General features: G+C 40.8%; 4 protein-coding genes across 6 annotated transcripts in view; 1 reads left to right on the top strand and 3 right to left on the bottom strand.

The window, feature by feature from the left end:
* slc16a2 (solute carrier family 16 member 2) overlaps positions 1 to 26,835 on the top strand; it is a 27,207-nt gene extending 372 nt beyond the window's left edge. The window contains exons 1-7 of the mRNA XM_018699362.2: positions 1 to 1,281; positions 11,850 to 11,994; positions 12,681 to 13,179; positions 15,341 to 15,484; positions 17,658 to 17,886; positions 20,244 to 20,517; positions 20,618 to 26,835. The exon at positions 1 to 1,281 is cut by the window's left edge and continues 372 nt beyond it. Of these exons, the coding sequence (XP_018554878.1) occupies positions 858 to 1,281; positions 11,850 to 11,994; positions 12,681 to 13,179; positions 15,341 to 15,484; positions 17,658 to 17,886; positions 20,244 to 20,500 (1,698 nt within the window). The 5' untranslated portion in view covers positions 1 to 857 and the 3' untranslated portion in view covers positions 20,501 to 20,517; positions 20,618 to 26,835. The remainder of the gene's footprint in view (positions 1,282 to 11,849; positions 11,995 to 12,680; positions 13,180 to 15,340; positions 15,485 to 17,657; positions 17,887 to 20,243; positions 20,518 to 20,617) is intronic.
* Positions 26,836 to 31,782: 4,947 nt separating this feature from the next.
* On the bottom strand, positions 31,783 to 46,412 carry f8 (coagulation factor VIII, procoagulant component). The gene is made up of 27 exons (XM_018699365.2): positions 46,147 to 46,412; positions 45,803 to 45,903; positions 45,448 to 45,570; positions 43,907 to 44,119; positions 43,510 to 43,692; positions 43,219 to 43,322; positions 43,008 to 43,128; positions 42,618 to 42,888; positions 42,340 to 42,505; positions 42,063 to 42,150; positions 41,324 to 41,541; positions 41,036 to 41,180; positions 40,687 to 40,896; positions 39,459 to 40,324; positions 39,184 to 39,329; positions 38,310 to 38,475; positions 37,902 to 38,141; positions 37,543 to 37,762; positions 37,272 to 37,454; positions 37,049 to 37,165; positions 36,078 to 36,149; positions 35,800 to 35,885; positions 35,510 to 35,665; positions 35,001 to 35,145; positions 34,721 to 34,875; positions 32,905 to 33,087; positions 31,783 to 32,483 (listed from the first exon to the last, which is right to left on the bottom strand). The coding sequence occupies exons 1-27, from the start codon at positions 46,302 to 46,304 to the stop codon at positions 32,328 to 32,330; spliced, it is 4,992 nt and encodes a 1,663-aa protein (XP_018554881.1). The 5' UTR covers positions 46,305 to 46,412; the 3' UTR covers positions 31,783 to 32,327.
* A 1,109-nt stretch (positions 46,413 to 47,521) lies between these two features.
* zgc:152774 (uncharacterized protein LOC553526 homolog) lies at positions 47,522 to 61,691 on the bottom strand. The gene is made up of 17 exons (XM_018699366.2): positions 61,545 to 61,691; positions 61,322 to 61,394; positions 59,122 to 59,254; positions 58,522 to 58,742; positions 58,121 to 58,268; positions 56,963 to 57,116; positions 55,818 to 55,946; positions 55,519 to 55,638; positions 55,297 to 55,400; positions 54,881 to 55,009; positions 54,107 to 54,223; positions 52,625 to 52,702; positions 51,255 to 51,294; positions 50,742 to 51,130; positions 49,781 to 50,267; positions 48,926 to 49,089; positions 47,522 to 48,414 (listed from the first exon to the last, which is right to left on the bottom strand). Exons 1-17 carry the CDS (start codon positions 61,581 to 61,583, stop codon positions 48,258 to 48,260), a joined length of 2,682 nt encoding a protein of 893 aa, XP_018554882.1. The 5' UTR covers positions 61,584 to 61,691; the 3' UTR covers positions 47,522 to 48,257.
* Positions 61,692 to 63,551: 1,860 nt separating this feature from the next.
* pmt (phosphoethanolamine methyltransferase) lies at positions 63,552 to 69,703 on the bottom strand. Of its 3 annotated transcripts, none has more exons than XM_018699370.2 (12): positions 69,557 to 69,703; positions 67,619 to 67,790; positions 67,017 to 67,172; positions 66,426 to 66,562; positions 66,086 to 66,231; positions 65,739 to 65,924; positions 65,288 to 65,377; positions 65,085 to 65,174; positions 64,858 to 64,980; positions 64,533 to 64,664; positions 63,861 to 63,977; positions 63,552 to 63,716 (listed from the first exon to the last, which is right to left on the bottom strand). In XM_018699370.2, the coding sequence occupies exons 2-12, from the start codon at positions 67,777 to 67,779 to the stop codon at positions 63,606 to 63,608; spliced, it is 1,449 nt and encodes a 482-aa protein (XP_018554886.1). In that variant the 5' UTR covers positions 67,780 to 67,790; positions 69,557 to 69,703; the 3' UTR covers positions 63,552 to 63,605. The 3 variants fall into 3 exon arrangements, with proteins under 3 accessions (XP_018554886.1, XP_018554885.1, XP_018554883.2); XM_018699369.2 differs by lacking the exon at positions 69,557 to 69,703 and adding an exon at positions 69,152 to 69,318; XM_018699367.2 differs by lacking the exon at positions 69,557 to 69,703 and adding an exon at positions 68,803 to 68,827.
* Positions 69,704 to 71,457: the final 1,754 nt, after the last annotated feature.

Raw genomic sequence — 71,457 nt, 5'->3', positions numbered from 1 at the left:
AAACGTGTAGCTACACGCCCGCTTATCCTATAAACCTGCCTAAATCGAAAAACATTCATGACAGATGTTGCCTTCGGCGTATAACTACAGGATGTCGTTACCCGTCCATTCCGAGAAATACTCGGGTCTTTACGTGAATCCGACGAGACACGAAGTATAAACTCGTCCCACTCACTGTACCGTAGCTTTACCGAAGCTCCACCATTGGTCCCAACCGTCCATCCGCCGGGGAAAGGAGGCGGAGGCGACCGGTTGAATGACAGCCGTAACCGTGTTGACACTTAGGAGTCGAGACAGCCTCCGGGTCCCACACGGGCCTACCTATTTCACATTTACACTGCGTGAAGATATCGGATGAAAGAGGAGGGGCGCTGGAACAGTTCTTTTGCCACGGGGGGATGTTGCGGACCGTGTGCGGGCTGCGTGACGGGACGATACGGTGTCGTGGCTGAACGGACGTTTTCACAGGTTGATGATTCGCGTTTGGCACCGAGCAGGAAAGCCAGCAAAAGTAAATACATGGTGTGGGTCTCTATAGGCTGCTCCTACAAACACGGACTCACATTAAAAGGAGAAATAGGCGGTGCCTGCTAATTCCTGGAAATAGACAGACCTCCGACCAGAATGACACATTTAACGTCTGCAGGTTGGAGTTCATTCGCTGAAATTGACGCTCAGACCTGGGCTACAGGCTGCGTGTAGGAGGCTCATCTGTCAGTAAAAGACCGACTGTCTCGTACATTTTGACAGATAGCCAATCCAATCTGTTATTCAAAACGGTGCTCTTATGTCAGTGACCTATATCTCATGCATGTGCGCCAAGAGCCCACAGTAACCTCTCAACCAGATCAGAAAGCATGGGGATCAACGGGTTAGACAATCAGCCGTCCAGCGGAGTGTGCCGGACGGAGCAGCCGGCTGCGGATCCCCAGATGGAGCAGAGAGATGCTCCCCGAGAAGCGGACAGGAGCAAGGATGATCATGCGGCCGGCAGAGAGTGCAAAATCGTGCAGGAGGACAGCACCGCGCAGCTGATCAAGGCCGGGTGCAAGCCGCCCCTCTCCCCGGCTTCCGATTCCGACGCGGGGGTCCAGGTGGAGAGGCACGGCCACGGAGCCGGATTCGTCCCGCCCGAGGGAGGGTTCGGCTGGCTGGTGGTTCTCGCCGCAACCTGGTGCAACGGGTCCATCTTCGGGATCCAAAACTCTTTCGGCATCCTGCATATGATGCTGGTGAAGGAGCACGCAGATCCCGAAGACAAGACGTCTCAGTTCAAAGTGGGTGAGTAGCGTAAAGTCCGCCGAGGTGAGCTGGACAGTGAGATCAAACAGCACATCAACTGGTGGACAGAAGTACATTTTGTACTGGGTACACGCTCGATTACAATCACTGATATGAAAAATTAAAAGGAGGGAAACTTGTATCTCCACTGCCTGATGACAGGAGGGAACGCCAGCGTGACAAAAACAAATATCTTTCTATAAGTAACAGCAGCGTGATAACAGGCTCCTATAGTGTATATATGCCACACGCTATATCAGTCTAAAGGGGATGTAGGTCAGCTCAGAGTTCAAGTGAGTTTACGTTGCACTTAAAGCGGCACACTAACCATCGTGTCAAGTGACACACGTGCCTCTCCGGTACATACACAGTCTGCATTATTTTTGTTTATTGAGTGTTAATGCACCCTGAAAATGACCCTCCGTCACCCCTTGTTTGAGTTCCATGTTTTAGAGAGCACCATCACTTATGTTAAATGATTAACAGGCAGTTCAATGACCAACAGTGGACTCGCCATCTATTCATTAACACCGCTGTTATTCTAACTCTATTAACCAGTCTCTGCAAATCCATTTCGGTTTGTCACAAATGGGCCTTTGATAATGTCCTCTACCCTAAGGGCTGAAACTTATAGAAATGTACCAATGTACCAATGGACATTCTGTAAACCTGTGACCATGCTGTAGTTAAAGACCGTGACTAAAGTTGCTTTTCCAAAGTGGGACATGCAAAACAATACTCAGAAGTTTTTCTCCTGTAAATATTCCACAGAATGTGAAATATTTAACATTTCATCTTTTATTTCCCTTCATTTTTGGGGTTTTCTTTCATTAGACTGTATCAAAGACAGAGAGAGAGGGGGATGACATGTGACAATGTCCCTATGCTGTATTCAAATCTGGGACATTTCTGCTACGAACTGTATAAGAAGACTAAAAGACCTCGTGATAATTTAATTCCAGGAACTGATATTGATTGTGACGTAATAAAGATGCTGTTGACTTGGCCGTGACTCCGGTGTACATGACAAAAATAAGGCCAATGACCCCTCTGTCTCCCTGCATGCTTTAGTTCAAATCATTTTGTTGAGGGTTATAACGCAAACCTTCACTGATATATGTTCAGATAATATCTCTTTATTTACTGGATGCTTCAGTCTTGACTGTGATACAGAGTAATAAGGGAGGCAGGAGAGGAGGCAGACAAAGAAATCCATCTTAATATAGAAATCACTGATGTTACTTTAAAGGAATGAGAGAGTTCAGTCTTGTTTTATGCTCATAAATCAACCTCTAGATGAAGTTTGAAAACCATGGAACAAAGACTCTGAGTCCTCTGATGATCCATCAATAGTTAATAAGGAACTGACATTTTCTTGCTTTGTCTCTGGAGCACTTCTGAGGTCTGGATCTCTGGAGGTTTGTGTCCTGCATATAAGAGTACTTGCCTCTTGTATTGGGCCTCAAGTACTGACTAAATGAGTACTTATGTGGGAAACTGGACCCTCTCCTAGAGCAGTCCTGACCGAATGGGAGCTGGTGTAAAAAGCAGTCCGCCGACCTATCCCAATTTTAGTGAAAAGAAACCTTTTTGAGGAGGGGAGCAGCATGTAACAGGAGTGGGTATTTTCCTGAACTTCCTGTCAAATTCCACAATCACCAGCAAAGGTTAAGGTCAGGATGTGGGAAGGGATTATGGTTCTTAGACTGTTCCCTGGAACAAATTCAACCCTTTATAATTATCATTGACATGAAGACAGTCACAGGAGGATTGAGGATAAACCAAAGGCTCAGACATGATCAAGCTCATTTGAGTTGATTATGTAAGCATCTTTAATGGTATTTTGCACCTTGTCATCTCGAAACTGCTGTTTCTGTGAGCAGCCTCACATTACATTCTGGTTTTGTATGGTAGAGAGCCAGGGACATGAAAACAGATACAGTATGACTGGTTGCTGCTTTTCAACAGTCATGTGAAACTTGAGATATTCCATATATGTTGCACGCAACAGAGGGCTGTTGCTATCAAGGTGTTTATGTTTACCCCACCCCTCTCCTCCTTTTTTTTGTCTTGGTAAGGATTTCATCTCCAGCCGTTCCTTGGCTTTAATTCTTGGTTGTTCTCATATGTGAAAGGATTAAACGAGTAGGCTGAGTCCTGACCTTTTCCCCTCAGCAGCAGAAGAAAACAGATGAGAACAGCTTAACTACAGTAGTCACAGTTGTAAAGGCTCCTTTTGAACTAGAGAGTGCAGACAGCAAATGTTAAAATCACATGTATAGAACATCTTAAAACTACAGAGAAAAATGCCAAAACCCCCCCAAAAACTACAGGACGGTAAGGCAACAAGAAAAGATTGGGATGTGATTAAATCTTGATTAGAGATTACCATTAGGTCTTTATACCAGACTCGGTTATGCTGGCTATTTATTAAGCCTTCAGGGGTAAACAAGAGATTTTCAGAATAGCTCAGGAGTAACAAGGTGGGGGATCAGAACTGCCTTTTTATTTATTATATGTTATTTATATATATGTAATAAAGGAGAGGTGAGTGGATTATGACTTGCAGATGGTGTTGTTTTGTTTGATTACAGCATGGCACGATCAGAGGTTTCATCCCTGTTGTGGTCACGCGCACAAAAACTGCTGGTATGTCAAGGTGTGCGCCGAGTGCGAGTACACAACTACACTAATGTACACACATTCCTTCAAAATTAAAAACAAGAACTGTGGTGCTTTCACAGTCAGCAGGGAGTGAGACCCCGCATGAGAGAGGTGATGTGTGATAGAACATGGGTGCGGCAGATATGGGAGAGAAGTTGAGACTGCAGCGCTGTTTCTGCTGCAGCAGAGTTTGCAAAAATTGGGTCTGTGTGTGTGTGAAGGGGCAGAAGAAAGGGACTGAGTGAGCAAGTGATTAATTTTTCATTGATCCCTGAAACAATTTCCATCTACTGTATGTGCCGCTAGTGTGAGACAGATGAGGAGGGCTGTGATGAGACAAAGAAACAGAGGCTCATCAAAACATATTGTGACAAAATGTAGAGCTGAGGAGGTTACTGAGAAATATCAACTTTATTTTTTTAAATTATTTTCTTTTTCTAAGAGAATTTTGGTGCCTTGTGCAAAGACATCAAGGCAAGAGTGATGAAACTCAGGCTCCATTAGTAGCACTGCTCCATCAGTAAAGGAGTTTCTAAAGCCAATAAATCTTACTGACAGCAGCATCTGGGCGTTGAGAGAGTTTTAAATTAAATGTTGAAAATAAACTGATAATGTACAACCGACATGCACATACCACAAATAGGCTCATGGGTCTAGGCTTGCATATAGGAAACCAGCCTTTTAGCATCACGAGTTGGAAAACAGTAAGGTATCTGAGGGCTCTGTTCCATACTTCCACATCAACACACTCTAAATCATATACAGTGCTTCAGAATAGCTCAAACTGGCTGCAGTAACAGTGGTAACATACAAATAAATCTAAGCAGAGACTGGTACGTGCTCCTGGAATTTTCCAAAATTGCTTAAGTGTTGTCCTCTTTGTGTAACCTTATCTCTGTGTTGTTTGGCTTGGCAGACATTAGTATTGGGGTAAAATCAATATCACTTTTTCTAAATGTTTCTGGACTCTAAAACATAACTGAAACACAGGCTAATAAAATTTGTGTTGAATTAGCAGCTCTTTAAAAGTCCCATTCCACCCATTCAATGGTGGAGGAAACTGCAGCATCCCTGTAGGCTTCAAATTAACAATCAGATAGGAAATATGATATGAGATTTCTCTTTCATCGTATCAGATGTGATCAACGCTCAGTGGCTGCTAACATTTCAAAGCCAACAGTGAACAGAATGTTCTCGCCAAGATTCAAACAGGTGACTGTGCTGCTTCTCCAGTCATTAACACACTACTGTGCTCTCTGTAGTGTTGCATTGTAGCTCTGCTGCCCCAGATTTCTTCAGCATCACCAAGGTAGCTGGAAATCCCAGGTTGGCAGATCAGGGAGTACTGTGGCATTTTTGGCATTCCAGAGGGCAGGGGAATGGGATCAGGTCAGATCAGAGTCTCTAAAGTGCTCCACACACAAGCAGGTATATACAGAAGATCAAACACAAGGATGAACTGTTTTTGTTTAATGCAGGCTCATCATTATGGTATTTATTCCTAGGCAGTTTTCCAGCAGGTGCAAATGGAAATAATGATGGAAGAAGAAAGCAGACTCTCCCTTGCTGACACAAGGGAGTGGAGAAAGTGTATCAGTGTATCAGCAAGCTAGTATAGGCAGAAAAACCAAACTGCTGCTGCTACACTGTTCTCTTTGCTCAACATATCCAATATAAATCCTTACATACACTACATCTTGAATAATTAATAGTGTCAACACAAGTGGATTGCACAGCAGTGGATACTGTTAGCTTGGAGCATGACGTGACTAGTAAACATCTGAAGGAATTGATGATTGTTAGCGAGTGGTACCAAGTAAACAACCCATGGATCTTTCAGAGGTTCCTGCTGTCAGAGACATTCGTGGGTTGAGGCTGAGTTGTTTGAAAACGCTCCAAACACATCTGTGACAGCTGATCCCTCAAATGACTTTGTCTAACACCTGCAATCCTCTGCAAACTTTGCAGTCTGACCTGATTTACTGGATGGTAACTAGCCAGCTTGGTAACTGAAGCTAAAACAAGGATTTATTAGCACAATACCCTTTTCATTACACAACAGTAGCTTATGTTGCACCACTTTGTTGAAAACATGAGGAACTCTGACACAATAGTGTAGTATTAACTCATATTATATATCTGTATTGTATTAGCATTTGCCATCGTTTGCTTGCATTGCTACTTGTGCTGGTCATCTGCTACCCACGTTGTTCATTAGCTTGTTTTGCTTTCCTTTGTTTGTCTAAACCAAATCTCTCAAAATTAAGATTCTGCTCTTATTGTGTACTCATGAAGGGTATAACCAGTAATATACATATAGGAGGGTTAAGTTTGTCTTGATGGTGGCGACCTGGTGAGGAATTAGCTAGGATAAGCTAAAAAGCTAAGTGAGGATTCAACTGGAACATTTGCAGGTTTCTGCTCTGGTGAACAGTTTGCACACTTGCCTCTCTTAGTAATGATAAAAATTAAGTTATCACTTAGTTTGCTACCTGACCTTGTTGTTTATAATGCCCCAATGTACATTTTAAAGCTACCCACTGCTACAGTCTTTGGCTAGTGTACACTGTTAAAAAGGCACAATGAATTTCTGTGTCTAATTTTGATAGATTTCTACAGTGTAGCTTTGTAACTGTGTTTTTCAGTTGAAATGATATAATGACGTATGTCATACAACAGCACATTGTCCACCCAAAGCACCTGCTGAGGGCATTTTATGTAGCCTTGAGGGAATGGGCTTCCGTACCAAGTCCATAGTCGTGTACCTTTGCGTTTCCGTTAATCTTGCAAAAATATGTACGGCTATTGTTACTTTAACGGCGAGTGCCCAAGACAGTTGCAAACACAATATGTTGCATTGTTTAGCAGATAGAATATTTCCTCCCTGTGTCAATGGAAAATTATTTTTCGCACAAACACTGCCTTCAGAAAGCATTTGGACAGTCATTTGATTGTTTTGGCACATTGGATCTGCTGCCACCCAATACACTAGAGGTGAATAATATTTTCTTGGTTTTGGCTCAAAGCATTGAAAACATCAGTAGCAACATGTCTTTCCAGGAACAATGTCTTTGTTACTCAGGATAATCCACAGAGCACACTGTGAACAGTTTTCTTTGAAAGTACTTCCTGCTTTACTTGCTGTCTGAGGGACTAAATAGCTATAAATCATACACCGATCAGCTGATCAGAATATTAACACCCTCAAATTAAAGCTGCAATTTGTCCTCATTGTTTCATTTTAAATTCAGTGCCCTGGAATAAAGAGCCAACACAATATGGTGTCACTGTCTAAAGCTGTAGTTACTGTGCACTGTACACAGCTTATATCTTTGGCTCCATTGTTGAGGTAACTGTTCCATTACAACCACATCAGTCTTAAATGGAGTGAGAAGACCTGAATGACATGAATGACTCAGTGTTAGTACACTCACAACAATAGAAAAGCTGGTTTGTTTGGCTTGCAAGATATCTATCAAGCAGTGCTGCGACCTGAACTCCTGTCCTATGACATGTTATGTAATGTAGCTGCTGGCCGTGTGGGTTGTGTAGTATTTCGCCATTGTTAGTAGATCTGGATATATATAACAAACTGTTGTATATTGTAAGTTTATTTCACCCACTATAGGATTTTCTATTACATAATATATGACATGATATGTGTGTTTTTGTTTTTGGAGTCCAGAACAAATTTACACAGTAACTCTATATACTAAGTATATCTTATCTATCTTATCTATATTGAACTCATCTGAGTCACCTATGAGCACATAGTTTCAGCTATGTACTCATACGTGACTTATTTGACATGTAATTAAAATCACAAGTTCAAACGTGTATAGAAATTCAGTATGGTATGAATTATTTCTCACATGGTTTGGTTTTATTCTGCAATAAAACAACATATATAGTACACAAAACAAAGAACACATAGTTGTCCTGTGTACTGCATGTTAACAAGCCTGGGTAAATCTTTTGTTGCATTAAATGGCACTGCCTCTTTAAAAATCCAGCAGTGTTTCTCTTGCCGCAAGAAGTTTGTTCCGCCAATGTACAGATGGGTCCTATAGCGTCTCTCTGTCTCTGTCTTGCTGTCAGACTGCATCGTTCATGTAAAGAGAGGGATTGTTGTAAAGCTCCCTCACTACCCCCAACACACACATACACACACACACACAGTTTCATTTTGCTTCACTCTCCCTCACTGTGTTCTTTCTGCTGGGTAAATGGTTGAAGGATGTGTCCCCAGTCCTCAGTAACATGCTGCCTGCCCTTGTTTTCCTTTCCGTTCAGCATGTTGTTCCACACTATACTGTCTCTCTGTGGTTTCATCTCCCTGTAACAAAATATTCAGTCAGGGAGAGACCACAAAGGTGAACTAACAGTTTTGGTTTAAAGTCGTAATTGTAATCCTCATGATTTTTGTTATTTTACCTCTGACCATGTTGGTGCAAAGTGTTACTGCTGTGAGTTACACATTTATTCCACCACTGTGACATAATTCCTTGGATTTTCTATCACTAAAATCAAAGTTCCTGCCTTTTTTAGTCTATTCAGCCATAGCGGCTGCCACTGCTCATTCTACCAACCCAGTCGTTCAGTTATGGAAATAGATAATACTCCTCATTCTGCACAGAATAGGGCAGTGCAGCAACATATAAAATGCAGACACGTCTAGAGCCAAATATGAACAGTGTTGGAAGAGCATATGGGAAAAGCATATGGCACAAGCTTATGGAAATATTAGTTATCCAGGACTTGTAGGAGACTAGACTGACCAACCTGATTGAATGTAAAAGATTTTACAGCTCATGGCAGCCAAGTGTGAACCGTTAAGAGAGGCTGTGAGATACAGGCAGAGGCAGCATGCATACAAAAAAAGAAACACCACACTGCCTGACTGAGAATGACTTGAGTGAATATCCTGTGGTCCTTCAAAACAAACCAACTGGACAAGTGGTAATGGACGAGGAACATAAAGTAGTGCTAGAGATAGGAAAGTGGTCTTAAGTGACAGCACCATCAATAAGAAGGAATATGAGAAGCTGGAGAAATACCAGTGAAGGCAAAAGCGATCCCAGTAGTAGAGGCACGCAAGACACTGGCCATTAATATCTGAGATTCAAAGCACCAGAGGACTGGGAAGAAAAAAAACCAAACTAGAATCGACCTGATTCTGTCAGGGGTTTTGAGCGAAGCATTTTTTGGGTGATTAACTTTAAGAGCTATGCACATATGTGATTAAATTTTAGGGCTGTATGTTTTATTTCTGACTGTATGCCATACAGTATGTCTGTGCACACACTGTCAAGGCTGCAGGCTATTCTGGTGGACCACGTCCTCGGAAGGATCCCACCACTGAACTGGGACGCCACTATAATCATGAGGATCATTTAATGGCTATCATGGCCTTCACCTTAGTGCTGCCACCAACATAACCTTCCTCTATATATGTATGCATATGCTCTGTCATCTACACAGTACATGAGCCCTAACTGTAGAGATTACTGGACAATGTTGGCACTCTTTTGAGTGATTTCTAGTTTGCTGTATGCAAAGCCCATACAGAGCAGTCTAATGTTTTGCATTGTGGCGATGTTTCAGCTTATTTCCATACTGGAAAGCCATATGTTCAGCCCCCAGGGCAAATATGGAGTAAGAACTTAACAGAATAAATATGTAACACAGCATAACATGATTTTTGCCTAACATTGTTGTTTGATGATTAGTTGTGGAATGTTATGAGTTCAGTATATTCAAAGCTGCTGTAATTCAAATGTAGACAACATTCACAACTATGGATCAACTGACTATATGTAATGTGAAAAGGGTCAGTTGTTGTGAACAACCAAGAGAAACTTGAAACCCAACTTTGCAGTTACTCTAAACACGATTGTTTTGGTTTATGGTCTGCAACTTTGCTGTCTTGATCCATTCTCAGTGTGCTGACTAGTGTCATTTTCAGCCACAGCAGGCAACTGTTTTCAGTGAAAAAGCTCTAAAAACTACCTGCCCAGAATCACATAGCAGGCGGACAAAGCTAGCAACTAGCTAGTGTGCAAAGCAAAGCACTTTAGATGCTAAGAGTCAGATATTCCCCTTACGATGTGTTCGATAATAAAACAGATTGAGACCTCAGAAAGGTGTTGGGTAGAGGCTTACAGGCAATGTTAGACAATCTGAAGTTTAAAGCACACTGAGTAGGAGAGTGGTTCTTAGCTTTGTAGATCAGTGGTACAATACTGTGCAGTCGTAATTCTAAGGTGCTTATGCGGAAGCCAAACCTCAACTCTGGTTTATTAAGTAAAGTGGGTTAATCTGATCTCATGCAGCACTGCCCCTGATTTCTCCCTCAGTAATATATGTTTTTATGTATAGTGTTTAGGTTGAGATGTGTTGGGAGGCCAAGTACAACAACCATATAGCATTATCCCATTTTGCTGTTGGACCTGTTGAAATTAACTTGAAGATATAAGTATCTGGTACATGCCCTGAGGTATGCTTTTGCAGAGACCTATAGAGTGTTTTCTGTCGATGAAAGTCATGTTGAACATTTTGTAGAGGAAGTTACTGTATGGTTGGAGTTCATGAAGTGCATGTTAAATAGCAGAAGCTGCTCTCTCCTGTTTCATTTGAATAAATAAACTATAGGAAGGCCGAGGTGCAGTCCCACCCTCATATATAGTACAGCATGTTCGGTTAACAACAAGAGTGTTTGTATATGCTGTAGGACTTGTGTTTCATGTGTACGCTATGTGTGTATGTGTATGTACATGTGTTTAAGTCAGTAAATCAGTCCATTCACTTGTTTATCAGTCTCTCTGGTCTCACTCCCACTGTGGTGGTGGATCAGCGTGACCCACAGCCAGAAACCATGGTAGACATTAAAGCTACCTTTGCTCCCCAGGAGACTGGACCCAGACATTTGTTTGTTTGTACTTCAGGGTACGCAGTGTCTCTGTTGGATCACTCTGTCTCGTTATGTTTTAACACTGGATGGATATTACACCACAGGGCCAGGACTATCCGCTTTGATCTACTTTTTGATCCCTGTAATCACCATGAGAAATCTTATAGAGTGTGTCTGATGTACATGATGCAAGTGAAGACACAATAAAGAGCAGAATTACATAAATTTATATCAATAGCGAGTCACATCAGATGGTGGAGTTTCCCAGAAACTTGAGAGGAGAGACTTGTGTAATGCATACAGAGGTTTTTTTTTAAACTTCTGCATATTTGACATTTACATGACATCAAGGTATTCATGTTGTCTGAGTTATAAAATGCCTACAAGGCAATGTAAGTACAAGATTCAACACAAAGCAAACATTTACTTTTGACCTCCAATGAGATCACAGGTGCAGGAACATTGTCAGTAAAACAAACCCAAACATAAAGACTTGTGCAGAGTCTTTTTTGTTGAAATTATATATACAAAATGTTCATTTAATTCTTTGTTATTTCATCTTTCTCCCTGTAACAATGTTTGTTAGTTTGTCGTACTTTCAGTTCCAACTGGGGACTGTATACACACTTCAATTGTTTGACCATATAATAGTGAACAGTAATAGTAATAGTAAAGGGAAGTCCTCCAGCTCCATATGTTGTGTGGTGAGGGGATTTCAAGAACTGTAGAATCTGGTGAAAGATTGCACATGACAAAATGATTCAGTGTATTATTTCCATGCAGGAAAGCTACTTCATTTTTCCTCATTGTCCTTATGTCAGTTGTATTACACATTGTTGTATCCTGTATATGTTTGATGTCTTGATTTTGATGACATTTGACTTTTGCTTGACATACAGCACAATACAGGTCTAAGATTATCTTAACCCACAACATACATCTTTTCCATGTGTTACTGATGCTGATTTCTTTCCCCTCTCCTCTTCCTTTACAGCCTGGGTCGGGGCTCTGGCCATGGGCATGATCTTCTTTTGTTCACCTGTGGTCAGCATGTTCACCGACCGCTTCGGCTGCAGGAAGACAGCCGTCAGCGGGGCGGCACTGGCATTCATAGGGTTGCTCAGTACATCTTTTGCAAAGTAAGCTAGTGCTAATTTCTTAAAGACATCACTTTTCTCTCCCCAGGTTGTGCCTCTGGTGTGTTATCATTACAATTTAGTCACAGAGCTACTGTTACCTTATTTTTTCTGAAAAGTAAATACCTGGCATTGTTGGAAAAACATGGAAGATTGTTTAGTAACACTTGCATGCCAATGGGATTGAAGTCTCTTAATTATCTGGATGAGAAGATAATTAAGATTGTCAACCTGTTTCTCAAGTTCCAACTGTATTTCCCTTCAGCATATTGGATTAGGAAACAGTCAAACTTTGGGAAACAGGTTAAAAACAGGTTATTTGTTTATTTTCATACAGAAAGTAAGAGGAGTCTGAGGATTGTGAGACTGCAGTAAATTTGCTTGAATGACCCTCTGGGTTTTTCAGACATCATCAGTTTCTTTCCCAGAAAAACTATTGCTTACGTCTGTGATAAATCTAATAAGAGCAGCCTGAATTAATTATGCTCTGTGTTTAGTGTCATGTCTTTGACTAAATGATCATAATAATTTTTTTATTACTTGTTTGCATAAGGAGCTATTATTGATGTTATTATAATGGTCACATAATAATTGAATTATGATTTTCTGTTCCCATTTAGCATCTTCTCACTTTCTGTCTCTCTCTTTTTCATAAGTTTACTCCTTTTGTTTTTTCTCTTTTATTGCAGCTCCCTGAGCCTTCGCTATTTCACGTATGGCATACTGTTCGGCTGCGGCTCCTCCTTTGCCTTCCAGCCCTCATTAGTCATCCTTGGCCACTACTTCCGCCAGCGCCTGGGCCTGGCCAATGGCATAGTGACGGCTGGTGCCAGCCTCTTCTCCATGGGCCTACCAGTTTTCCTCAACAAGGTGGTGGAACCTCTAGGCCTCAGCAGGACCTTCCAGATCCTCAGCCTCTTCATGCTGGTCCAGGCCCTGCTGGCGCTAACGTTCAAACCTTTACTGCCTGCTGGAGGAGGCATGGGACCGCCGGAGATGGGGCCTGGCCCCACTGAGCCCCAAACCCAGTTGGGTGCTACCGCTCAGGGTGGGAGCAGGTGGAGCAGGGTTGTTGCTGGGCTCAGGAAATACTTCAACCTGCGTGTGTTTCACATCGTGACGTACCGGGTGTGGGCGTTTGGAGTAGCTACAGCTGTGTTGGGCTACTTTGTGCCATATGTCCATCTGGTAAGAACAGCTCATGGGCATGCTTGTTGTCGAATTACATGTTGTGTATTCTTTACTTAAATTAGGTCAACTAAGCTCAAGACCGTACAAATATCTTGAAAAAGTTACAGTTCAAGTCTCCTGTCTTAGTTTCACCATTGTAAAATCAGCAAGCCATGTTACATTTTGTTTATATTTGTTTTTTGTGTTTTAGATGTTAATGGAAGGTTGTGTGTAGTTACTAAGCTCTGTGTCCTTTAAAGTCTTCCATCCATCTCAGCTGTGCTAAAACATTCCCTAATATGGAATACATACCATAACGTTCTTGGGAATTTTTGGTATGTATCTGTGACCTTTTTAATGATATTACAAGGTTATATAAACAGCATTATGGTGTTGATTAGGTGGAGTTGTATGATCATGTCTGCCTTGGGGAATGTAGAGAGGAGGAGAGGGAGGGAGGTTGATGGGCAGTCTAACACCATTCATTTTCTGTGGGCGTTGAGTGGAGGGCAGTGGAATGCATGTCAGTGGGGTAAATGAGCAGTGAAAGCTGGAGATCTGATTTGTTTCTATCAGTGTGATAATATCAGCTGCCAGGTTTCTTAGGTCAAAGCTAAGTGTCCCTTTCTTAAAGTCCAACTGATATTAACTTTTATGTTTTTTTGCTGATATAGCACTCATATTTGCTCTGTAAATCACTTGTCTGATGTTCTATTTTTTTTAGAAATCTGAAACCAAAAAGGGAGAAAATTATATTTCTTATTTTATTGTTTGATGATGGCACTCTATATCTTTGCATTAATACTATTAGCTCCCTGTTATGTTTATTAAATTGTTCTATTAGACAGTGGCTTTCTACACAGCAGAGAAGAGCCACAGACTTTGAACACCAACCCAGATTAGCTTTCACTTATCCTGCAAGTTAGCTTGTTGAACAAGCCACCAAACAAATATTCACTGGGAAAACGTTTGCAGGCTAGATAGCTAATTATCAGCTCAACTTATGTGCAAATATCACTTCAGTCTGTTAAGATGCAGGCATGGTCCTCACTCTTCAATACTGACAATACACTGTCTATGGCTTGTAAACCACAGCACAAGTTTGTTCACTTTCTCTCTGCTGGAGCTCAGCCTGCGAGCTCCTGTCAATCAAACACAGGCACACCCCTGCAGGGGCAGAGAGGAAAAGGAGTATATCTGATATCCCCCCAAAGATCTTATTTTTCTTTCTTTAATGATTAAAAAGCTAGTGATTAATAATAATTATGATAAATTTAAAATAACTGACATTATTTTTGACTGCAAAAAGGTATGACTAAATGTCTCTTTAATATCATCATGATCAGAAAACAAGTCACATCCCTTTTAAGTCGAAGTGCAGTCACTTTGCATTCTGTAATGGTTAGGGTACAAAAGTCAGCTAGAGTGTATTTTCAAAATCTGTACATGAACTATGACCAACTTTGGTGTGAGATAGTGAGATAGTGAGGGATGAGGATGAAGTGTAAAGCTGCAGCGTTGACCTGTGAAGTTGATCTCCCTCTATCCAGATGTCGGATGTTCCAGCTCCGGCCTCCCTCTGTCAGGCCTGTTGTTTCAGGCCCGGGCCCAGATGTAAACACAGCCCCGGCCTTTGTATTGGCTCAACCACCTCAGGAAACCTCTCCTGTATGGCCTCTCTGTATCCCTAAACATGCCTATCCTATGGCCATTGATGAATGTAGAGGCCTTCAAAGCAGAGCAAATATTTCACAAGAACCAGCATGCTCAGGAAAGACTTCAGAGGGCGGTTTCATGTTTTGGATCTGAATTGGGGGGTCAGGACTGAGGGGAGTGGGAGGGTCTGACCTATATGCGTTGGGTCTTCCTGTCCTGCTGTTCCAACAGTCTGTGGATGAAGACATTTTGTTATTGGTTTTTAGGTTCTGGGTGTTTAAATCAGCCACTCCACCAAATGCACACCCATTTGCTGAGTTCATTTACTTCTTAGGCACAAAGCACAAAACAAACAAACAACAAAAAAAAAACATCTGAAAAAGTTCACCAGCAGGTTGTGTGGTAGCTTGTTGATTATTGGCAGCTTGTGGAGTGTTTCTAATACAGCACGGTCACATTATCCACTGCTACAAAAAGCCAAATCTCACACAGCATGGTATCTGTTTCTCTCTTAATGTCTCAGATGAACTTTGTGAAGGAGCAGTTCAAGGGGACCCAGAAGGAGTGGGTGCTCCTGGTGTGCATAGGAGCTTCATCTGGGGTGGGACGCCTTGCTTTCGGCAAGATTGGCGACCTCATACCTGGTCTTAAAAAGATCTACATGCAGGTGAGGAAATTAAACATCTGCACATTAACTTTAACCTAAAATAGAAGACTTCGAGTTAACTATTAACGTTTGTGTTTTAAGGCTCTTTTTTCAGACACATGGCACCACACTGAACCAAATATCTGTTACCTCTGCCAAGTAGGTTACATTTTCACCCATGTCTGTTTATTTGTCAGCAGGATTTCGCAAAAAGTACTGAATTTGCATTGGATTTGCACCAAAGTAGGTGGAGGGATGGGGCATGGGTCAAGGACAAACCAAGAAAATGTTGTTGTAGATCAGCTAAAGAGGCAGATCTAGTAATTTTATAATCACTTTCTTTATCAATGTGATTGAGACATTTTCCGACAGAAAATAATGTATGGTTCCATGATGCTTTTCTCTATTATAAGAGCTGGACAGACATGTAGGATTGTTAGGCCTTGGCTGGGGTATGCACTCTACTGAGTGCCAATCTAGTTATCATTCTATTATATTATTCAATTAAAAATGTTTATTTAGTGTTACTAGGCAGGACAGTAGCTATTTTTATTTGCAATCAGAGTGATTCAGTAATGTTACTGGCTTATTAGACTGGAGATAAACATGACGCAGATGCTACCATAGCGTTCTTGGGTATTAATGGTAAAGTTAAAATGATGATATCAAAAAGATGTGAATCCTGTCATGTCAGTTGACCTGGGAAATGGAGAGAGGTGGAGAGGGAGACTGATGTCAGAGCTGCACTGTTGCACTGTGGGCCGTCTGTTGCCATTCATTTTCTGCAGGCCTTGGGTAGAGGGCAGCAGAATGCGTGTCAGTGGAGTAAATGAGCAGTGAACGCCCAGGATCTGATTTGTTTAATGTTTTTTTTCTGTCACAGTATTCATATCTGCTCTGTAAATCACTTGTCTCATCTCTTTTTTTGTAAAAAAAAAAAAAAAAAAAAAAAAAAAAATCTGAAACCAAAAGGAAGAAAATGATATTTTATATGTTATTATAATTACAACATATTGTAATTTGCATACACTCACAGAGCCAGAATAGAGAACAGAACCAGAATGCTGGAAGAATCACCTGCCTAGATAATAGGGAGGATTCAGTCCTGAGTAAATGGAACAGAGAAAAGCAGTTCGGAGCAGTTGGAGAGGAGAATACAAATATTTGTCATTTCTTCCTACGGATTAAAAATGTACACATAATCCATTGGCTGCGTTGGCCATAAGCAGCACACTCACTGTGCATGCTGTTAATCAAGCATGTGGTTCAACAGAGGATACAGTGTCGGAGACTGATTAATAATAATGTAAAACCTTGAAACTGCATGACATGCATGTTTAAGATGTGCAAGTCTGTGTGATATTAATACACTACTGGCCATTTAGATTGGGCAGAGATCATGTTTTCTGTTGAAAAGGAGAATGTGTTAACAGTGTGCTGCTCAATAGTTTCTCTCCTGCTGTCATAAATAAAGAAACACACTGGCTGTGTAGGGGTCTTTTACAAATGGAGAGGCTTGTTCTTTACTCTCTTTCATCTGGGGCTGAACACTCACCGTATTTTATTGTACAATATGGTAATTGTGAAGGGTTTTAAGGTAACACTTGAGCTCATTGTTAAGGCACAGAACCCTCATTCACAGTTCACAGTATTAATTGTGAGCTCTGAGCTCAGCATAATATGACTGTTTAGATTTGTACAGGCAGGCAGTGTCAACAGGCAAAAGCTCAGAACACAGATATGAAATACCTTTCTCAGCCTATAGAACAGATGATGTGACTGAGATGTATAGAAATTCCTCAGCCGTATATATTCCTTAATACCCACATAACTCTTACTATAATGATCTGTACTGTACTGTAATCTAAAGAAGTTATTTTCATGGCAGAGAAAATATTTTCTGCACCTTTCAGCATGTTAGCTTGTGTCAGATTCTGCCCTTTACATTTTTACCACATTTTTTCCCTCTTAAATATGTCGGTGTTTATCAAGCTGGAGGGTGTACTCTTTTGCTGTACAAGCAAGGACAACAAAGACAGAGAATGAGGCAACTAATACTCTGCCCTCATCGGTGCCTCTGGTAGTATTAAAGAAATGAGGGAGTAAGCAAACACTAGTTTAGTTTTCAGTACAGTACATAATGAATACAGACTATAAACACATTGAAAGCTTGTGTTCTCTCCGTCTGTTTCAGGTCGTGTCCTTCATGGCTCTGGGCCTGATGTCCATAATGATTCCCCAGTGCTCGGTGTTCGAGGGGCTGGTGGTTGTGTGTGTGTTCCTGGGGCTGTGCGACGGCTGCTTCCTCACCATGATGGCTCCCATAGCTTTCGAGCTGGTCGGGCCCATGCAGGCCTCGCAGGCCATAGGCTACCTTCTAGGCCTCATGGCTCTTCCCATGACAGCGGGTCCACCCATCGCCGGTGAGAAGCAGGGTCTTTTTTAACAAAAAAATCTTGTTTGTTACAACGTAGCTCTGATTTATACAGCATATTAATCCAGAGGGAAGGCACAGCGATCTGGCTCCTTTCACTGACTTCAGGATGTTGGCAGCAACAGCGCGCAACACGTTGATTGATATTAGCAGAGAAAACCAGTTGAACAAGGGCAGAAAAAATGTTGGGAGAAAAAAAGTGGAGTGGGACAAATGCACAGTAGGATAGATTGTACAGCAAATTGTGTTTGGAGAGGTTTGGGCTCGTAGCCAACTGCAGCCTGTCTCCAGGGATTTGTCCTGAGGGAAAAAAAAGTACATACAGGGTCAGATCTCAGAATTCAACTTCCTTTGTCTCCTCTGCCTCCCCTCCTCTCATTCCAGCTCTCTCTTAACAGGAGTATATAGAGCACTCAGGGAAGACCATTCATTTGATGGCTTGTTGTTGCCAACCACTTTTATATCTGACACATACCTGGACTGCTTTTGCTGCAAAAGACTCTGCCTTCCATTTGTGGCTTTGGCTCAGTAAAGAGGAGCTCTCAGGATGGTGGAGGTTGATGTCAGTGGTTTGGATGTAATTGTCTGGATGAATGTTCATGCTCTCTAGCTGTTACATTCATCAACAGACTCTCATTTAGCAAAGAAAGCAGCTATTTTGAACTGTTGATCCAACACTGGTCTCACATGGGACTAGTTTATTAATTTTAACAAAATTGTTGATGTTTGAATGGAGAATGTGTATTTCACTTTGGCAGCAGAAACATTTAGACCTTGGGGAGGATAGCTTAGAGAAAAAAAAAACTGCTGTTACCATGTTCCCTCTCCTGTTGTTCCCTGTAGTTCTTGTCAGTGACTTGTTGGCATCTAGTAGCGGTGTAAATCTCAAGTGTCATCGCGATACGATATTATATTGATTCAATGGACAACGATTTGATGTTGGTGATGGTGATATCACAAACTCTGCTACGGTACAATTTCAAATCAATTTGAGTCAATTGATATGAGACAATATAATCTGCTGATTTAACACAATCACTTCCATTCAACAGGATATTATGTAAACCTGAGTATTTTATCTCGAAGTGGCATAGCTTAAATGCAGCATGCAACTTGTCAGTAGACCCGTCCTTTCTCCAAAATCCAAAATGTTTCCAGACCGATTGCTTAGTGAGGGACGCTACAATACGTACAATGTCTGATCAATGTTTTCATTTTGGATCGATGCTATTGGATCGTTGATCATTGAATCAGCCAAATGATTACCCTATTTGTGTGTGCACACACAAAGGCCTGCATCCAGACATAAAGTACAGTGTAGTTATTTCTGGCATATGGTCTCAGTTTTCCTTCTGACTAAATAGATGGAGACTTTATCTCCTGTAGCTAAATACACTGTGTAATTGTATTTTAAAAAGTATTTTATTACTGTTAAAAAAACAAATATACTCTAAATCCAAAACAGAGGCAGCTAGGTTCCTCAGTGTCTGAATGAGATTACTCCTATATCGACATATGTTGTTCTGTACAGTCTGTACAGTTCATGAGCAAGAATGTATACCCAACAGGCAACAATGAACACACACACCCCTCCCTCTGCTCTCATGTCACAAGCTCAGTGTGTTAGACTTGTTGACCTTGTTTTATCATTGTGCTGTACATATAGCTTGTTCACTTTGGCTTACATGCAGGTAAATATAGAGTGCAGATATACATTTACATAGAATAAACAGGGCGAGGCTTTAGTGCTGTATTGTATCACCACAGTGCAATCTCTTTGTTGACTCCCACTGTTCAGGGCAGGGTGCCAGGTGTTGGTGGGAACAAATATGGATCTAAATGATTTCAGATACTTAAAGATGATTTGTTGTTTTGAAAATGTATTAGTATCAAATTGAAATGTATGACAGAATTATTGCGACCATATCTTGTGTTGCCACTTAGTAGGTTAGAATAGAACTTAGCTTACTTTCTCGAATTGACCTTTTTAAACAGGCTATAGTGTATTTATTAACCAAAATAATTCAAGACCAAATCTAAGGAAATTTCACTCTATACTATGAATCTTGCTGCCCAGATGCTATATTGTACATGCTTGTACATACAGTATGCATGGTTCAAACCAAATGGGGACCCACTTAAAATATTGCAGCATCATGCTACAAGTGGTCAAAAACTCTTTGTAATACTTTTAACTTACAGACAGTAGAATTTTATTTGCTTTTTTCCACAAGTTAGATGAGAAATACAATAAGACGCCTGTCTGTCACTGGTCACATCAAGAAGTAGATATTGTGTTTCAGTGGGACAGAATAACATATGTATCCCCATGCCGCCACTGCCCAGGTCTCCTACATGATTACTTTGGGAACTACACGGTGGCCTTCTCCCTGGCTGGGGTGCCTCCTATGGTGGGGGGCGTGGTGCTGTTCTTTGTGCCCCTGATACACTCCAGGCTCCAGCGAGGTCAGGCAGCAGGGTCACCAGAGGAGACGTCCACGACCGCCCACATGCTGCCCACTGCGCCGCCACTGGAGGAGCCCAAGAGCTGCTCCAATGGAGACATCCTTCCTGGCTATACTGACGTAGAGACACACATCTGAGTCGCAGCATACAAAAGGTTTCATACATTTACATATAATCCAGCACATGTCATATATCTGCACCTGTGAACACATGTTTTTCCTAACTTTTACCTTCCTTTTGCTTTTTTTCCCCAGGGATTCAGCCCACCAGCACCTTTTCTCATCCTTATATTGCCCTCCACCCAAACAGAGCTCCCAACCATGGACTTCCTGTTGGCTTTAACCCTCATTGGCTGTTTGTTAGTTTTATATAGAGAGAAGTTGAAAAGAGCAACTCTGGCTACAAGCCACAGAGAGGACTAAAAGCAGGCACACACAGCAGGTAGGATGATGGAGAGAATGTTTAAGGAGGAAAAGCACAACACAGTCTCAACTAGGATTGCTTTATCAGTGGGGACTCTGTAGTAACACATACCTCCAAGAGGAACGAAATTAAGAGATTTTAACTGAAAGTGGTAGTTACTGATTTCACAGCACTTATGGCTATAAATATATATTTATATTTATAGTCATGAATATAAAGCATAGTCATATCTATGACAAAAACTGACTATGCTTTGTTTTTATATTCCATATAGATAAAGAGGCATATAAGATAAGAACTAGTGAAGGGATAAATTCACAATTTCTTTACGTAGTACCTCATGCATTTAATTTTTTCCAACGCAATGCATTTTCCTTAGTTTGTGTAGCCGAAACACAAGCTCATCTTGAGTGATTTGCAGGTTTGCTTGACTGTTTTCTGCTGTGACAGCTGCAAGAGAAACATACCGTACCTGTCGTAAATGTCACAGCAGGTAGCAGACAGCTCTTCTAAGAGATAAGCCACCAGATACAATCACCTCAACTCAACCGCACACTGCACCACTCTGCTCTCACAGCCAGGGTCTAAAACTTATGAGCAGAATCACTTTAACTACTCCACCAGCTCGCCTGCATGGGAGACAGATGTGCGATCATGGCAGCTGTTGAGTCCACTGATTCATATGCCATGAGCCCTAGAGTGTTTTTTTTCCACAGTTTTAATATAGGTCAGTGACTTTGTGCCGCATGGCAGGTTAACTTATGCAGTCAGAGTTAAAAGAGGTGATCTGTGCATCTCCTGCCTGAATCACTGAAACTAAACACTACAGTTGATACAAGGTCTTCTCATGAGTCAGCCTTAACTTTCAGCTTTTGTTCTTTTTTTTTTCCAAGAATTGAACTCTACAGTTTTTATTGGCCTTTGAAGGTTTTAGCAGGGTGCTAGACAAATCCGCATAAACTGTGTTTGTTATGACTTTGAGAAATAATTCACAAATAGTTTTGTAGTGTGCACACTGTATACTCGTTTAAGTGGAAGGAGTTGAAATCATGCAGTCCTAATGGGAGATTGATGGCTGTTGGTAGCATAGAGTTATGTCATTTTAACAAAAGGCTTTTTTTTTTTTTTTTTTTTAAGTTTTCTGCGTGAATGTGTGTGTGTGTCTGTGTGTGCATCTGCATTTTGATAGTAGAGGAAGTTATGTAATATGAAACTACTATATTACAATCTGTTGCTAAAAGGGGACTACTGAGATTAAAACTGCCAAATGGCCCAAGCACTCGTCAGGCCATCTCACAGGTAATCCAATCAATTTGCTGCTTTAGTGTGGTCATAAGGGTCTCACTCACTGTGTTAGCAGTAATGAAACAAAGTGTCACAGCCTCACTGAGATATTCCCTCAAGATGGGACAGTTTGCAGTTACTGTTGCTGTTTTATAAACATTTGGACCACTTACCTCTGCACTCTTAGATTACAAGTTCTCCTGAACAATGAACTTTATAGCAACACTGAAATGTTTGGGGCACCACTCTCTCTACTACAGTGTACCATCAAAAGGATTTTGAAGTTGTTACTTTTAAGGTGCTATATGTTAAGTTTTGCTATTGCTACGTGGCCCACGTTACCATTAACAGCTGTTTACTTACCAAGAGCTACAGCTATCATTACGTTCACAAGACAAAAGGTTATTATACACCCTTATTATACACCCCAGAGCTACTTCTTCATCCTATCATGTTAGAATGAGGGCAAACTGGATGCTACTGTGACTCACTATGGCAATATGGGACTACAAGATAGGACAGGACAGAGCTAGCTGGTTAGCATGCTAATTTAAGTGGGAGAAAAGATTGATAGATTACTCATGGTGATAAAAGGAATGTAGTTTAATCCTGAACTGGCAACATTTCTAGACAGGTAAGTAGACAGCTGTTAATGCTAACGTTGGCATTGTAGTGATAGCAAAGACTTACATACAGCACCTTTAAAGTGACATAGTTGCGTAGTGTTGCTTTAATAAACAGATGAGTTGAGTTTGAGTTACACTGTGGTTATATGCATAACTGAATAGCAGAGAGGGGAACTGGGAAAAGGAAATGCACTGATGATAAGGTCGTATTCCTTTCTGTCAATTCCTCTTGTTGCTTTCACTGCCATTATTCAGTTGGCTTCTGCGTTAGAACACTTTAGAGCCTAAAAGCTACACAAACCTCACTGCTGAGTGTAGTTTTTTGGCTGTGCTATAGGACAAACAGTTCTGGATAGGAAACATACACCTATACCTCAGTACTCAATCAATTCTCAGCAATTCACGTAGCCATCCTTCATTATCACATCTCTGTTCCGTGTAGTGTTGCAGTTTGAATCTCAAAACCACAAAGCTGCCAAATGCCTGTTTTCAATCAACCTCACTTCCTCCATAAACCTCATTAATGTCCGTTTAAGTACCACAAAACTGTGGAAATGTCACACTTCCATTCCCCATCTGATCTAACAGTTGGTGCGTAATCAGTTTTTAGAATTATCCTTCCTTTTTTTTGCCTTCACATCCATTTGCTCTGTTGTTTTTGATCGTCATCATTCCTGCCCTCTGTTACTGTTGCTTCACAGCCTGTTTCCCTTGTCTGTGACTGAAATGTAAATGTCTAATGTTCTTAACGAAGTATTGAGGAGACACGTAACCATAAGTGGTGGAGACACATACGATGGTCAAAGAGCTTAAAGCGCATTTGAAAGCAAAAACATAGGCCTCTAATTTGTCTGAGGCAGTGTTAAATTCCCTTGGCAGCAGAGCTGTTGACGCTATTTACAGCTTCTTTTAAGAGACAAAAAAAAGTTAGGGGTGATTAAAATAATGGGCTGCATGAGCTGTCCATGTGCCAGCTATATAAGCTAATCATCACATTTTAACTTGATAATATTATCAGATTTGCCAATTCAAAACATAACAGATCACATTAACCCAAACAGGGAGCTCTTCCACAGTAACATGATTAAAAACACTGAGCCCAATAAAATCTCCAAAATAAGGAGGCATCTCTTTGTCACTTTCAAATAACTCATTTATAGTGTCTTTTTTTTTTTTTTTTTTAAACTGAATCAGTATCTTCCTGCCTAGTGAAGAATGGAGAGCTGTGAAATTTGTTACAGGTTTTATTTTTGTGTTATGAAGGTTGGTGCTTTCAAAAACTGCAGAACTGCATGACACATCAGAAACCCATCTCGCAGCACATTTTTAGTTATTTGGACCGCATCCACCCTCAATGTAAAGATGATATTTTTACAGAAATAAGAAAAATAGGAATTATTTGATACATAGGTTCATATTCTGTTGGTTTGCACAGCACTAACTTAGATATCTGTTACTACCCCAGTCAAAGTGTAGTGTGTGTTTGACAAGTTGCACTAGCTTACTGCTGCCAAACTAGAGGCCTATGTCACTAAAGTCTCAGAATTTAGCGAATGACTGAGTGAATGAGAAGTCTACAGAGGATTTTCCCCCTCTGGCAGCCATATTTGAGGATGTCAGCCTTTTGGTTAACAACAGCTGCAAAAGGCTGATTGTGTTTCTATGTTTCTATGCATGAAACGTATCCGTCTCAACAGAATTTTACTAGAATTGTTTAATATTTGTGCTTTTTTTGTTTGTTTGCTTTGACTGTGAACTGATTTTTTGATTCTGTTTTTTTGTGTTGAATATGTTGTCACCTTTGTTAGCTAGCACCTTAGTGTCACGGTCGTTTTTCTGAAACACTTTTTTTGTTTTAAAGAAGAGACAAGGACTAAAAAGAAAGAAAGACATTTAAGCAGTAACCTCAATTTAGGAAACAAAACAAATCTGCCTTACAGTTGAACGTACACCAGATTTGAGACACAACTTCAAAGCCTATACAGTGAATTTTTCTGATCTTAATGTGACTTTTTACTCATTATATTTCTTTTTTGTTGTTGTTGCTTTCAGTGTAGTGAGTATCAGTCCTGGGCCTCCTTACATAATTTCACCTGAGTCAGCCTCACCCAGATTCTGGTCAGAACCAGCTGAGTGCTCCTTTTTATTAGCCTACTGTAGATTCAAATAGAGGTAAACTGACATGTATCAACATATGTACTTTATATGCTTTGTAATGGTTTTTGATTAACCATAAACTGTTTTATTGTTTTTAATAATTGATTTTTATTTGTTGATGTTTTAATGATACAAATTCAATGACTACTGGAAAAAAGAAGTACTGTTGAGTTACTTCAGATTTAATATAATGTTTAAAAATGTGAAGGAGCTGAATGCATGAAGAATCATACAATGCATCTGATTGGTTGCATGCTGTCTGCTGAACCAGGCTTGCCAAAGTCTTCTTGTCTATGCAGCATTTGCTGGGCTCACGGTCCACTGCCTGTGACCACTTCACTTTTCTGAAGTCTGAACATGTATAAACTCTAAAATGATGAATGTTCACTTGGACTTCCCAAGTTTGCATTTGTGCCCTGTAGCGCTCAGAGCTGTAGCCTGCAGTAGTTTCAGGTACAGCTAAACCTAAAGTAGAGCCCCTTTTTATGTTACCTAAACTATATACTACTAACACTACTACTTACTGTTTTTAAGACTTTGTTTTTATAATTAGAAAAGTTTGAGTTGTTTTTTAGTTGTTTTCCCTGACAGTCAAAATGGAGAAATCCTCACATTTCCCTTCTGTGTTTGTTGTTGTTCATCTGCCGGCGCTAGCCTGTGGCATACAGTATGCAGGTCAGAGCTACAGAGAGGCACATTCGACACAGTAGGCTGCACATGAATAAGGACAGGCTTATGTTAAACCCTGTCTCACACAAGATGAAGCTAGCAGGCATGATTTAGTTTCTAAGTTGTTACATTCTTCCAGAACAAGTGGTCAAATGAACCAGAATAACTGCATGTATTAACAGCCTCTGATACAACAATCACATATTTCCATTTTTAGTCAGTTTGTTAATATTTTATTCCACTAGAGCTTCATTTAATTTAGCATTCATTTAAATTTCCTGCTGATATCTTTTGTCAAGTTGCCAGAAAACACAACCTGGCTTTGCCTCATTACACTTTTCCTCTGGCAGAAAAAACAAACAAACAAACAAACAAAAAAAAAACACTTAAAGTCTTAAAGTCACTATTACAATATTGCGTCTAGTTATTCTGCTCTCCAATGTGCCGTTTCTCTGCTCCTCTGACTTCAGTCTCTGCTTACTGTTTAACTGCTGTGCTTTTTCCTCTGCTTGAAACCACACAATGTGAAACAGCATAGATGAAGGTCCATATATATATATATATATATATATGTGTGTGTGTGTGTGTGGTGTGTGTGTGTGTGTGTGTGTGTGTACGTATGATTTGCAAGACAGTCAGCAACTCAAATACTGCCGTAGACCACTTATAGCCAGAATCTGTTGCCAGTACCAGTCATTATTTTTAAAATTTTTGTGAAATAATGTTTTTTTTTTCATTGCTTTTGGTCACACCTGAATCATGTAGAGACATTTTAATGCACCACATGTTCCAGAAACCTTGTATTATTCATGCATATTTTGCATTATCTTGACTGTTGGCATCATGTTTTCACAGCTGTAACTATTCCAACTTTTGCAGGTTATATATTCTCTTTTATATTTGTGTATGGTCCCAGGGCACCGCTTGGCCCAGGCCTTCCCACAGCCTTACATGTTGAAATATGAGTAATATTTCAGTGCAGGGCTCTGCTAAACTTTCCTTCTCTAACCTCCAGTAAGGTTGCTGCAGTTAAACCTCTATTGCCTCTCTTCACTTCATAAAGCTACCAGCTTCTGTCCTCCCTCCACAAAGCTATCTGTTTTTAAAAAAATATATAAATATGTATTTCTGTTTTAGTCATTTTATGAAACGTTCTAACAAGGCCAGTGACGTCACAAGATCTGAAATTAAGTCATGCTGCTAGAGAAATTAATGTAATTTCTTTGTGTTTTTGTCAAAGTAATTTTGAATCTGTATCAAAAGAGGCACATTTTTTCTATTAAACCAACAATAAAGATGTAATATGAAAACAACCCAGGCTGTCATTGCCAGTCCTTCTTTTGTTGCCTGTGTGCTCTCAGTCCTCAACTGCTCCACTTCCACAGGAGATGCAGCCGGCGCTCAGGTGTTTTAGACACACAATCATGATGGAGATTAACCCTAGACTTAAATGTGTGAGGACATTGCCACTCAGCAGAAATGTAATCAACTGCTGCTGTTTAAGGACACACTGGATGTGTCTTCAAATGTGTGATCTATTCATTATCACCACAGCAACATGGCTGGGTTTATTCATGGCATTAAGTCCTCCCTTGACTCCCCCATTCCCCTGGTTAACCTCAGTACCTCACAGCCAGGCAGCCAATCATGCTAAATCCTATATCACGCTTCCCTGAATCACTTCCAAGCAGCAGAGTTCTTTATGTACATAAAGGGAACTATTGTGTACATGTCACAAGGAAAAGAATTAATCACTTGTTGAGTCTGGCTTTGTGCCTTGGGCCATCTTTTCTCTGTTTCATAAATAAGCATTAATACAATGAAGAATGATCTTGAACTGAGGCAACTACATAAAAAAGCGTAATTCTTATTTTCAACAAAGGTTGTATTTACATGTTACATGCACACAGAAGTGTCTGTGTATTAGAATAAGACAGAATGTGGCAGATCCACCAGTACCACTACAAGCTGAGGCTATATATCAGTTAACAGAAGTTAGAGATACCATATTAAGAAGCAAATAATGCAGTGAACTGTTTCTTAAAGCTGGAGTGAGTAATACAGAGGACCACAGCTGAGGGCTTACAGGCAGCTGTACAGTTCCTCATTGTATTTAATTATTTTAGGATAAAGGCACTGAGTCTGTTGGGTACAGAATTTACTTAAGCGGGCTATAGCAATTTCACTGTACATCTGTGATTGTACATACTGGCCAGTAAGTGTCTCCATACCACTGTTTGACTGCAATAAGCTAATGTAATGTTGTGGATTGTCCAGTAGAGGTCCCCCCTCACTTATCTCTTTGAGTGAGCCATTTTGATTGAACTTCCATAAAAGATCTGAGCTTCAACAAGGTGTCCCAGTCTCTGAGACCATAAACACCTAATGGAGTCCAGACAATGATAAATTATGTTTAAATATGTAATTACCAAATGTCTCTATATCTTCTATCTTCCCCATAGAGATTTATTTAACAGCATGAGGAATCTTTCAGGAATAAAATAAGATGTTTACAATCAGTAATTGTTTAAAATGCATGTTATTTATTAGGACCTTCTTATAAGTAAAAAATTTAAGCATGAAAACAAAGCAATCACAGTATTACGGTGGGATCGCTGGTTTCAGGAAAAGCTGATGCTAAACTGCCTTCCTAGCTGCTAAAACAAAAGCTGGAGCCAAACTTCATTGCTGGACATACCAGAAACTAATCTGCATTGTTGGCATAAATTTATCTGAAACAGTAGATGAAGTTGTCTGGAGTGAAAAAGGTCTCAAGGATGTGAACCATGCCATACCACAACCCTAACTTAGAGAGAAAGAGCAAATCTCCAGTGAAAACTGTTGTGTAAATCCACGTCTTGTGTGTAGTGTGAAAGCAGTAGCAGCAGTGTGACAGACATGTCATTATGTATAAACAGCACGGAGACCAGAGAAGCTGTTAATGACAAAATGTCCACCAGCTGTGTAAAGCCAGCTCCAATTAAGATTACCATGGTAATGGGGCAGCTTCTTTCTCCCTTTGTGCTCCTGGTGTCAAAAATAAGGGAAATAGATCCAGTTAAGATACACACACACACACACACACATCATATATATATATATATATATATATATATATATATATCATACTGAGTACCTAAAAAAGTGATTTGCTTAATATTCTTAACTATTATATTTTTTATATAAAATACTTTCTTTCATAGGGCTCCTTAATCATTTTCAGATTCCCTGCAGATGACAAGCGTTAATGTTTTCTGTGGTTGTGAAATTCTACTTTCAGGTTAACTAGTGTAGTCACACTGGAAACTTATGGGAGTTAATCACGCAGACATGTACACGTACACATACACACACACACACACACACACACACAGTGTTCAGCAATAAGTAAGAGAGCAATTTTTTAACAATTAACAAAGGAGTTTAAAAATCCTGTTACTATGAATGCTGGAAGTGACAGTTGCTCATGGTTTCAGTTTAAAAAAATGTTTTGTGTTAGTCATAGACAATATTAGTGCATTCATTTGTGATTCAGAGTGGAAGTTAAGAGTCAAGTGCTATGCAGGTGTTTACTAATTTATGACTGTGAAAATGCCTCCTCAAATGTTCACTGTTGTTCCACTGTATTCTGTTGTTGGATAATATGGAACAAAGCATGTGCACACACTGATGTTGACACCGATGTTGTAAATGTTACCACGAAGCAGAAAAAGAAGAAGGAGAAAAATGGTAGATTAAGGTCTTCAGCTGTTTGTCTTATCTTATGTCCAGGGGCCTCTGGGTCTTCAGGGGCATTCGGACCATGGCAGGAAGTGATGCAAAGACTGTGATAAAACTGTGGTCATTTTTTCTGTTGCATCACGTTTCTTCTTTTCCTGACACTCTCTAGAGAACCATTACTTACAAATCTGCCAACACAGCAATGAATCCTTTAGATACTGAATCACTACCAGGTTCCACTTTTACAGCAGAGTAAATTTCAGAATGAATCTGAAAATGTCAAATCTGGTGGATTTCATAATGCAGCAACATTAGTGGCATCTGACGTTGACTTTTTCCTCAGAGAGAGTGTGCCAGGTCAGATATGGTCCAATACTCTTTAGTTTCAGAAAGAATGGCTTTTTTTTTTTTTTTTTTTTTTTTTTTTTTTTTTTTAAATATACAGACTCATTACTGAATTACTCATACTGGATGGTTTGTTAAGAATCCCTGTATTTCTTGAATATATCTCTTAGTCATTCAGGTCCAGGTCAAGTACTATACAAACAGAACTGGACTTATTTCGGATGAGAGGTGAAACTTTGAGAAAAAGATGTGTTTCTGTGAAAACTGTTTTCAGCTAAATGCAAACATCTGTCAAGTGTGATGAAAGCCATATTTTTTTCAGAAATCTATGTAAAAAATGTCGTAATATCGTAACTTCTACTTGCTAGAAATGGCAAACTTGGGTTTCTGAACTGTTGCAAACTGAAAGAAGAAAAAGAAAACAGGAAGCTGAGGGAAACCATCCTTCATCCTTCCTTTGTGGTTGATTAGCCCATTGACCACAACACCAGTGGCACTACTTGACATCCTTTTCACAGAATACTGTAGATCTTCAGATTTATTTCCCTCCTCCTGGGAAACCATTTATTTTTGATGCTTATTAACTTACATAGATTTGAGACAGGTAAATACTTGACAGTGTATTCTGTGAAACGGATTATGTGAATGTTTTAGTTAAGATTCAACACTCAGGTCTTGGATGTTGAGTTTCCCCACAATAGTCCAATTCATGCTTACTGCTGCATTACTGCTGAAATGGTTGTTGAATCAGTTTCACTGGTTCCAGCTTCTCAAATGTGAAACACTGCTACTGCGACTCAGCTACTCATCTAGCTACTTTTCAGTTTTTGATCATTTGTTGGTCAAAACAAACAGTTTGAAGAAATAAACTTGGGCTCTGAGAAACTGTAATGGATATTTTTGACTATTTTCTGAGGCTATTTTATATACATTACATTTTAAAAATTAAAACTGACTAAGGGCAGGCCTGTGCCTGGGTGTCACCTGCCTGCCAACACCTTTAATCCCCACAGCCCTACAGGACACTGCAACACAACTGCTCCTCACAACCTGCAGTTTGCGAGCTACTCAAGCAAGTTTAAGCTGTTTAAGGTGAGAGCAAACTGCAAGGAAGAGAAGGAGGAATAAGCTAAATACGACAGTCAGGCAGCATTGAGTGTGTCAGCACTGAACAGAGCTTAAATAGACACACCTATCTAGGAGCTGACCAGGTGTCAGTCATTAGGTAATGACTGATTACCTGTGGGGAGGAGTTACATGTCCCATACATTTAAGTGAAAAAACACGGCTCATCCAGCCTCAGTTTGGTCCACCTGTGTTCAATCTCTACTCTGTGTGCCTGCCATGTCTTTGTTGTTGTTGGTTCTTTCACACGCTGCAAACAGAATCCTACAATTATTCACTTGGAGTTGACCACAGGTGTTCTGTCTTGTAGCTTAGATAACAGACAGCGTGTTATTGTTTTTTCAGAGAGATAAAATGTGACAGCCAGGCTGTAATGTGCGACTGCTCTGTCTCTGCCAACACATATCCTGTCCCGTATTAACTCCGTCCTCCAAACGAAACACACACCCGCCAGCCTGGAAACTTCCTCAGCTGATAATGAGGTGATAAACGTTGGTTGGACCTGCAAACATGCTGCTCATGTTTTCAAGTTTCACACACAATCAGGCCCAAAATACACAGATTAGACACGAGAACACACACACACACACACCTTGTTGATCTTACTGTTTCCCTTCCAGTCACCTCTTAATTTCATCCGAGAGCGTACTTGTTTTTCCTCGCTGCATATTGTAACTTACAGCAGAACAATGTTGGAGCTGAGCTGCTCATTGTTTCTGCTGGGAGGACCTGGTGGAGGTGGATAAGCCAAAATAACAGTTCAGGAACATTCTGGACTAAAGACAGATGGAACAAAAGAAAGAACAGAGATAATGTGCTAGAAAGAAGGAAGAAAACAAAAGCAAAGGACAAGAAGGACGGGAAGCGGCATATCAAGAAACGCTTGATTTGTCTTGATGCTGTTATTTGAAGCTGACCATGTTCAAACACCTACCTGACTTTGATATAGATTTTTAAGAAGATATATATCATATATATTCAAATCCTTCAGCTGGAAACTAAATGTGTATATTTGTGTGCAGAAGAATTTGTCATTCACACCTGAGGCTTGGAATAAATGCCACTGAAACTCTTTAAGATACATTGTTTATATAAACTCTAATAAAGCAAGACAAAAATACATTAATACAAACTTTCCCAATGATATATAACAACCAGTCAAACTGTATACATCCTTCTGAGTCTGAAATATTTACACAAGCTTACATTCAAAAAGTTTGCTCTGTAGTTAGGTAAAGCAAATACTGTGTAGCTCAGCTGTGTTTATCTTAAAACTGATATCTTAAAATATTAACACATTATATCCATTGTAAAATGACCTCAAACATAACTATTTCCTGTCTTTTTGGACAGGATTTTTCTTCTGAACAGTAGTAAAACGATCACACCACACTGGCAAAAATGTGAAGCTGTAAACAGAGGAAATAGCTTTTCTCATACAAATCCAAACAGTGTATATATAACCTAAGTAGTACTCTACTTAACAATTTCTCATCACTTGTCAAACTCCAAAACAAAACTAAGAGAGTTTATACACGCGCACACACACACACACACACACACAATGCTACTAAAATGCTGCTGCATGCTGGTCGGTGAGTTTGTTCCAGCGGTGTCAGAGCACCTGCTGCGTCTCACAGCCCAGGACCTCCAGACGCAGGGCGATGTCATTGATCCAGCCCCGCGGGTGGATGCGGAGGTAGCGGCCGAACAGGGGTGGGTCGAACACCGTGACGGCCTCCTCGTCCGAGTCGTTGTTTCCCGTGAAGATCTGAGGGGAGGAGCAGGGGGTTGAGTAGATGAAGAATTGTAATGAACCGACACTGGAGGCCACAAGTATTAGAGTTCAACAGATGTGGATTTTGGAAGGCAAGATACTGAGGGCTGATTATTTGCCCAGAGGTTTTATTAGTTTTGGGGATTTTCAAGCTTCATGCCAGTGTTCAGTACACTGTGTGCCACTAAAACATAAAAACACAAGTTAATAGGATTCTTTTGGTGGGCTGTCAGCTCCACAATAGAGTGACTCATCCATAGTGAGGCAAACTGGGAGACAGATGAACCATTCTGTGTTAATGATTAAGGAAGGAATAAGTGAAATGAGTAAAGAAAATGTTGGTCATTGCACTTTTCATGTAGCAGGAATTCTGACCATATTAGCTAAGGAATGCTCACATATCCAACGTGTCTACCTGTTCTCTCTGGGAGTTCTTCTCTAACACGCTGCTCCAGGAGTGTCCATCATGACTGATGGTGACCGAGAATTCCGTCACCATCATCTGGGTCAACAGCAATCGAGCTCCTTGGGTTATGACCCCCGTGATGCGTTTGATGTTCCCCAAGTCAACCTGCAGCCACTCGTGGGGATTGTTGTTCTGGAGGGAAGGGGACAGAGGAAACAAATTTTATATCAGAAAGTTAAATATTATAATAAAAGAACAAAGACAGAACAAAAGGTCTACAAAGAGTCTTCACTATATCTAAACTCACTAAATCATTTACACCTCATTCACGAGTGCTGAAGTCTCTTACAGTTTTATCAAGTTGAAATCCTAAATGATAAAAACTAAATATATATATTCATTTGTTTTTTTCCAATTCACTGATTTGCTATTCATTGCAGAAACTCCTGGGCCAACCACAGCATCGTGTGTGATATTATGTGTAGAAGGATGTTATAAAATAATATGACCAAGAAAAACAAAAGTCAAGTGCATTCATTAAATAAAATCAAGGGAATCTTATGAAACAGATAAATATCAGCTTCTGAACAAAGAAAAAAAAACAGATGTAGAGAGCCAAAGGGAACATCACACCACTTCCCCTCCCACATTAAAACTAGGAAACTTATAAATTAATGTTTCTGGCAGTGCATCTTTTTGGCATGATGTGATGTGGCAAAACCAGATGACCTGTTGGTGTGGGCATTTTTTTCCATTCTGATTCTTGCATCCATCAGTCATGAAAAACGTTATTTTTCAACTGATAAGGAGAGGGTTGCTTGGCTACAGTAAAAGCAACAAACAGTCCCCAGTGTGAGGAAAGCCAGCCAGCACAAATTTCCTATTTATAATCTTAAAAGCCTGTCAAAAAGTCAAACCTCTCATATTTATATAAACAAGGAAACATAAATCAAGGCTGTCCCATTATAATCTGTATCCTGGAGCACATTTACAAAAAGTGCTTTGTTCCTGTTCAGACTAATGTTAAGAACAGTGACAAAACTGACTGCAGCTACTGCTAAAGTATAAATGCTCCTAAACCTCCAAGTTATGTTAAAAAAAAAAAAAGATCATATAAAACCATCTGTTCAGACCTTTACAGCCTTTTTAGGACATTATTCTGGATAATAGTTAGCCCAAAGTGTTTGACCCCTGTCCATGAATTGTAAGTGCTTCATACTGTTTGCCGTGTGACTTTTAATAACAGCTCAACAGTTTGACAGAAGGACAAATCACACCTCGAAAGTTCAGTGCTGCGAAGTGTGAAAATGATAAGCTTGAGTCGAGAAGAGAGGAGGAACTGTAGGGCAAAACAATATAAGGATAGAAGGAGAGTTGCAGTTAGGACTTTGAAGGAATTTAACACATTAAGTGTATTTCATCATAATTAGTGTATGAGTTTTTCAGTTGAAACATACGTTTTGTGAGGTCACAGTGACCTTGACCTTTGACTTTTGACCACCAAAATCTGTTCAGTTCATCCTTGAGCCCAAGTGAATGTTTTTACCAACTCTAGTACAAACTTTATTAGCTACACCTAATAAAGTTGTACCTCATGAACTGTCCTTTATTAGGCAAGATCATGGATGTGCAGCCGACAAATCTGCAGCAACTGAGCAACACATCAATTCAATATGGACCAAAATCCCAGAGGATGTTTTCAGCACCTTGTTGAATTTATGCCACGAAGAATTAACGCAGTTCCAAAAGCGGCAGAGTACCTAACAAAGTGACCTGTAAGTGTACATGTGTTTGTGAATGGATGTGTATATGTGTGTATGTTCACCATTGGCCTCCAGGCGTTGGTCCCGCCTTCCTGATGGAGCCGGGCGAGACTGGGGCGCCAGGTACGAAACAGAGATGATTGAAATGACGAGGCATCGAAGCTGCTGTCAGGAATCTGCCGCTGCCCCTTCTGGAGACCAAGAGGGAGCGAGCAGCCTGGTCACACACACACACACACACACACACACACACACACACACAGATATAATACTCTTTCTCAGCACTTTCATACAGTAAAATTAACACAACAATAAATTCTGTTGCTGTCTGGTACAACTCACTGTTGAGATCGCAGCCTAGCAGCTCCAGTCTGAGAGCAGGCTTATGCATGAAGTTTAGCGGCTGAATCCTGACGTAGCGAGCCACAAATGGTGGATAAAAGCTGTTGTCTCTCACCTTGGAACTGTCAAAGTTGCCTCGGAATATCTAAAACAGAGCCACACAAACAGTTTAGATCAGACTTGAAGGTCTAATAGCTTCACAAGTCATAGTCACATAGATGTAATTAAAATACAGAACTACTTGTAAGGTCATAAAGGGTCATTTGTGGATAGGATATGTATCATGTAGCCTCAAGTAGTTTTGCAACAGTTTCGCTTTTTACTTCTTGTGAATTTTGATGATCAGTGGTCACATGGTCTGTTTATCTGGAGACTGTATGTTCCATAACTGCCTGTATCCGAAGCTCAGCTTTTGCAATGCTGAGGAGCTCATTTCCTGAGGAATCAACATTTTATTATAGACAAATATTGACTCTAATCTGTCTGTGGTATCACAGCAGAGGACATACATTGTTCTGTCTGGTGCTGTTTCCCCTGTAAGTGGTCCAGGTGTCTTGGTCCAGACTGTAGGAGACGGTGAAGATTGTGATGTAGTGGTCCTTCAGCTTTGACCTGACTCCCTGCGTCTTCACACCATGCAGCAGAGTGGGCCTCTGGAGGTCAACCTAACAACACACACATCACATGACATTACATTTCACTGTGTTATCTGTTTAACATGGGAAGGTTGAATTGCTTAATTCTTGCATTGGATACACTGTAGCAGAAACAAGAACAGGAGAAAGGCTGTGTGTCTAACCTGTATCCATGAATTCTTGCCTCTGCCCATCCAGGCATTGATATAACCTGACTGCTCCAGCCTCGCCAGCCTGGGCTCCCAGTTATCTGAACACACATATGTAAACATATTTATAATCCAACAATGCGCAATTGTCCAGGGTTTCAGATTTTGTAAAGCTGCCTGCGGTAATTTCATTTTCAGTGCACTGTAATAATAATAATAATAATATTAAGGATCTTATTGGTGTCTTTACTTTGTTAAATGAAAGTTAGAAAACAACAACAACAGTATCTTACCTATATGATCTGATGCTGTGATCTGGGAATCCTCAATTCTTCCTGATTTCATCCCCAGAGGCAGGACACATCCTGCATGTCAGTATGAGAAAATTTCAGCTCAATAATATGTTTCAAATTTCCAAGAATGCATAAGTATGAAAATTCCCTAAAACCATCTCTGTGAACCTGATACATCAGAACAGTACTGAACTACACAATCCTGTAAATGATGACATGTGTGACTGTAATGTCCAGGTTTACTTCAGATATTTGGGCTAGCAAAGTAAGAAATCCTTGCCATAATATTTTCCGGTGTGGAAAATGTGGGAAAAGCCACTAATATAACTCATATGTTATGATGAAACTCTTCAAAATGCAGCAGCAGTGACGATGTAATTTAATACAACTGTGAACGATAAAGTTCCTGTTGTTCAAAAATCTTTTTCATTTCTTAATCAAGACCAAATGTCCATAGCCCCACCAGCAGCTCTGTGAGGCCGATACACTCATTACTCACCAGAAAACAAAATAATGAATGGACAAAAAATGAGAACACTTTTGCTAGTAACCGATCAAATTACTCATACTTGCAAATATGCACTTGTGCATGTTGTTGGCATTGCTGATCTCAGATTTTCAGTACAGCTGAAGCTGAAGCAATTTAGTCATTGGTGTTGGAAAAGTCGAAATTTTGACTTATTAGTGGCCTTGCAATTAAAGTCAAGGAATCATCAAAATCACTGTGATTCATCCTCTGGAGACCATGAGATGTCTCCAGAATTCAAGTTAATCCTTTCAGTTGTTGGTAAGATTTTTTTTTTTAATTTTGGACCGAAGTGTTAGACAGAACAATCTGGCACTTCTAGAACCAAAAAATAAATCCAATTCCAGTAAATAAACCATCATTATTGACTCGATTACCTAATACATTATAGTTCCAAATACCGTCTAAACAATATTTTTCACACATATGTGACACATGTACCTACGTGGATTATACACCAGTAGTTTAGCCCTCATGCCAGCGAGCTGGTAGTCTCCTATGGTGCACTCCACCAGCCATGTGCCAACTGTGGGGGGTCTCATCTCCACTGTGCCAAACACTCCTGAAGGGTGGATGATTAGATGGGTGACAGAGAGCAATGAAAAACGTTTTTATAAAAACATAATCAGAAAAACTCTAAGTATTTGTTTAGTTATGTGTTTATTTACCAGGGAAGAGGTTGTAGACCCCCATACGGTGTTCTTGTTCAGTGTGAATGGTGAAAGGCAAACCATGGAAGTGCACAGCGTGGTACTCTCCGTCACTTCCCACATTCATCAGGTGCCACCTCACTTGCTGGTGCTGGGCGACCAACAGACCAGGAAGTGTCTCTGCCACATAACCATTTATCGCTGAACAGAAAACAGGTAGGTATTATTTATGAGAAAAAGTGTAGGTTAATTAAAACATGATGCCAGCAATCAACCGTATTATCTCCACCTGCAAACTTATTGCTGATGTGGTACCAAGGATCCTCAGTGTTGGCCTGGCAGGGTGGGGCACAGTGCTGACTCAGGTTCTCTTCCATGTACCAGCTTTTGGTTTCATCAAAGGTGTGGAAGAGCAGAGAAAACTCCTGGACTTCTGGCTGATGATTCCGCAGGATGCCAGACTTACAGATCACCAGTGGACCGATCAGACCTGAGTGAAGGTCCTTCTCCTGAATATGGAAGGAAATATGTATTAAAATAACACAGCCACATGCAGGCATTCACAGAACACATGTACTGTACAGATACACAGGTATTTGCTGCATATCCATTAAAACATGAAGGCTACAAGTGAAGACCCATACAAACCTTGTCCACAGTGGAGTAGTAAGCCCCAGTCTTGCAGTCAAATTCAGTTTCGGTTGGTCCTTGTTTTGCGGTTATTCTCCAGTTGTAGGTCCGTGCCTCCCCAGGAGCCACAGGCTCTCCTGGGGTCCCAGGAGGAGCAGAGTAGGCATGGGTCTGGGCTATGCCAGCCCCCTGGCTGCCGTCATAGACTCCCTGAAGGTGAAAGGAGTAAGGCCTGGACGCCTTGTTTTTAAATACCACCTTGATTAAGGGAGAAGATACCAAATACCAATGAAAAGTGGGGAATTTTTCACAGAAGAGAAGAAGGTAAAGTAAATTAAAGATTGTCAAAGTGTAAGTAGCTACTGAGACAGCGAAAACCACGATTTGTTTATCATTGTATTCTGCTAAGACCACAGTATCACTCACAGTGACAAAATCATTAATCTCAGCTCTGATGAAAGGTCCCATGATTCCCAGGTGTTCTTGAAGCTCTCCTCTGCCAGTGGGATTTAGAAAGGTTTCATCACTGTAGCCTCTAAACACCACCTTCTTATACTCTGGCAGGAACTTCCTCATCCCTCGACGCATCTCTCTAAAGGGACGAGTCAAGTCAATACCACTGTTTTAACAATGATTATGTCTCAGCTCTACAACTTTCATCAATCTCTGTAGCCTGATTATGCACTAAAATTAGCATGCTAACACCCCTACATGCTAACATGCATATTTACAATGGAATGTAAACATGTCAGTGTTTAGCAAGCTGTGCACGCTTTTATTGTGCTAACATGACAACATCTTGCCCTTTTCTATTTTTGCTGCTGCAACAATGTAAATTTCCCTGCTGTAAGACTAATAAAGGATTATCTTATCTTATATCAAGATGGAAAAAGTGAAGAAATTGAAGATTCTTACATTTAGCATGTTAGCATGACAAGAAAATACACTTATTTTGATTTTTTGCTGAGCCACAATGTTTATCTTAAAACCACGATGTTGTTACATTTAATCTTGTACAGATTAAACAAGTGAGAGGTGTTGATAGACATTTTTAATTAAAAAGCTTTGGATAGTGCCAAGCTAGATGTTTCCACTTGCTCCAAGTCTTCATGCTAAGCTAAGCTAATTATCTCCTGACTCTGGCTTCATGCTGTATTTACCACACAGACATGAAAATGTTATTGATCTTCTCATCTCACTCTTAACAAATAACTCTATTTCCCAAAATGTCCAACCATCTTAACTAACTTCCTTCCTTTCCAAGTCTTGAACAAAAACCTGGATGACACATTATTCTTGCCTGGGTCTGATGAGCTGATGTGGTTTCCTGATGCCGTAGTCCCAGGTGATCTCCTCTGCAGCAATGTAGTAAATGGGATGTCTGATCCCTCCTCCGGAGCGTGGGTTCACATACTCTGTGGCAAATATGTCTGATGTGTCATTCCCCTATGAAAAAAATGATTACATTATTGTAAGTGAAGGGGAAGAGTTTGGATTTGTGGCACTTGATATCTGGAATATGGAAGTATTCCAGTACTTAAGCAATGTACACAAGACAAACACAGAAAATGGTACCTGATCGCTGTAGTCATCGTACTCTAGAGACATATCAATCTGTGATTTGCTGTAGTTATTAGCAGTGTAGTTGTGTTCCAGTAGCAGATCCACTGTAAGTCGCTCAGGTTCAGACTGAATGTGGTTTTGCGGTGCAAGGTTCTCATCCATTTCTTCTAAACTGCTTGGTTTCACAGTTGAGACCTTCTCCCTCAGCAGCGCGTCACTGTTCGGTAAGATCTCGTTTCTATCTTCAGTCTCCTCCTTTGTCCCATTCTTGTCACTTGGCATTTCACTCCTCTCCTCAGACTTTACCTCAGCACCAGTATCAGTCCTGTTTTCAGCAGCCTCGCTGCCAATCTCTACCCCAGGTCCTTCGTCTTCCGGGGCTCCAGAGCTGATGTCTCCATCTGTCCAGTTTCCCTCTGCCTGTCTTCTCTGTCTGCCACCTCTCTTTTCTCCACGTTCAGTCCCATTCTCAGTCACTGTCCACTCCCCCTCTCTCGCTATTTCCTCCAAGATATCCTGTGGGACTCCTTCATCAGACACCTCATTTGGTTCTTCTCCTCTTGGTGATGTTACTTTGACTCTCTTCAGCTGACATATTGACTGTCCTTCAGCAGTGACATTTTGCCCTGAAGAATTTCCTGACTGAGTATTGTTATTAGCGAGGGGTTTCTTGCACACCTTCACCAAAATTGTGTCGTTTTGGGGTCTGATGCCCCTCGGTTGTAGATTGATCTTATCGATGAAGTCAGAGATATCCTCGTTTTCTTCATCTCGATCAACTAGCGGGAGGTCTCCATTGTCACAAGGGATTACGGTGTAGAGGATGCTCATCCCCCGGCTCTTGAGGCTGCCATCAAAGGCACTGATCTCCCACTCACCTGAGATAGGAGACAGATGAGCGTTAATATGACTTCACCTCAAAAACTACACCTGTTGTTTTTTCATGTAAGCCCAACCACTGTCCATGTGAAAGAAACTTTCACTTCAGTGCCTTTGCCGAAAAATTGTTGTGTTTTTTGGTGCAGTTACCACCACCTGTAGATCAGTGGAATAGTGCGAAACCATTGGCAAGAATATGTATACTGTCACCAGAGTGCACATGGATATGCACTAAATGGGGAACCACTCATAAAAACATTACTCGATGATGTTTCTGGTGGTCAAAAACTACACAGGGTACCTTTAATTTGTCACAGTAGTCCCACGTTCGCATTACCAAAACTTCAATCTGTGACCTTACCCGTCAGCTCAGTCTCCATGGGAACGATCATGCCGGTCATGGGGAAGAGGGTGAGGACAGACTGGTAGAGGCCTTGGTGCTGAAACAGGTTCCCCGTAAAGTAAATGGAGAGGAAGTCGCTCTGGGTACCCACGCTGGCCACGTGCCAGAAAGTGACATCAGTCTGACACATCACAAACTGACGCCCACTGAACATGATACCATTCACACCTGGAGGACAAGGAGGCAAATTCAGAGTCGTATTGATGTGTCACTGATGTGTCACTAATGTGTTTAAGAGTGCTTGTTTTTTCACTGATAACCATTATGAGGATGTAAGTAAAGAAATTTAACTCTAAAGTGAACTGACTGTAGATGACATTGGAGTTGTAGAATTCCGGGTCTGTGGTGTTAGGGGAACTCATGCTGGACTTCTGCAGGTTTTCATTGAAGTACCAACTTCTGTTCTCATCAAACACAGCAAATATCAAGCGCCAATCTTTATCTGGTCCCACCTGCATGCAACAATAGATTCAGTGAAAGAGGCACAAGAAAGAAAACCACATTAGCAGAGGCAACATTGATGCTTGTGTCTTTTAGAATTTCAACTCTTGTTCTCTGTACAAGTGCAGTGCTGATCCTTAAATGTTCTTCTCACCAGGCGTCCTCTGAGGTCGATGGCTTCATACTTGCAAATGAGCAGGGTGCCCACCAGCCCCGACGCCAAGTCCCTCTCTGGAGAGATGGTGCTTTGATACAGCTGGGTCAGACACTGGGGGTCTCCCTCCAGGGGCCCATCATCTGTTGTTAGCATCCAAATGTAATGAAATGTCCCGTTGGGGGGAACACCCATGGAACGTAAGTCCTTCTCTGCATCTGTTTAATAAGATGAGATCAGATCAAATATTGATATTAATATTACATTAAAACATATGAAATGAAAATATTTTTGATGACTTATTTTGTACACTGGGGTATATCATATTAATCCAGTTAAATGTGATTTGAAGTGGCTTGACTGTTAGCTCATGGGTTTTAGCAGCCAGTGGAGCAATATCATTGGTTACATAAGTGTGTATTTGGACACCAGTTGGCAAAAACTTTGTTTACATGTACAAAAGATGGTGATAACTTTTCCCCCGTCCTCTGCTTTGGGGTGGTGTTTTTTGAGGCCAACGATCCATATCGCTGCGGCTCTCCAGAGACTCCTTTTTGTTAAGCCACACCTGCTTCTTAGCAATCCAATCAAATCCCTGAACAATTTGAAAATTCCTCTTGAAATGAATCTCCCTCTCATAATCCAATTCACTTGGAAATACGTTGCATTAAAGAAGCTTTAGAAATAATTAGAAATACATTGGTTTTGGCTGCTGGTTTGTGTGCGTGTTTAGGCTTACCGTTTGTGGTTTTCTGCAGTGGAAATATCTTGGTAAGGCCATTGGGGTAGATATTGAAAGGGCGACTGGCCAGGTTTTTGAAAGTGATCTGGAGACACAGTTTAAACCAATGGAAGATCAACAGACGGTCATACAAAGAGCATGTGCTTTCTCTAGTGCTAGGTAAGTATATTTCTTTTTTGTACAATCATTACAATGTCCTTTGTTTAGCTCAGATTTCTCATGCACAAAAGACAAAATCCCATATTTTCTGTCTACAAACATTTGAGTCACTCACATGGAAATGATCATTGACTTTCCCTTTCAGAAGTGGACCAAGCAACGTGTTGTCAGGGTTTTTCCTCTGAGTGAAGGATGCATCAGTGTATTCTACATACACCACCTTTTTATACTTGTAACCCAGGTGATGGGGAGATGTGGGCAAATATCTGGACTGCAACTTTCTGATGTGGCCAAGAAAAAAAAAGACAATTACAAACAATCAGTTTCTTTAAAATCAGCACAGTGACTCATTAACTGACTTTCCTCTTCCCTCCCCTCCTCCCTCTTTTCTACCTGTCCGTGGGTTTGAGATGGGGAGCGTAGTTCCAGGTGACCTCTTCAGCGGCAATATAATGCTGCCAGGTTGCGAACTGCTGTCCTCTGCTGGCTCTCGCTTGCACTTGTGGTCTCTTAGGCTCAAAGCTTATGGTGTTGAACAGCATGTCACCATCTTCATAGCTGTAGTCGTCAACATCTCCCCCGTAGTCCTTGTGTTTGACGTTACGGAGATCAGGTCCAGGTTGAGTTTCGCATTTCTCCACCGTGAACAATGCATTCATACCATCTGGGTGGAGCAGTAGAGCACCGTAACAGTCGGAGTTATAACTCAGATTGAAGTGATATATATATATATATATATATATATATATATTTTCTATCAGGGTAACAGATGTTCGTCCTTACCATGGCGGTGAGCATGTATCTGACAGCTGATGAGAAAGCGGCCTGTTGTAGTGGGTTTCATCTCTGCAGTGATGAAGGTCATAGGTGTCACCTCCAGGGTGACCTTACGATGAGTCAGCACCTGAGAAAAGCAAAACTTAAATTTAGTCCATAACTTTCTTATTTTAAATTGGTTAGCTATGACTGACTTTTATGTGATGACTTCAACTACCTGCAGAGTGTGATCCTGAAACTTAATGGAGTGAATTTCTGGAGCTGTGCCCACTCCAATCATATGCCAAAACACATGGTTACGGCCTTGACACATTTTCAAATCTACAAACACACACACACACACACACACACACACACACACACACACAGAGAAAATGAGGCCAAATTCCTGTACAGATCACATACAACACATCCACTGATACACTGAGCGGCGGTGTTAGCGACACTTAACATTACAACACGACTTCATGGAACAACCTCTGCGTCTGCAGCCAGCCTGGTTCATTACCGGGTAATGTAGAGTTGACATATCCATTGATGGTGTGGTATTCCTTCCTGCCTTGGCTACGCTTGAACCTCTCTCTGCTCATCCTCTCTCCAACCTCTCCATACCAGCTCTTGGTCTCGTCAAACACTGCAAACAGTAGGACGAACGCTTGGTCTCTCCTTAGGCCTTCCTTTGAGAAGGCACCTGGGAAAACATGCACACACAATGCAGGCATAAGACATAATGAGAGGTCGAAAGAGTAGAAAAAAAGCCAGTTTGTAACACAGGCTTTCTGATAGCATCTGTAGTCTTTGGAAAGCTCCTTCCAGAACCACACAGGAAATTATACAACTCATTTCACAGGCTGAATAGAAACTCTCTGTGACAAGCAAACTGAACTGAAAAGACCATTACTGACTTGATTTGCAGATGAGCAGGGCACCGATGAGTCCCGAGTTGATGTCTCGGACCGTGTCCACCTGGGATGAGTAGGAGTAAGTGAGGCAATCAGGGTCGCTGGTGGTGGGGCCGTCTTTCGGGCTGATGTCCCACACGTACTCATAGTATCCTCCCGGAGAGACAGCGTCATCCTCCTTCTCCTGACCTGCTGTGGAGTCATCATATCCAGCTCCTGGAAGGAAAAGACACATCATGACTCCTGTGACTCCTCTGTATTCATTCAGCAGTGGAGGTGGATGAAAGTAGGAAAACTGCTGTCATTGTGAGATAAACTGATGAATTAAATGGAGGCGATTTGGTCTTATTGTCTTTGGGGAAAAAGAAGTACAGCTCTTGTAATTTTGAAGAGATACAACACTGAAAGACGAAACAATCCCTAATAAAATCTTCTTGTAAAAAAGCAGGAAACATAGTGAATATGTAAACAAATCATGAAATCAATCAATCAATCAGAGGCGTGACATCACACTGGAAAAAATAAGAGAGTTTTTATTTGGGGAAGTTTAAAATTAGTTATGAAATTCACATCAGGAATAAAGTAAGACCACAGTGTATACAGCAGTAAAAACCACATCCCGGGGAATCTCTGACTCACAATAATGTGTAACAATGACTTAAAGTGGACATGTGCGCACACACACACACGGGTCCGCAGACACACCCACAGGCGACAACCTTTTCCTCAGCCTTTAATATTACAAGTAAATGCGATCAGATCATTCTTCATGATTCCTGGACGTGACAGAAGCAGCTTTTCAGATTATGATAAACTCTGTTACAAGAATCAAACCTGTGGCAGGAAGACTTGAGCTGTTTACAGGAACTGACTGCTCTGGATCCACAGCAGCATTAGGACATATGCCAGCGTCTGCTGTGAAGGGGATTAACCCTCAAAATAGCTTCTCAGATCAGTGATATTCAATCATGTTGAGGATTATAATCCAAAGGTGCCTAAAATGAGATATTTTACCCACTCTAGCAACTAGATTTCTGCATGTGTTTTATGCTGTGAAGACTTGACTGTTTGGCTCTAACGTGCTGCTCAAAATCTGCACACACAAGATAATGATGACCGTTGCCCTCTACAGTTTCTAAAGAATGAGGAGGGAACACTTTCTGGGTAAGTAACCCCCTTTTTTTCTTTAAGATTCTTGTACCGTAACTCATGACTATTATCAATTAGTTTGTTTCTGGCAGTAACTTGATTAAGTTAACATGAACATCCATTCATCTTCCAATGAATAGCTTTGTAAAACCACGAGTCTGCATATCTGACTAAAATTTCTCCTTGATCTACGTCACAGTGGTGCTGGAACATCAAACAGACTTTTTCCATTTTCTCATCCACACTGTGACATGGGCTTCACATTAAATACTGGTTGTGAGTCAAAAAGCTGAGTCAACGTTTTGCTCATTACTTGACCAAGAAGAACAGAATGCTCTTGACTAATGTACAGCTTGTGATGTGGTGCATGAAACAAAGTCTATGAGTCCCCTTACCTTCAGACTGTTTCCAGTAGGTGATCCCCACGGGGCTGATACTGTACGGCTGAGAGGCCAGGTTTTTGAAGTGGACCACCACCCTGTCGCCAGCCTGAGCGACGATCACCGGGCCTTGAATACCTGAAACCAGCAGACACAACTTTGTTGAACAGTTTTGTTATTTGGGATAAAAACTCAAGTGTCAACAATCAGTTTCCCAAATCACAGTCTTACATGTAAAAATAGACATTTCTAGGGAATTAAAAGATCTGGTCTTTTGTTTCTTCCTTATTCAGAGTAATATTATCCTGTAAGAAAAATGATGCAAGATGAGTGTGACTTATAGTGATGAACATCATCTAAGGAGGCCTACCTGTCCATGCTGGCCTTGGCTTGGGGAGAGTGTATGTGGAATCTGTATACTCTCTGTAAACTGCCTTGATGAATTTTTGAGGAATATCTCCAAATCTCCTCCTGAAAAACAAAATACAGGCTGTCACACCACATCCAATCAAATAATAATCAATTAACCAATTTCTAATTAATGACCTTGTATTGAAAGCAAACTTAATAACTTTATCTAACAGCAGCCCATTAGATTTAAAAACTTAAAAAACTTAAAAAAACTTAGGTTTAAATGCCTTTACAAACACAGACAGTTCGCAGTGTGCTGCCCACAAAGGGTGAGTTGCCTTAGTTAAACAAAGAAATATTCACCTTTGGTCGGACGGTGGGTCAACATCGTCCAGGTAGACATAGTCCCAGCCGATCTCTACAGCTGCTATATAATACTCTCTTACATTATCAGACCGCTGCGCTTCTCCGGCGGAGGAGTGGAGCAGCGGCAGCAGGAGCAGCAGAAGTGTCGGTCTCATTGCGGTGTGAGCGTGTGTGTGAATGCGCACCTGTCGGCTCCACAGCGTCCCGGGTCAAACACTGTCCCGGCTCTGGCGCTCCTCCTGTGCGCTGAAATATTTAAAGGGAAAGGGGGTGGGTGGATGACAAGTAACAGGGAGACTGAAGTTGAACGGTGGGGGCGCGTGTGTGGGTGAGATTGCACGAGCTGCTTCCGTGATAAGATCAGATGAGACTTTAATTGTCCCGGGAGAGAAAGTTGTTCTGGACAAACCAAGCTGCTGGACACTGCGCCAATAAACACAGTCATCACATTAACTACACGAGTATAATACCAACAAAGATGCGATATAATATACATATAAATACACACACTGCCACTCTACAGTGGGCTACCACTCTGTCATAAGGTACTCATTATATAGACTTTGTTTGCTGTAACTAGCTTCATAAATGTTACCTATTCATTTTACAGAAAAAGTTATACGCCATTAATAAAAAACAAATTTTGGGTTGCCAGGTTGTGAAAAAGATCCGTTTGTCTAGTGTTTATCCTGTTCGCGCATGACACTGGCTGAATCATCTGAACCAAAATCCACTAATTAAGAACTTGGTATCATTAACTGTATACTTCTATTAAAGTGAGAAACACACGAGTTTTATTTGTTGGACTGTCAACATTTAAGACTGCTGTTATTAATGGGTTATAACTGATCTATCCAGTATTTGTAGTAAATTATCAATCATTATTAAAGGCATTTGTTCCAATTCAAAAATATATTATATATAAACTGTTAGTATAGGATTATATGAGTGCAGTATTTTGCTCTTTTTTATGAATAGAACTTTCAGGCTTTGGTCCAAACTTTATCTATGATTTAATGACATATAATTCATTTTCTGAGGGTCTGGCATTATTCCATTAGAATACATTAATAACCCACACATCACATAGAACAAATCATACAATTCAGTGCCTTTTACCTGATTTATGATTTAACCACCTGACAGCCTGGGCAGTATTAGAGAACACAGTGGTCCAAAAACCACAAAAAATGGACAAATGAAATGACCTTAGGATTTCCGAGGTTGCCATAACCTAACAACTCCCCACTGTGGACATGCGATAGAAGCATGTTCTTATCAATGGGCTTTAATGCCACCTTGTGGCAAATCAGATATACTGCAGCATTTGTCACTGCAGTGATGAACCCTTTAAAAATTAAAAGGTCATACACATGGTTTCATGATTTTAATGCAAATGTAAAAAGTCTTGTTTATAAAATGATATGTGACCAAATCTACAAACACGCATTCCTCCATGACTATAATAGAATATGTTGACCTGCAGACATATAAAACTAATTTAAATAGTAAATTAACACAGGGGCAGAACAAAGCAATAGCAGTATGTCACACTTTTTTAAAGAAATCAAAAAGGCTCATATTTGTACAGCATATGAAACAGAGAGGTTCACAACAAAACGGTTTCTTAAAATAGACGAGCACACACTAAATACCCCCCCTGCCACTAAGTAGCCGTATGTGTTCAGCCACTGAGAGTCTGACAATCAGGTGGAGTCAGACTTGGGTTAACCACTAAGACTTTAAACTGTTCTTCTCTTTGCCTTTGGAAAAAAACTTAAATATTCAAAACAGTGCATTCTCTCTCAGCACTGTAAACTAATATCAGTTTTAGTGCAATGCCCTTTTACACTAAGCAACAACAACCAGCTGCACTTTATTTACTGTGTATTTTGTCTGTAAACCGATGAACATAAGGACTTAAAAATATTATATTACAGCCTTCATCCAAATGCAACAATGTAAGAATGAGAGCATTAAGATAATCATTACAGTATACTGTGTATTTGGATTAGACATAGTTTTAGCAACCCAAACTTTGCATAAGAATATGGGCAAAATATGAATCTCTGCCAACAGAAACCTGCTGGATCTAATAACAATACTGATCATAGTTTCAGTGAGTTGACCTCTATGATCTGCTGCAGGATGTTGTCTACGTCTGTGGTCTCCAGACTGATGCCAGCCAGGTCCAGCTGGGGCAAGAGGGCTGTGAGAAGCACCACCACGTTGTTGCGGATGCCGCGCAGATCCTCCTCCGCCGACCTGATCGGAGAACAACTTTGTTACTAAAGCTGGAAAAACTTAATGGGTTGTACTGTTTCACATTACAGTCACTCGAGTGAAACCCCATGTCTGGGGGGAACGTCACCTTTTGTTCACACACCAACAAAAATGGAGAACGAGGACGTCTAAATAAAGCACACAGGGCACGACTTCAGTGTTTTTGGAGAAGTGAGAGTAGGAGAGGGGTGAAGACAGACGCTGGCATTCAAGATAGTTCAGAATGATTGATGTGTCTTTTAAATAGCACATAACAGTCACCCTGCCAACTACAGGAAATGAGTCTACAAACCATGAGTTTATGCTATAAGTATACAGAGACACACCTTCATATGTGAAAAGCAGCAGGTCTTCATGCTTGATAAACTTCACGATGAAGGAAGAGAAGGCGAACCGCAGTCTGGACATTTTCACGTTTGTTCATGCACTTACCTTATATTTGCAGAGACAGTAAATAAAGTTGTGTGTGTGCGTCTATCCAGAATATACACACCTGCTGTCCTCGCAGGCCTCGCTCTCACATGCCCTCACCCTGCTCTGAGACTCAGTTTTCTCCTTCCAGGGTTTGTTCGGCTCCGTCTGCTCCTTCGACCCAGATACAACCCTCTGACCCTGGACCAGCATGGCCAGGGAGGGACTGCTGGATGAAGTAGAAGTCTGATGCAGATGAAGGACAGAAAAGGACTTAGTTGCTGTTAGATCCTTATTTAAGATTAATGAGTCTGAAGAGATTTAGCTGAAAGCATTTAATATCTCCTTAGCAGTTTGTTTTACCAAGCACTGCGCTCACATGTGATTGTTTCGATCACACAGCTTGTAATTGAGGTGGAGGCAATCATTTAAAGCCCTTAATACATCAATATTTCCTACACAGCTATCACACATTTTTAGTGGCAGACATAATTTGTTACTTAGGCCATATTTTAAAAGCTTTCTCTTACAGTGAAAATGATGTGAGCATGAGACCTGATGCCACTTTTAGACGCTCCATTTTATAGCAAACACTTTTAAGCCAATAAATGCTGCTAAAGTATTAAATAGATGTATTTCTGTTATTTAGGTCACTAATAATTTGAATGAAAACTGACTCAGTCTTGTAAAAGTGACAATTGTTTTACCATTTAAGTTATTTATTTGTATTTCTGGTCTTCAAAACAAAGTCATGTCCTTGGCAATGTTACACTGCATCAACTACAAGCCACACCAGGCCGAATACAATCACCACAAAACAAAGCAGTTAATGATTAGCTAAATTAATTAAATACTGTGTAATTTTCAATTTCCATTGAGTTTGGAAATTTGTCATCATAATAATGAATCCAAAACATTGTACATAGGCTCCACTGACCTCCCCCATGTCCGTCTGGCAGCCGACCTCTCTGCTCTCCGTGGGTGCTGGCAGCAGTTCTTTTGGCTTTTCAGCGTCGCTATCAGCCGTTGTCATCGTGCCTTGAGATGTCTTTGTGACTTCCAGACCCAGTAACCTCCGTAGCCCCTGAACCTCTTTCTCCAACCCAGCCAGCTTCTGGACTTTAGCCTCCCGGTCACTCTCTTTGAGAGGCAGCGGTCTGCTCCACTGCCCCTCTGTTCGACTCAACGGGGACACCATCACTGTCTGGGTGGATGGGAGCGAGTGGGTCCAGGTGAGGTTGGTGGGCGTTTGCTGCGCTGCGGCGTCACCTGGTTTCTCTACTCGGGTGCCATTGTCCTGCTTGGTCTTCTCCGTGGAAACTGTTTCGGGCGCTTGTGTGTGTTTCTCAGTATTCATCTCTTCAGGCCAAAGGCGCGGCTTCTTTTTCCCATAGCAAAATAACAATCCCGATTTCCTTTTGTGGCTAGAGAGAACAGATACTAGTCAGTTTTCTGAAGACCAGAACTGTGTGAAAATGAACTTGCAAAGACATTTTCTGTTTATGCATGATTGAGACAGGTAATCCACATCACAGAGCATTTAATGGGCTTTATTTTGTTATCAAACTTATGTTATTTTTGATATAATACTAAAGACAGCTCTGACAATCCTCCATGCAAAGATGGAACTTATTCTGCCTTATTCTGCCACTTCAAAGGTTGGATTGTCTTTTGTCCAACCATCATTTTCAAAACTGTTGCCAACTGTTTTGCCATATACTGACGACACAACTTCATCATGGAGTTTTTCCATTAGAAATCAAAACGGATGAACAAACCATGGGTAAAAGGAGGTAAGAAAAAACATTGTAAAACTTTTTTAAAATGCTGGTGCTACTGTAAAATACAGTGGTGTGATATATAAGTCTGAACTCACAACCGGCATGCATGCAACATACCTGAACATGTCTGCGCTCTCCTCCTCTCTCTCTGCTGGCTCCACGTCTGTGTCTTTACTTTTGTCTGTCTCTTTACCTTCGAGGCTCTGAGAATTTGCCTCATTTTCCACGTGCTCCTCCTGACCTTGTGACGTTTGTGTCTTATCTTTGATGAATGAGTCTCTTCTGGTGGCCCTGTGTGTGACCTTGGCTGTCGTCCTGTCTTGTGTCTCTGTGTCATCGTTTGTGTCCGTGTGACAATCTGTGTCTGTCTCATCGTGTTCTGGTGTGTTTTCCTCTGCGTGGCATCGATTGGGTGTGCGCGGGGACTGGAAGGTGGGCTGGCTCGGCTCTGATGAACTACGTGAGAGGGTTTGATGTTTTGCCACTTGGTTCTGGAACTGACATACCTGCAACATACACATGCACAGAGAAACACATTTGAAATATGTCATAGGTGGTAGACAGTACAGTGATACCTTCATCAATGAGAGAGTTGCCTATAGTTTCAGGATGGAGGCACTTTTCACATACCTCCAGTGATTTTTCTCGTTTTCTGCTTTTAGGATGCTCTCTGTGGGAAAAACAAACAGATTAAAGAGTTGGGATAATTAATAAATGAAGAGATTACATTTTCCTGTGTCCTGCCTTGACAAATGTCATTGTTCATCACTGTAACCCTTCTAAGATGACATGAATATTATTCATTTTTGAGATTTTTGTTATGAACAATGGGCTACGATATACTGTAGCATGAGAGATGACGTGGAAGGTTTGAGTAAAGCTGCATCAAAAATCAGTCTCCTCAATCATTTCAATGAGACTACTGTGCTGACAAAGTGGAGGTGGTGACATGATGGTTTCAAGTAAATTAAAAAAGAAAGAAAAAAAGCAGGATGATCAGGCATAACTAGAATTGCCACCTTGTGGTTGTATACTTCCCCCAGACCAATCAGTTTACATCCACGTCTTTCTAGACTTGTAAAACACGTACAGTAGAAAAGACTTTGAAGAAATAAAAGTGTGTTTTATCATAATTGGCAAGAAAAACCTAGATATGGCCAAAACATTTTTTGTGAGGTCACAGTGATCTTTACCTTTGACATTTGTCCAAAAAACTTCTAATCAGTTCATCCTTGTGTCCAAGTGAATGTTTATGCTGAATTTGGAGAAATTCCCTCAAAGCATTCCTGAGATGTCACATTCATGGAGAATGGCTAAATGTGTGTGGGTCTTTGCTCAGTCAGTCTTTTACTGATTTATTCTCTCTGACCCCCTCGCTCTCCTCTCAAACCCTTTGACACTTGAGATCTGAGTGGGTGTTACAGTGGTGGTTAAGTAGGCCTACCACACTCACATATATGTAGTTTACACAGTTCTGGTTACAAACCTAGTTTCATGAACCTAGCAATCCTAAGCTAACCTCTGGCCCATTAACACTAGCTATCTAAGCTACTTAGCTAATTTGATGATTCCATCTGCCAGTCAACCAATCAATTTAAAATAACTTTCGAAATAATTTTAATATCAAATGTTATACAAGGTTTTGGTATAAAACAGTGACTAACAAAAGAGCTCAATTTAAAAAAAACATTTGCATTAATGAGTAACAGGTCCACGTGTTTTGAAGAACGGACTCATGTCATCAGTGTCAGGAAGAGAACAGCAAAACTAGACTTTTTTTCTCATTTTCAGACAGACACCTACAGTCACGTGGACAACCACCGGAAATAAGAGTGTGAAACTGACTGATGGCAACCACAAAATGGCACGTGGACCCACACAAGCACACACACACACACACACACAGGCATGCAGGAAGAATAGCAGTGTGAAATGTCCGTCCATACACATTCTCACAAACACAGACGTAGTTTGAGAAGACTAGAGAAATGGGAATTTACTGTCTCTTGTGGTTTTTCTGGTAGCTGGGTGTCAGCAGCTCCTCGTTCTCTTCTGCTTCCTCTGGTGAAGAGCAGCTTCTGAAAAACAAAGAGACTTGGTTTAGAGACTTCTAACTACTGCTAAAGTTCAGCTCAAGACTTTCCTGTTGCAGCCAACACATTCACACACCGACACTGGCCTCCTCTGTCTGTTACTGCACACGTAGATGTCTTGAGTCCTGTGAGCACTTATTTATTCTGGATTCCAACTGGGGATGTTGTGACACATGACTGGCTCTTTGACCCCTAAGCTCAGCGTGTTGGTGCCCTAACATGTGGCCACTTCAAGTGTCACTCCATAATACAACTCAATGGTATCTTTCATTAGACCGTTACTGTTGGATGAATGTCACTGTCTCCACTCCATGCACTCAGTTCATAACACATGCTCTCTGACATCTGAAGTCTCGAGTCTGATTCAAGATGACCCATAGGATATGAATTGGTAAAGTGTCTCTTTAATTATGAAATTAGTTTGGCCAACTTTTTTTTTTCTGATATTGCTACAATAAACATTGCTGATAGTTTGAAGTTAGGTAGCTGCACATGAATGATATGTACACATTATCTGTTTGGAGAAGACACTTGATTAAAAAAAACAAAAAAACAAAAAAACAAACAACAAAAAAAAACACCTCAAGCTCCTTAATGTGTCTTTTAACCAACTGGAACACCATTAAAGCTGTCAGGAAGTGGTCCATAAATTCCATAAATAAGTTATTTTTCCTTGTCAAACCAGTGTGACACTGCTGCAGGACCTCTGATCATGATGGAAGCACACCTCATCAGAAATCATATTCTTCGTAGTCATAACACAACACAGAGATACGAGAGACATATTTTTAGACTTACTCTGTCTGAGGATATCATTATCTTTGATGTCCATTGCAAGTAAATGTTCCTTAATCCGCTCAGAAATCACTCCAGAACTTGCCTGAGAATCACTGTTTTGAAGTTTTCTTCAGTATCAACATAATCCAGTGACACTTCTCTGCACATCCACAGGCTCATTGTAAACATGAACTGCTAACAGCTAATTCGGCAGACTTCTAAACGGTGCCAGGTTGCCAAAATATGAACAAATATAGGATAAAAAATCAGGCTCAAGTCCTAGGCAACAGCATAGCTAACTGAAGCTAGAGCAACTTCACACTTCCTCTTTACATCCCGCAAAGCATTGTGGGAACTGTAGTTCCAAAACCTAAAGCTTGCTTATCAACCAAATAGCAGTAAGATAAAGAATACTAAATACATGAATATCAATGTTTTTCATGTGCGCAATGAATGTTTATTGACGCTGATAATGTCCCATCAAAATTTGGGGGTGGGATGTGGGGGGTTGTCCTGACTGGATCAGTGTCAGACTTTAAAAACCCCTGATTTAAACAGTGCCCAAAAAGTGGACCTGTTATTCCAGAAAATCAACAATTAGAAATCACCCACCTGTAACGTGGATTGGGGTTCTGACTGCAGTTCCAGCTCTCAGGAACAACACTGTAATGACTTGCAGGGATGCTCCGCCACTTCAGGCACTCCTCACACTGTAACCACACGGGACCCCTGTGATTGCAGACATACATGTGAGAGCAAGTCAGTTAAGCAGAAGTTAAGATTAAGGGAGAAGTCCATTCACTACAAAATATTATTATAACTATTTTCATATTATCGCATGAAAGTCGAGATGTCTGCTTAGATAAAAGAAAAAACTTTCTATCGAACTCTTTTCTAGTCCAGTACACTATATGAATTAAGGTCAGTTGGTTTAACAGCCTCTTGTGGTTCCATGTTTCAGCATGTTTTTCTCTTCTTGAAAGCAGCTCCAGAAGCAAAAAATCACCTATTTCACTTTCAGTTTAATCTACAAGTTCTTACATGATCGACTGATCTCTATCTCCTTGGACTATTAATTATCCATAACAGGCTTGCAGAGCGTGGAAAGGTTATTTTCACTCTCCTTGTGGTTTTAACAGCACTGGGTACAGATTACGAACCAGACCAGATGAACCAAAATCCTTTTTCTGTAGCGCAACACTCAAACTGGACTTGTTTTTCACAGCTGTAATAATAACCATCATAAAAATGTGATTTTGAAACACCTTTCATGTAACGCATATATATTTACATTACACATAAGAAATAACAAAAGATGAGTCTTAGGTGATGAGAAGAATTTTCACTACATGTGCCTCTACTGTCGCAGCAACCATTGACACTAACTCGTCAGTGTCGCTCTCATCTTCATCTTCATCTCTGTCTAGAGCCTGAAACTCTCGTTCTCTGGCCTTCTTCTCTGTCACCTCTCTCCAGTAGTCGTTGAGTTTAAGGCCCAAAGCACCAAGGGTGAGTCTTGAGAGAAGAAAAACAAAGAGATAGTGAATTTCTTTAGCCGGTTACCCTAATATTATACACACTAGCAAGTGTATGCAGGCAATATTCTTGACAGGTCTGTTCTACTGAAGAAAACAAGGCTGTGTGGCCAAAACTACTTTAAAGATCCCATGAGATTTCAGCTTTGCTGCCGCAAAACACTCGCATCTGGTGTCACATCTGCAGAAAATGAACACGCTTCCAGGAAGAGCTGCATGACTAATTGGTGCAGTGTTGAAAATGCAGTATGTAGCAGTATGTTGTACCTGTATTCTTTGGTGTACTCAAAGTCTTGCTTGTTGTGAGCAGGTTTGAGGAAGTTACACTCAATAATACCAATGACGCCGACTCCTGCTCTTTGACCTGAAGTCTGCAGAAAATTGGGGAGGGAGATTTAAGAAGAGGTGAGTACTTATTAATTCTAAATATGGAAGAGAGCACAGCACTTGTCATGTGCTAAAATATAGAGTGAAACCAGTTTTTTTTACCTTTAGCTGGCAGCCCACTTTCTCGTAAGCTTTAATGAGTCGGTTCTTGTGGTACATCATGATGCCATAGTGATCTTTGTTTTTTGGATTCAGCCCAAAGGTCACTTTCACCTTCTCTTTCTGACAGACATCAGTTAAGGTTAGCAGCATGATGACTTAAACAAATGACAAATATGAAAGTGAAACGACAATCAAGACAGATACAAAACCCACAGAGTTGGAGCTGTGACACCTGTTTTCATTTTCCCTTCTCTCACTCAGCTTGCAAACACACATACACACGGATAGTGAAGGGATACACTGAAGTGGGGCTTGTACACGTCATGCTCAATGTGCGTCAGCCTCTTCGACACCAGCTTGGCAAGAATCTTCTTCCCCCTCAGTATGATCTGTGTTCTTGGCTTTAGATACAAAATACTGAGGTAGGCCTGACACAAACAGAGAGAATGGAAAAATGAGATTTCAATTTAAAATAAAAATCTAATAGTAATTTGTTTCTTGGTCTGGCACACTGTTAACAGACTTTATTGGTAATTACATATATGTGCTTGAAGGTACATGTGTTTAAAGCTTTTAAAACTCCTTAGACCCTTCTGAAAATACAAGCAAACTACATCTAATTATAACAATTTGATCATGGCTGTTAAATGAAACTGGGGCTGTGTTACTACAAAACCACAGGTACGTCCCTGGTACTGAAGAGGTGCCCCAGTTTGTGCTTAAAACTGGCACACACACACATCTCCACCCAGCAACCCTCACTCACACACACACACACCACACAAATGTCTGTTTAATACTTGCAATGAGGGAACTCACCCAGAACTTAACCACAACCACAACGTCTCAACTTCTACTCTCTAACCCTAATCTTAACCACTAACCCGAAACTCATCCAGATCAGCTCTGAGTGTCTGACCGGGCCCAAATATTGATGCTGTGCAATGAAAACCAGGTATCTTCCATTTTGGTGTTATTTTAATATAAATAAACAATTTAAAATCGTTGCATTGCCACAGTGAAAACAGTGTTGTATTTCTTAGCTCAGGAAAAGCTGACATTTTGGAGATGCGTCGTTTTTCCAGTCATGACGTGTTTATAGTGAACATTTTCTGCTACATTACATGTTTGAAAGATGCTGTATTGTCCTTATCATCTGACAAACGGAAGCTATAAATGAGAGAGACAATCTCATCTTGGGCAATTAATGCACCTCCGTCTGCTAAGGACGACCGTGTACTACAAGCGAAAGCTCGAGAGGGGGTAGCCACTAAATAAAATTTCACAAACTTGAATGAACTTTCAGTCCCAACTTTCAAACCAACATGGATGAGTGCTTTAAAAAATGGAAATATGAACACTAATAGTGACATCCTCTCTAATACAACAACACAACTGGTCCTATTTGTTTGTACACAGGCAATGTACTTTGCCCTCAACTCACCCTGAGACTGTAGTGCATGTCGGGGATGTTCTGCTCAGTTCTCAGAGATCCACTGTTCCTCAGTCCCTTCTTCAGCTCCTCGATCTGAATCTCAGGCAAACGGAAGTCACTCACATCGGTCTCAAAGTCAATCTCAGGCTTGCCGTCTTTGGCCCTTCAAGGTAACATCAGGGAGTGATGTGAGTGAGCTACGCTGGATCTCATCAGCATGATTTGCATCTGGCTAATCTTGATAAGTTCAGTACTTGGTATTTGATGATTATGATCATTGTGGAGGCCATTTTCTGTCTCCAGTGTAAAGAGGAAGTAAAACAGAAGAAAGTCTGAAAAAACCTTTAACATGAACTGTAGCTCTTAGCAGTTTGCAGCAATTTGATTCTAGATGATCTTACTAGAGAATGCCACCGGGAAGTGGGATTTCACTTCTCCTTCAAATTTTCCCTGCTCCTCATATGATGATCATAAGAGAGTGTGTATTTGAATGCGTGCTGTTTTGCATGGATTTGTCTAAAGGCATGCTTAAGCAAAAATCATGTGTATGTTCATACTCATTTGCACATATTTGTGTGTTTGCATACTCAGCAATCTCACGCGTGATACATTACACCTACACTCAACACACCTGCTTATAAAGAATTTTTGTGAGAACTGAAACTGCTGTACTGCAGATAGTAAGGTAGTATATGAGAGGACCACACTCTCATGTCAAGCTACAGTCAGGAAACAGCTTAGAAGAAAGACTGGAAGCAGGAGGAAACAGCTAGCATAGCGCTGTACAAAGGTAACAAAATCTGAACAGCACCTCTAAAACTCAGTAATTAACATGTTATATCTTGATTACTATCTACAAAAACCAAAGTGTAAAAATGACAATTTGTGAGATAAATTAATGATCTTTAAAGGTGCTACATGCATTTTTTTTATCCTGTAAAAGGAGCTATACTAACTGTTTCCCTCTGCTTTCAGTCTTGGTGCTAAGACAAGCTAAGCTAACAGCCATGAGAGTGGTATTGAGCTTATCTTCTAGCTCTCTGCAAGAAAGCCAATAGACTTATTAAACAGAATAAAATTTTAAGCATTTTTTTAAACTACTAACATGCAGGTGAAAAACAAAACAAACAAAAAAATGAACATTTGCTTTCATTCTGTGAATCTAACCTGCGGATGTTCCAGATTAATATCTTGGTGCCTTTTTTGGAGAGAATGGAGTCAAAGTGTGCATGAATCTGCTCCTGGGAGCTGATGATGGAGTGCTGGAGGATGGCTGCCAGGCTCGCCTCTGAGTCCTCCGTCACCACCAGCGACTGTAACACTGAGTTAAGGTTCGGATGCATAAGGAGTGTGCGAGTCATGACCCTTTGTTGACCTGGAATACTCACCTTCATCTCAGTCTGCCTGTTTGCATTCAAGTCAGTGACATGCAAATTTTTTACTGGTAATGGTCACGATCATGGTCTTGAACAACAAACACACACAGACGCACACCGCATCTAATGGTCCAGATATCCTGGACCATTAGATGGTCATACCCCCATGTCTGGTTGGTTTGTGAAGGATATTGGTTTGCTGGCTGAAGGGGACGATGGGCACGATGACGGCCTGGGCCTTGATGTTTTCCAGGTAGGTCTGAGACAGCATTCCCACAGTCTGACAACCGCCGTTCTTGGTGAAGATGAGTGCATCGCGGCCCAGACGCATGGAGCCTGACTTGAAACCGTTGCCGTACACGCCGATGGCCTGCTGACTGGCCCTACCTGAGCCCTTTTCTGTAAAACCAAAACTGAAAACAAAGGTGGAGAGTGAGGAGATAAGGATGTGTGTTTGTGTATATCAATGAACAACTTATGATTATTTTTCATTGTAGGAAAAGTTTAGCATTTAGCTAAACATATAACATAACTATTCATAGGATTAATTGATTATAAGATTTGCTGTGTGTGTGTGTGTAGTGTGGGAAAAAGATACCCAACATAAAATGTGGTTTTAAAAATGCAGATGAGTCACTCTTTGTGGTTTAAAAGCAGGAAATCTACACATTATCAGTGTGTATGACCATGTGCAAGAAAACATCTCTGCTGCAACGTGCTACTGAATTTTTTAATGTGTTTTTCAATTGCATGTTAACTTAATGTGACTGTGCATGACTGTGTATGTCTTACCTGAGCATCTTGTGCAGTTTGCTGGGGGTCATACCGCTGCCGTTATCAGTGAACGTTAGACAGAGGTGACCGCCTTCATCAACTACATCTATCCAGATCTGTTTAGCAGATACACCAGGATCAGATGCATTGTCTAGAACGCGACAGAAAGAAACATATTACCAATGGGTGTTTATGACAGTTTGCATGCGTTTGCATCTCCCATTCTTACATGGCACGTACACAGTGCAGGGTTGTGATATTTTGGGCTACGTCTTGGGTGGTTTCCACCAATGATAAGTTCCTCTAATTAGCTTGAGTGGGACTGACAGAACACTGGGTTCAACAGGTGCTGCTTCACATGCAATAACTGTCAAACCAAATATCATTTCAGTTTATAGTAAATACTCTGAAACATTTCTGAAGCATTTCATTAAACTAACATAAAAGCTGAACAGAAATATAAACAAAGTGAAGTGTGTCTGTCTCTGTTACATTCATTCATGAATTAAGGAGCAAGAGGCAAGTGTCCAGACCAGTTGATGATCCACGTTGAATGTAAGATAAAATAAATAAATAATAAATATGTGAATGTGCTGCAGTGTAGATCAGCTGGTCAGGCCTATTATTAAGAAGTACAAAGAGGAAAACTGTAAGATTAATACATGCACTTGTTTTCCAAACAAGTTTGGCTAATCTGGGAGTGTCTTTGTGTGGTGCTCTGACCACTTGTATGTCACAGCCTGTTGGAATTCATTTCAGAAGCATTATCGCATTCCTAGTGTTATCGCATTCCCAGATCTCCGCAGCTGACTTGGTGAGTACAATGTTATTATTACTAGCAGGAAGGATAAAAATAAAACATTTGCCTCCTCAATCAGCCAATCAAGCTTAATTTGCGCAGTGCCTCCCTGTACACCAAGGCTGACAGTAAGATGCAGCTCTATAAGTTTCAGAAGCACAGGCCTTTTCCAAATCAGACGTTTTGACTTGTTATAGTAAATCATAAATGTGTGACGTGTCAAAATATCTTCTAGGAAAATTTACAAAGCTAATTCCTCCAAGAACAGTCAAAAGAAATGAAGACAACTGTCTATCAAAGAATGATAAGGAGACTGTAAACTCATCACTGAATGCTGAAAGTACACTATAACAAGTTACAGCATACACTAGTATAGTAAGAGTACAATGATAACATACAGTATAGGGAACCATAAAAAACTAGGCTTGCTTCACACTGCACATACTGTAGATGTTAACACATACACTATACATTATATTCTGGTTTTAGTTTACTTTTCTAATTTATACCAGTGTATATATACCTTGCTGCTGTGACCCTTTACTCTCCATGCATGACATCAGTAAAGCAGACCATATCTCTTGCCTTACAGCTTAACCAACATCTGGCTGACACTCAACAAACATTAAACATTTGAACTGTATCAGAGTTTGGCTTTGCTGCAGGTCTATGATGGTCCAGCTTCTTCTGCCTGCTCGAGTCACTATTGTGAGAAGCACACTCACTCCCATCAACATTTTTTTTTTAATCAACACTGCACTCTGATACACAGTAGTACATCTGCATGTCTGCACTCCCCTTGTCGTTGCTGCAGCCAACAGAGGGCCAGCACGTCTGAACCAATGAGAGAGCACAGAGTGGTGGAATGGCAATGTTGACAGCCCGGACACTGAAGCTTTGTATCACGTGGAAGGACAAATCATCGATTGATTCATTATACTTTACGTAAAGTCCGAACTCTTTGCCCGTGTGAACTTAGAGATTTACACGACGCTGAGTCAGTGAGAGTAACCCGATGACTGTTTACTCTTCTATTTGAGGAATATCATTAATATTGCAAAGGGGTGTAAAACAACACGAGAACAAATAAAGCTGACTTGTCACCACTTAACAACATAGTTATTACAGTGACAGATCGTTATATTGTCAACAGCCACCGACAGACGCTGTGTTAAGCGTGGGGAGGCAATAAAATCATTAAGGGTGTGAAAGAGGAAGTCCACACGGTCCATTTTAGCATCAACACAGGCGTCTGTTAAAAGACGGTCCACTCGGCGTGCGACAGCGGAAGAGCGCACGAAGTGAAACCAAGTAAAGTTGCAAAATGCAACGAGTAGTGCGCACAGCGGCTGCTGCAGGTGCACGACAACACACAAAGTTTCAGCGTTTAAACTTATTGTAGCCCCCCCCCCACCCTACCTATTAATTCTGCCACTGCGCTGAAAGGCCAGGTATGACTTGTGGAGTTGCTGTTGAGGAAGGAAGGACTCATCTAGAAAAGAAATAGAGACAAGTCAGTGAGTTTTGTGTCAGCTGTCGTTGTCAGTCTTCAGGCCGCGCGGCGACGGCCATTAGTTTGCAGCTTTAACACTGCACACAGAACAACATCCAAACTCAGGTATAACATATTTGAAATACGTACGGAACTCAGGCGGATCCCATGCTCGCTTAACCTCGCCATGTTTTGCCTCGGAGTATTTTACGCTCTTGCTGTGTCTGTCAGTTTTTCTGCGCGCAGGCACGTAGCCAGACACGGCAGTGGGCGTAGCGTCACTGGGCTGCACTGTCAAAGGAAGTGGTGTGAGTGTGTCCCTTCAGGAACCCGTTTAAAATACACAGGTACAAGTTTGAGGCGCCTGTACATTACTTGAGTGAATTGTTGCACATTTTACCCCTTATTTTGACATCAACAAACATTTACTACTGGTTACTTTGCACATTTGGGGTCATAATACAAAACATATTTTTAAAATGATAAATGATATATTATTAGAGGTTAAGATAAAACTCAATTGATCTAAGGGGGAGATCCACAAGCTACCCAGCAGTATATGAAGTAATTAATACTGTGTAATACTGTACTAGCTGCAATATTAAAGTGATGTACACATGAAAACATCACCTAACCATAATATAGGCATATCATCCTGAAACAGGCCATTCTACATCTATCATCTATCTATCAACACGTAGATACTTTCAGTTTGGTGGAATTTTGAACAGATCTTGTAACAGAGTATTTCTACACTATGGTATTGCTGGTTTTTCTTAAGTAAAAGATACGAGTCCTTCTTCCACCACCGTACATCTCTTAGGACTTTCTGCCCATCCTGCCAGCTGTGGGCCCACCACCAAAACAAACAGCTAAAGCCTGTTATTTATTATATATATATTTTCAGCAGAGCAGTGAAATAGCTGCCACCAGAGGGTTGATATTCCACCAGCTTTGTAAATAAAGTTTCTTTCGGTTTGCCTTCGAAACATCTGGTGAATCACCAGTTACACTGGAGGATGTGTCAGACTGATAACTGCAGAGCTGCGCAGTGGATGTGACTCAGGAATATTTGGACAGTTGGATAATGGTAAACATAAAGTGCTTGCCAGAGTTCAGTAGTTATGTCTTGCTAATCAGCAGCTGTTCAGAGTGTGTGAGATTCACTGACCCACATTTTGAGAGTGAAAGTGTGTCAGTGAAGAGCACATACTTGATTGTGAGTTAAATGTTTCAGAGGATACAGGAAGCCAGGTAGTGATTCAGCAACTATTTGTTCTGAGCCAGGACCTTCTGGTCATGCCTGACTGCCCCTCAGATGAACACGTCACACAACAATATAGACCTGAAGCTGCCTGTACACAGGCAGATTGTGAACGCAGATAATATGCCTGACAGAAATCAGCAAATCATCACCATCAGAAAAGGCATTTCATTGCTCAGTGGCACCACTTAATGTGTGCTTTAAACATGACTGTTTTGATAACCTACGTAACCTTTGGTGAACAGCAGCCGCTGTGACCACAAGAGGCAATCACAAGACAATGGTAAATGTTTAAATAAAGTTAAACAAGTAGAAAAGATAAATTTATGTCATTGTATGTTATTAGTCGTGAATACAACTTTTCATTTGAAAAAAAAAGTGCAATATTCTCTTTCAAAAGTTATTAACAGTGAAATGTGAAACTGGGCTCATTGGAAGTACAAGTCTGACAAGTTTTGAAACTTTCTGCGTGAGGAATGTTACGGTAAACTAACAAAACCACTTCAATTTATAAAACACTCGGCAATAAAACAATATTGTTTCACTCAGTCATTTTCTTCTTCTTCTTATATATCTCCATATAAACTAAATTAATAATAGTTGATAATACCATCATTTTACTGTTTAAATGAGTAATAACAAGTTTAATTTGATAAAAATAAGCTTATATAATAAACACTGTTTAGTTTTGAATGTATGAAAAGTGACAGGACTTTTTGTTACAACATTACTAATACTTTTCAAATTGCTCACTCAGCACATGGAGAGTCCCTCGCTTTAAATAAAGTGCTGCTGTGACATTCAGGTTTTACACACACTGCACTTTCAATCCTCAACAGTTTTTAAAAAAAACTAACAATAAACTTATCAAAGACAAAAGCACAGACACAAAGTAAAGAAGGAAACAATTTTTCTTTTATTATCTTCTTCATTCTTAGTGCAATCACTCAATCCCTTGTTGCATAAAAGAGTCCCCATCGTTGGTCTCCACTGTTGGAACGTTCCAGTTTTTCTCTCCATCCATTTACAATTGCAGAATAGTCCTCTTCAGAGAATTCCTGCAGGAGACACAGGCAGGGACAGTGAGCTGTGAGCTGAATTCAAATGTCTGCTTGTTTCATTAACACGTTGTCATGATATGTGTCTATGTTTAACCTTGTGATGTTGATATGATTTCTGTGTGCGTAACTGTGCATGCTAACCTCGATGAATTCCTCCTTGATGGCCTCTGCTCTCTGCAGCTCTGCCTCAATCACCTCAATAAACTGGGCTGTTCGGTCTTCTGCCCGAACGTTGCAGAAACCAGCTTCCTGGATGAACTACAGAAGCAGAGACAGAGCAGGTGAAGTGGAGTGGGAACAGCACCATCAGCTGACGGAGAGCAGTAACACATCAGCAACACATGTACACAGCGCACAGTCACATGAGGGAAAAGACTTTGACTTTTTAGGAGTTACCCAATATGTGTGTCTGAATGTTTCACTGAGTCTTCACCTTTGACCACTGCTGAGCAGACGTGTCAGTCTGGTGTGCGTGAAGATGAAAAGTAGGCCACCATAGTGATGACCATTTTTTAAAGCTTACAGGGTTGCACCATCAATATTAACAAAATGTCTGTATAATCAAATACATTTCCTATTGCCTGTTTGTTTGTTTCCTTACAGTGTGCTAAAACAGAGGAACCATTTTACCATTTTGGAAAAATAAAACCAGACACTTAGTTTAACAGTTTTCCAGAGACTGAGACTGGGAGCAATACTTTGTGTGTCAGTCCTTTGGTCACATATTGTGTTTGTAAAGAGGACCGAAGAGGTAAACTCCCCATGGGTCCGTGTAGTTCTTTCACAAACTATTACATAAGTGGGTATGTTTACCTTGCCGTACTGTGCAGGTGTATAGAGGACGTAGCCTCTTTGTTTGACATAGGCCTCAAATGCTGGTGTCCAGGGCTTCTCCCCACAACAGTAGTCACTGATAAGTAGCTGGCCTCCTGGCTTTAACCATGACTGGACACAGGGAAATAAATACATGTCAAGTAAAGTTAGACAAAAGGGAATAAAAAAAATATCTGTGTATGACATAAAAATATTTGTGTTTTTTGTAAAATATTCCAGATTTTTCTCTGATGTAAATTCAAAACAGGATTGGAATTGCTACTGTTAATGCTAATGCTACTGTCTTGCATAAGAAAATGCTCACATGGAAGCGTTTGAAGAGGGCCAGTTTGTCGTCTATGTGCAGGATTGTGTCTCTGCTGTAGATCACATCGAAGGAACCTTCTGGGAATGTCCTCTTAGTGGCATCAGCCACCTCAAACTGGACCTGATGTAGAGCACATTCCCTTAATAAACTTTTAAATACAAACTATTAATCCAACCATTATCAGTGGTGTTCAAACCAATAGGATAAACAACATTTAGACGTACCGATGGCAGCTTCTCAGAGGTGGCCCTCTCTAAAGCGATGTCCACCATGTTTTCTGACAGGTCCAGACCAAGCACTTCCACTCCAAAGGTCTGAAATGTGACATTATCATCACAACTGTTATAGTCCATGCAGTCATTTTAAACATGATTACATTCCTCGACCATCAGTACTATCACACTATGTCAGATTCATTGGCTCTTACCTTTGCCATGTAGAAGTCTCCTCCACCGATGCCACAGCCAACATCCAGAACCTTTTGTCCGGGCTTCAGGTTCAGCAGGTCCACAAACTCCTGTTTGGGTGAGTTACAAGAGTTACAAAACATTCAAAGGTCATAAGTCTGTTTGGCACAGGTCTATTCATGTGGCATGGAGAGGACATGCGGTGCAAACAAAAACACAGCTTCTCTGACAGAAAGTTAATTGAAACTTTCAAGGACAACAGATTAAGAATGAGGGGAGAGGAGTGTCTGCTGATATAACTGCTACAATAAAGGCCAGTTTCATTGCTGTTAAAGGTCAAGCTAATAGCATTTGTAGCAGGACTGAGAATCTACAGCCACACTTTGTACACACTTTTTAAACTCTGTGAGGCTGCAGCTATTGATTCCTTCCGGGCAATTTCTTTGGTGGTTGTCCAGCCTGTATTCTTACCTTGGTGGTACTGGGTCCCCCTGTGCTAACGTAACCAGCCCCGAACATCTTCTCGTAGCGCAGGATGCCGCGACTGGTGTACTGCTGGTTGTCCAGGAACTGCTGGAAGGTGCTAAATCCATTCTGGTTGGAGGAGCGGGGAACCTTCTCCAGCAGCCAGCATATTTGATTAGGATTGTTTTTCATCTGGAATAGGAGGACAGCGAGGAGGCAATGGAGAGGATGGAAATGGAGGGCAGGGAGTGGATGGGAGAGGAGATACTGTCACGCTGACATCACTGACTGCTATGTCCTTTTGTTTTATAGATTAAGCCATTTAACATTAGGTAAGACTTAAATGACTCTACCTCAACATAGGTCTGAACTTGCTTTTTCAACACAATGTCAAAACCAAAGCCTCCCTCAGGCCCCTCCACTTGTAATGATGATACCAGGTGGCTGTACTGTGCCTCAGTGCGGTAGCAGGTGGGGTTGAAGTCCCTCTTGCTGTCACCTTGGTAGACAGATGAGCTAAAATGAATCCTTCTTCTTGTATTTGTTGAGAAAAAGATAAACTGAATACTGTCTGGCTTGAGTTTCGTATGAATCTCTCAGTTAAGCTTCTTATGTTAGATTCAGTTACCGTAATTCTTTAAATACTAAATATGATGTAAGGGAGATGTATAAGTTTAAATATTAGCTCGGTACCTGACCGGTGGTTACAGGATTCTCTGAAGAAAAGAAAGCCACCGGGCCTCAGCCAGCCGAGCATCTTTTCTATGAAGGTCTTCAGCTCCTCGTCACTCAGATACATCAGCAGCCAGTTGGAGAAGATGAAGTCAATGCTGAGGAGAACATTGAACGCACCAGGAAAATGTATTAATCATTTGTTATATAAATATATCCAGTTTTTTACTTTCATTGTATTATTCTGCTAGTGTATCTCTAGCTATAAAAAAACTGGTCAACAAGACCTGTTACATGACTTCTGGTCTCCGTTAATTTGACAATCTGACAACCACGCTACCAAACCATGCCACGCCAGCAGCACAGTGAGACTGTACTTAGTAAATGCTAACATCAGCAGACCAATATCATTTCTGGACCCAATGATGGCACTAAAAGAAGTCAAGTCTAAAGTCTAAAAACCATAAATCTGGCATCACTACATGAAAAGGTGTGGATCATCAAAACCACCTTCATCCTCTGGCGACCATGACAGTTTTCATGGCAATTAATCAAATATCCGATGATATGCTGCAGACAGTGTTAATAAGCTACAGATTGCGTAACACACACCTGTTTTCGGGGACTTCCATTTTTGTGACATCAGCTTGGATAAAGGTGGTGTTGCTATGGTGACCATTGTTCTGTCTGTTCTTCTCCACAAAGCTTTCCATGAAGTCCACAGCCGTCACATGGGCAGCCTTGGTCAGCAGGTGGCTGGTGAATCGACTGTGGAGACGCACGTCAGTTAGCTGTGTTCATAAAGAGCTCTTCAATCAAAAAACTTTAATGTCCCAACACAACATCAAAAGCATAATCTGATCACCTTAATTTAAGAAGGTGGCATTCTCATTCTTTATTAATGCACTAACTGGTATACTAGCTCAGCATCTTTGATAGAAATAAAGCCAGTTCTCCCAAAATCCCAGATATAGCCCTGGCGGTCTCAGATTGTTGTCTCTGAACATATAATATGTGTGTGAAACCACCAGAGGCTGCCTATCACTCTGCTTTAGATTCATAACTGGTGACAGCTGTTACAACATAGTATAAAACCTGTCCTGTTTTTGTTTGTTAGAAAGCATCACAGGCTCCTAAATTAAACAGAGACCTTGAAAACCCTGCTCTCACACACACCCACCACTACACATGGACTAACACAGCTGGATGCTCACCCGATGCCAGCTCCCAGCTCCAACACTCTGTATCCAGTCAGGCAGGGCAGCATGGAGAGGATCTCCGGCAGCTCGTGCTGCGTCAGCTCCCTGGCACGAGAGTCCAGCATCATCTCCTCCACTGTGGCGTCCTTGGAGTGCTCCTTCCAAAATTCAGCCATCGTGCTACGAACTGCGAAGCACACAGGTGTTTAGACAAGGCTGGTAAAAACGTGTGTGCGTGTGTGTGGACACTGACAATACTAGTTTAAACAGTATTCATCTTTACACGAACAAAATGATTATGCCCAAGAGGAGAAACTTTCTTACTGCCTGGTCATGCAAAAATGGAAACATGGCTATGTCGTGAGGCAATGATGATGACATATAATAGATATAAATAACAATGCTGTATGAAGTTTCCTATTTTTTATAGTGCTGTCTTAAACGCACACACACAACAAGGAATTCAAGTAGTTTTTCTGTGGTTAAAGTTCAAGGACTCCTGCTTGTGAATCATCTATCAAGCAGTTCAGAACACAAAAACAAATAATCATTATGTTTACCTTCACTTCAGTTACATCTGACATAAGACATGCATTCAAACAAGAAGCAGAATTTGTGTTACCTGTCATTCATTTAAGAAGTGACATTTTACAGAGATGTATGTTAACTCATTACATTTGAGCAAACACCTGCAGAGACCATGCCAAGACAAACAGATTAACCATTAGTCAAACCTGATGAAGCAATCTTAAAACAATAGAGTGATGTGGCGCATCCACGGCGAGGATCTGACTGTTACATTTCATCTTTACGACCGTGTACAATGTTTGCATGCTTTTGGCAGTAAGACATGACAGAACAGGTTTTACTTACAGTGTAAAAAGGTAAATGAACACATAGCCTGGTAAATGCAAATATAGGAAAAACTGAAAAAATCGGGGGAAAAAAAAATACCTGTAACCCTTAATAAAAAAATACTGTAAACCTTTCTTTTAAAGTCATTCATCAGGCAGAAAGACAAGGTACATGTGTACCAGCAGAAAATGCAGTAGGTTTCAGAACATGACATAGTGATGTACTCCTGGTAGATAGAAAAAAATGTCTTTAACTTCCCTGATCTTCTGCTCCTTTACATCCATACACGTCCCGTACACCGGGCTTTGCTAAGCTGCCAGCAACACAACAAAACGGACACAAACCTCTAATCATCCTGTAGAAAGACGCAGTATAATCAAATGCCTTCACAGTCCCACCTGGGTGCACACTGAGCACTACAGGATAAGTACAGGTTAACATTTCAAGCAGATTGTGCTGCTGGGCTCAGTTGACAGCTTCAGGCAAATCCGTGACACATTCCAGCACTGAGTACACAGTAGGATTACTTCCACCAACTGAGTGAACAATTAGCACAGAACAACACGTGGCTCTAACAAAGTTTTCAACTTTGGTGTCATCAATTGCATCATCTGGCTTAAACCCACGCTTCAAGAAAGACACACTATCAGTTTCTGTCGCCACTAAAATAAGTCATTATTGCTCTGCTCATACCTTTATCCATGGTGATCTTTTGTTGGTAGGAACCTATTGTTAAATTAATCTATAATTATGCTCATTCAGTCTGGCAAATTAAGAATTATTAGTAGGTTACTGTGAGTAACCTGTGCCTGACAGAGTGCGGGTTTCACGTTGCGTGGGGGTTCTTTAAATAACAGGGCGACCGTGGGAGCGTGGAGGAGGTGGTCGTCAGGTATGAAACCAGCCATTAGGATGCGCCCAGTACGTGGGGATGGGAGGGGAGGGGGTAAAACATGAATAATCATACGAGAGACATGGGTCTGTCGAGTATCAAAAGACACGTTTACGACCGGGATTCCCCTGCCAATATGCACACATGATAAACCTCCATTAAAATTAAGCCATAGATGAGTTGGCGTATCAATAAAGTACACTCACGTCTTTTTTTCCCAGCTGTGGTTAGTTTATAGTGAGGTGGCGTGTTTCCCAGTTCCCCCTCACCGGCTCCCGGCGCATCTCGCCTCAGTTGTGCTGACACGTAGGAATCATCCTGCGCAGGGTTGCATCATAGTGCACCTCAGGGGTTGTTAAGGTGGAGAGCAATGTTTGCAGAGCGACAGCCCCTACATTCAATAATATATATAATACTATATCACCTTTCATGTTGTATACATTTTTTGATCGGACCTATAAACACACTGGGCTTGCGTGCACGTGTCGAGCAGAATGACGCATATCGTGTATGATAAACAATCTCCATGTGCGAGAAGTCGATCCTATTCGCTGATAATGAAACGATTCTTGTCTTTGACCCAGACTTAAATCAGTTGCCGGGAGCTACATGTGCGGTTAGAGCTTGACTTGAAAGCAGTGCCAGTTGACAACTTTATTTGTCAACACTGAAATATGGAATCTAATGGGATCCCACCAACATGAAACGAGTTCCGTTTCCGTTTGCGCACTTGAACACGAATCGTTCACGGCATTTGGACCAAGAGTAAATTGCTTCAAAACCCGAACAGCTGGAATTGGAGGTTTTTCAAGCCGTGACGTCACCGGTGGGCGTGTCACACTCTACAGACTGGTGTCTGTAAGACAATGTGATGCCGTTTTCATAAGGAAGACTTTTCAGTGACCCAAGGTGCACACTATTTCTAGGACATGAGCAGAGTGGCCGCTGTGGTGAACTTGAAAAGGTGGAAAACGTGGGAGATAATGTACATCAGTTTACAACAAGGGGGTTACAGTAAGGTTTCACTGATATCACTTTCCCACAAGGCACCATTTAAGGCTTTATAGGTTATAACTAGGGCTTTACTGATACAATAATAATAATAATAATAATGATGATGATGATAATAATAATAATACATAATCATCATCACCATCAATTATAAATTTTATTTCACTTCACTTCACTTCATTTCTTTTTTTTTTTTTTTTTTTACAAAAACATCTGCAGCTGTCAGAATTACTAGCAATTAAATGGGGTGTGGTGAAGGTGCCCTGCAGATAGAAATAAAAAACAAACAACAACAACAACAAAAAAAAACCAAGTGGTTTGCTAAAGCAAGAAAAACACCAGCAGAATTATTAATTGACCTCTGATAACAGATTTATTTACATCTTATAAATCCTTATTAATGTGACTAATGTAAAAAAAAAAAAAAAAAAAAAAAAGGTACTGAAATGGGTTGCTAAGGGTATCTTTGACATACAGCAGCACACTTACATACAGCGGCACTGAAAGTTTATTTTCCATAGATGTACCTTGAAAAGCACAGACAGTACGTAGCCCCAGGTGGAAACCATTTGATCCACCATAATCTGAATCAGATTTAAGTTTATTCACCAGGTGGGCTACATACATACAAGACTAATGCCAGAACAATGTAAATTAAAGTACAAAAAAAGATAATGACAGCTATGATTTTTTTTGGTCAATTACCTACGTATTATTGGACACACCAAACCTGAGACATTGTGTGGGAATTGTTCCTGAGGTGATGACCAGTGGAAGGACTCTGTTCTAGTGTCTGGTTGTTTTGGTACAGAGTGATCTGAGGCTTCTGCCATGGGGAGAGAAAGTCAAATAAGTTAAAGCCAGGGTGTGACTGATCTGTGGTGATTTTCCCTGCCTGACTGTTTTACTGACTCTGGAAAGGTACAACTCCTGGAGAGCTGGCAGGGCAGCACCAATGATCTTCTCAGCAAACCGATAGACCTTCATAATGTTTTACTGACCTTTTTTGTGATCGATCCAAACCAGACTGTGATTGTTGTGTTTGTACAGGGAGACTCAATAGCTGTGGTTGTTCTATGATTTTAAAAACTTGTAT

This window comes from Lates calcarifer, linkage group LG8 (assembly GCF_001640805.2).
Source record: "Lates calcarifer isolate ASB-BC8 linkage group LG8, TLL_Latcal_v3, whole genome shotgun sequence".
Taxonomy (NCBI): Eukaryota; Metazoa; Chordata; class Actinopteri; family Centropomidae; genus Lates; species Lates calcarifer.
Note: the sequence above shows the minus strand (reverse complement) of the source record. Positions and strands in the feature narration are given on the sequence as shown.

Bases quoted from the DNA above. Each gene is read 5' to 3' on its own strand.
- f8 (XM_018699365.2), bottom strand. From the start codon at position 46,304: ATGAGACCGACACTTCTGCTGCTCCTGCTGCCGCTGCTCCACTCCTCC. The intron at 40,897-41,035 runs GTCAGTTCACTT...CTTGTCCTCCAG, and splicing joins CAACTCCAATGTCATCTACA to GTGTGAATGGTATCATGTTC. The intron at 36,150-37,048 runs GTAGGTACATGT...ACTGACATGCAG, and splicing joins ACTACTGGTGTATAATCCAC to GATGTGTCCTGCCTCTGGGG.
- zgc:152774 (XM_018699366.2), bottom strand. From the start codon at position 61,583: ATGGCGAGGTTAAGCGAGCATGGGATCCGCCTGAGTTCC. The intron at 61,395-61,544 runs GTACGTATTTCA...TTTCTTTTCTAG, and splicing joins ATGGGATCCGCCTGAGTTCC to ATGAGTCCTTCCTTCCTCAA. The intron at 59,255-61,321 runs GTAGGGTGGGGG...GTCGCGTTCTAG, and splicing joins CGCAGTGGCAGAATTAATAG to ACAATGCATCTGATCCTGGT.
- pmt (XM_018699369.2), bottom strand. The intron at 66,563-67,016 runs GTGTGTGTTACG...TGTTCTCCTCAG, and splicing joins ATGGAAGTCCCCGAAAACAG to CATTGACTTCATCTTCTCCA. The intron at 63,978-64,532 runs GTAAACATACCC...CTGCTTCTGTAG, and splicing joins CACCTGCACAGTACGGCAAG to TTCATCCAGGAAGCTGGTTT.